The 72,089-nt window shown below is 37.9% G+C and overlaps 2 protein-coding genes across 9 annotated transcripts; one reads left to right on the top strand and one right to left on the bottom strand.

Annotated features, from left to right (window-relative positions):
- Positions 1–32,843: 32,843 nt before the first annotated feature.
- LOC124915235 (DNA ligase 1-like) lies at positions 32,844–42,502 on the top strand. Of its 4 annotated transcripts, none has more exons than XM_047455915.1 (10): positions 32,844–33,011; positions 33,130–33,312; positions 35,297–35,402; positions 38,167–38,441; positions 38,703–38,808; positions 38,898–39,266; positions 39,343–39,416; positions 39,499–39,623; positions 40,285–40,536; positions 42,268–42,502. In XM_047455915.1, exons 2-10 carry the CDS (start codon positions 33,176–33,178, stop codon positions 42,309–42,311), a joined length of 1,488 nt encoding a protein of 495 aa, XP_047311871.1. In that variant the 5' UTR covers positions 32,844–33,011; positions 33,130–33,175; the 3' UTR covers positions 42,312–42,502. The 4 variants fall into 4 exon arrangements, with proteins under 4 accessions (XP_047311871.1, XP_047311870.1, XP_047311868.1 ...); XM_047455914.1 differs by having other exon boundaries at positions 32,846–33,014; positions 33,132–33,312; positions 39,340–39,416; XM_047455912.1 differs by having other exon boundaries at positions 32,846–33,011; positions 39,340–39,416.
- An 893-nt stretch (positions 42,503–43,395) lies between these two features.
- LOC124915535 (probable E3 ubiquitin-protein ligase RHC1A) lies at positions 43,396–45,069 on the bottom strand. 5 transcript variants are annotated; one of them, XM_047456273.1, is made up of 2 exons: positions 44,278–45,069; positions 43,396–43,691 (listed from the first exon to the last, which is right to left on the bottom strand). In XM_047456273.1, exons 1-2 carry the CDS (start codon positions 45,044–45,046, stop codon positions 43,648–43,650), a joined length of 813 nt encoding a protein of 270 aa, XP_047312229.1. In that variant the 5' UTR covers positions 45,047–45,069; the 3' UTR covers positions 43,396–43,647. The 5 variants fall into 5 exon arrangements, with proteins under 5 accessions (XP_047312229.1, XP_047312228.1, XP_047312225.1 ...); XM_047456272.1 differs by having other exon boundaries at positions 43,396–43,688; positions 44,181–45,069; XM_047456269.1 differs by having other exon boundaries at positions 43,396–43,688; positions 44,143–45,069.
- Between the last annotated feature and the right edge of the window lie 27,020 nt (positions 45,070–72,089).

Consider the following 72,089-nt stretch of genomic DNA (forward strand, 5'->3'; position numbering starts at 1 on the left):
CATGAAGCAGTTTCAGTCCACAACCGCACTCCATTGTGTGTATCCTTAGTAGAGAAGTCACTACCAACTCAAGAAAGTGTAGCTGTTCCAGAAATTGATGACCCCGACGTCTTCCCGATGCAGCGTGAGGTTTAAAGATTGGGGACAAAAGTTTGGATCACCTCATAAGTCCACACTTGTAAGGCTAGTGCGAACCCATATACGGTATAAGAAACATCGACATCTTTTTCTTTGTCTTTGTTCTTCTTCCCCGAGGCGGCATCCTTCTTCTGCAGATACAGCTGCCTGTAGCGATCAAGGTCTCTGCTCAAACCCTTCATGGTTGCTCTAAAGGCCACCTTTCCCCATGGAAAATTGAGGAAGGTGTCGATGTCATCGACCATGCTGAAGAGTTTCATATTTATTATCCTCCTCGGGTCAAGGGCAAAGAGATAATGGGAAACAAGGTATACCAGCCCCAATTTCCATGCATCTTCCCTATCAGAGCAGGACAGGAATTTTGAATGAAGGTCTGCTATTCTAATAAGTGGAATACGTTTAAAATATTTAAGAACCAAAGTTGGAGATTCTTCAACCTGGTTGAAAATTGTTTGCTCAGTAGGGAATCTCCCAAAATTGAGACCTGTAACCAATGCAAACTCCCTCATCCCGAAGCACAGCTCTTCTCCATTCACAAGGAACTTCATCTCCATAGAATTTGAGCTGGACTTCCTGAGGAGCATGTGGTGTATAATCATTCCTGAGAAACGCAGTAACGGGTGCCCTTTGAATAAGAATCTGAATTGGGTTTGCTCTACCCTTTCAGTTAGATTCATCTTGGCAAACTTGGCAGCAATATTTCCCATATTGGTTTTCCAGGATACCCTCCCAGCAAACTCGGGTATTGTAGTGGACTCCATCTACAAAACAAGGAAGAAGATGGGATCACCATGATAATTAGCAAAACAAAATAAGTATTTAATTAAATAGTAAGACCAACAACAAAAATGGAACAGAATAAATCATGACAGAAAATAGTTTGGTCCAGTTCAATCATAGCATCTAGTGTATAGATGCACATATATATTCCCGAGTCATCCACTCATCAAAAAGGATTTTACAATCAATGTATTCAATATAAGAACACTCATCTAGATGCAGCCTCCAATTAAACATATTAACACTTGATCAACTTTTAGAAATGCATTCAATCAAGGTAAAAGTGAAAGATATATTTGCTTCCTATAGCAAGTGCAATATGGTCCAAGAAAGTGAACATACAGTGTGGATCATTTATGGCTTTTGATTCAGCACGGCAAATTAGGAGCACGTGTTGACTAAATTTCTTAATATAACATCGAAACCTGTCTCATTGGCATTCTATTAAGGTGCAGTAAAGCAGCAAAAGTTAAACCCTAACCCTAAATACCATTTCTTCACAAGCACATAACAAACACGAAACCTGTCTCATTGGCATTCTATTAAGGTGCAGTAAAGCAGCAAAAGTTAAACCCTAACCCTAAATACCATTTCTTCACAAGCACATAACAAAAACGGAAATGTCATTTCTTAAACGAGAAATGAATGAATAACCGTGAAATGCATGCATGCAGAATAAGAACACTGATACAATACTCGTCATATACCCTAAAAGCATTTACACACATAAACGAAACCAGAACCAAACCCTAAACCCTAAATACATCAATATAAATCAATATAAACGGAATAATACACTTCTAAACCCTAAACCCTAACACTGAAAGCCCTAAACTCACCGGAATATGTCAAAAAGACGGTGGAAAGACGATGATGTCGAATAGACGGTGGAAAGTCGAAGATGTTGGACGAGGAACGATGTTGAGGAACGATGATCTTGATCGATGTTGAAGGAAGTCGGCAGTTGAGAAGACGTGGTTTTGGAAGTCGGAGTGGGAGGGAGAATCGGGGTGGTTTTGTTTTAAATTAGGGCCGAAAAATTATATATACGACTAAAGACGCGATTTACCATGGACGCGATTTAATCTGAATCGCGTGAGTTCATCACCGCGATTTAGATTAAATCGCGTGCATGGTAAATCGCGTATATTTAAAAACGCGAATTACCAATCACGCGTTTCATCTAAATCGCGGTGATGAACTCACGCGATTTAGATGAAACGCGTGATTGGTAATTCGCGTCTTTGAGCGTAAGAAATGGCGCCGAAGGGGTATTTCCGACATTTCGCGGGGCAAAAGGGCCCTTTTTGCCAACTTTAGTAGGCGGGGGCCCTTTTTGGAATTTCCCCTGTTATGGGGGCCATTTCATCAAATTTCCCGACACAACTCCCCTTCTTGTTCTCGACGCATAGAAAATGAACGAAATATCAAATTGGTCTCAATTTTTACTTAATAGTTAAATTAACCTTTAAACTTTTATTTTTATTCGAAATTGGCATGAAGATTTCCATTTATCCAAATCAAGCCAGATTTTACATAAATATTTGCGGGTTAAACAGTTTACCATAATAAGGATTGGAAAACTGTTTTAACTTCTAACAACCTAAATTTATATGACATGTTAAATTGATTCTTCTATTCAAAATTTTATAAGTTACACATTCTTTTTTTCTTTTTTTTATATTTTATATAACATAAAAATAAACTCATTCAGTCTATAGAAATAGAAAAATTAGGACGTACTTGCTTAGTTTTTATACTCAAGAATAAAAATGAATTAAGGTGTTTGTTTAAAGAGTTTGATTCCAACATATTTACTTGATTACGAATACTCAGAATGACCCATTTCTCTTTAAACTGTGAAGAATGAATCTCATGTTTCATAATTATAAGTATAATATTACACATATTTTTTCTTTTATAATACAAGTGCACATAAGATAATGTTACGCTTTAAACTATAACCGAGCCTTTCGAGTTCTTTGATTCAAGAAACGGGTTCTTGAATGTTGGGACCAATGATGGAATTCAATATTCAAACGCAGCGGACATAGAATGAGAAAAGAATCTGAGGTTAAAGAGAGAAGAAACCGGGGTGAGAAGAGAATACCACTAGATTATACCTAGTAGTCCAAGAAAGAGGTTAAGGGCCGAGAGCAACAAGTTTCACAAACTTCAATTCATAGCCCCCAAAAGTGGGGTGGGCATCAGCATTTAAAGAGGCTGAATTACCCAAGAGTATTCGGTTACAACTACTTCAAAATAACAGAATTCGGTTTAAGAGAAATAAGAAAGAAAGGAAACAAAACAGGATTATTCAATAAAAAACATAAAGTGGCCCTTATGCATACTAGGGCCGAGAGACGGGTGATGCAAATATTTTAGGACCGAGGCTTTGATGAGCAGACCGTGTAACAGATACTTACTATGAATATGTATCTATCTAAATTATATTTGTAAACATGATTTAATTCTATCAATATCTAGGTAAAATATATTATTTTAAATAAAATATTTATAACTTCCCATTTACATTTGTATATAATATGTAAATGTAATATTTTTTTTTTAAACACATCTCAACCATTAATTTACTACAACCATTCATTAATGTTGCGTCAAAATGTAAACTCATACACTAAGTTGTAGATGTGTTATATAAAAAACATCATCATCTAAACATTCATAATCACTATGTCATCGTCCCACGATATAATTGTCCGGATAACTCTAGTGATAACTCTAGTCAATGTATGATGACAACTCATCTTTAACTTCACTTCTATTACCATCTTCTTGAAAAATAAATATTATAATTTTTTTTAAGAGAAAGGATAGATGGAGCGATTGGGGTAGAACTCCATACGTGGCAGTCACGTAATATATGCCACTGTGTATTATTTAAAAAAAACAAAATAATAGCACGCTTCCCATTTTGTCCTAACTTTCTCACTATCAAAAATTGTTATGATCGATGTTACCAATAAAGACTTGGGTCTAACTATTGTGAACAATTTACGATAAACGATTCGATAATAATCTTGTAAGAGATTAATATGTGTTTCTATTCTTGTCAAATCTTCACAAACTCTTGAAACGGATTTAAGTGCGAAACTGTTTGTTGGCAAATGACAGAAAGTAAAGAACACAATGAGTTTTATGGATATTCGGAGATAAAACTCTTACGTCACCCCTTCTTCCACAACCGAAAGGATATCCACTAAAGACTTTGAATTAGATACAACTCACTGAGCTAGCTAACTATCTGTTAACAAAGCAACCTCTGTTCAACTTACAACACTGAGTTTCTCACAGAAAAGACAATATGCAATGACAGTATGATCACAACTAGACAGTAAGAGATTTTGCTTGAGAGAATGTGTGAAGCAGAAAGTCAGTAAGTGTTTTTAGACCGGTAGTTGTTCGAGCAGTTTTCAGTCAGTCGTTTAGTGTGTATTTCGATTAGTCGTTCGACCGTTGTCCTTGGGCTTCTATTTATAGTTGAAGTACACCAACGATTGAATATTCTTTGAGGACACGTGGCATGTGTTCGTTGGACGGTCTCCTATAGTACGAGAATACAACAGACTCTGAGTATTTGGATCGTGGCCGTACCGAACAGGTAGTGCGCCGAATATCCTCTAATCTTGTCTTGTACCGGTAATATATTTGAGAGATATCCGCATACATGGCATTCATTCATTTAATAAAATTAGTTGGCTTGTCAGACTGCTGAAGACATGAGCAACAAACAATAGAGAGAACGTGGTTAGACAAATGTTATCTTCAGGCGGCTGCTAAAACAAGGCATCAAATGTTTTCCTTTAGACCGCATCTAAAGGAGTCAGACGACCTCGTCTAATTACGCTTCCCTTTAGACCGCATCTAAAAGAGTTAGACGTCCTCGTCTAACTGCGCATCCCTTTAGACAACGTCTAAAGGAATTAGACGTCCTCGTCTAACTACGTTTCCCTAAAGGAGTTAGATGTCCTCGTCTAACTACGTTTCCATTTAGACAACGTCTAAAGGAGCTAGACGTCCTCGTCTAACTACGCTTCCCTTTAGACCGCATCTAAAGGATTTAGACATCCTCGTCTAACTACACATCCTTTAGACAACGCATAAAGGATTTAAACGTTATTGTCTAACTACGCATCCTTTTAGACAGTGTCTAAAGGAGTTAGACGTCCTCGTCTAAAGGAGTTAGACGTCCTCGTCTAATACGCTTCCCTTTAGACCGCGTCTAAAGGAGTTAGACGTCCTCGTCTAACTACGTTTCCCTTTAGACAGCGTCTAAAGGAGTTAGACATCATCGTTTAACTACGCTTCCCTTTAGACAATGTCTAAAGGAGTTAGACGTCCTCGTCTAACTACACTTTCCTTTAGACCGCATCTAAAGGAGTTAGACGTCCTCGTCTAACTACGTAAGACATTTTAGGACAGCCTACTTCAGACCATGTTTGAAGTATTAGTCTTTTAGATTTGTGCCTGCATAAAACAAATAGACAGCTCAGTGTTATTATAACTACATCATCAAAATTATGTTCCAAACCATAAAAGTCGTTTGTATTCTTTTCAAGTTAATTAAACTATTTCTTTCTTGATTAACTTTCTCTTTTCTTTGTTTTAATTTTTCCCAACAAAAATTGCGTGTTTGAAGACGATTTTCGAAGAATACAAACAAAAGACAATCTTTGCAACTTGTTGAAACTAGGAAAATGTTGAATCGAAGAAAGAAAAAAGAGTAATAATCTCAAAAAGAGAACAATCTCGACCCATCAAAAGTAGCAACAGTGGCTAAAACTAGGAAAATGCCTAATCGAAAAAGACTCTTCCTTTAATCTTCAACGACACTGAGTTTTCTACATTTAAAAGTAAAAGCATGGTTTTTAGGATCGCCCGAAAAATACGTTAAAAGGTATATCATTGTTGAGTCAATTAAAATGAACTTAGAAAATAAGTTTATTTAAATCAACATTGTTCTAATTATGAGATAATATTATTTTGATGATCAATTAAAATAAAACTTAGTTATGCACAAGTAAATCTGAAGAGCATAACTTTGTGTTGTAAACGAATAAGACTAAACTGTGAAACTATCTTTGTGCAGGTACATCTCAAGGAAACGTAAGAAGATGTCTTGGTCGGTAGACAACATCTAACTCATTTAGACGTGGTCTAAAGGAAAACACAGTTAGTTGTCGTCTAACTCCTTTAGACGTGGTCTAAAGGGAAGCGTAGTTAGACACCGTCTAACTCCTTTAGAGGCGGTCTAAAGGAAAGCGCAGTTAGACGTCGTCTAACTCCTTTAGACACAGTGTAAAGGAAAGTGCAATTAGATGCAGTCTAAAGGGAAGCGCAGTTAGACGTGGTTTAAAGGGAAGCGTAGTTAGACACCGTCTAACTCTTTTAGACATGGTCTAAAGGAAAGCGTAGTTAGACGTAGTCTAACTCCTTTAGATGCGGTCTAAAGGGAAGCGTTGTTAGATGATGTCTAACTCCTTTAGACATGGTCTAAAGGAAAGCACAGTTAGACATGGTCTAACTCCTTTAGACGTAGTCTAAAGGGAAGCGCCGTTAGACGCGGTCTAACTCGTTTAGACGTGGTCTGAAGGGAAGCGTAGTTAGACGTCGTCTAACTCCTTTAGACGTGGTCTAAAGGAAAGCGCAATTAGATGCGGTCTAACTCCTTTAGACGTGGTCTAAAGAGAAGCATAAATAGATGTCGTCTAACTCCTTTAGACGTGGTCTAAAGGAAAGCGCTGTTAGACGTGGTCTAACTCCCTTAGACGTCTGAAGGAGCATCTAACTGCGTACTCTCTCAGCCCATCTGCAGTTACTGTTTTCAATAGTCTAACAACTCAGCTCCAATAACAAATGAACAACTTTCACGTACTCCAATGTTCAAATTGCCCACGATACAATACAATAGAATATCAAAGGATATTCGGTGCACTACATGTCTGGTACGACCACGATCTCAATTCTTAGAGTCTGTTGTACTCTCGTACTATTGGAGGTCGTCCAAGAAAAGGAGGACACGTGTCCATAAAGAAGTTTCGACCGTTGGTGCACTTTAACTATAAATAGATGTTCAAGGACAACGGGCAAACTACTAGACAAATTTAAAACTTTGAGAGAGCTCAACTACTTACATTAACCCTCTAACAAAGAGTATTTTGTAATTCATTCACTATTATTTCTGTTTGAAATCTTAGTGTTGTAAGTTGAACATAGGGTATTCTGTTCAATAGAGAGTTAGTTAGAAGTTCAGAAGCAGGCAGTTGTTAAGCCTTGTGGTTTCTGACTGGGTTTGTGTAGTGTGTTCTATACCTACCAAAGTCTTCTTGTGGATATCCTTCTGATTGTGGAAGATGGGGTGACGTAAGAGTTTTATCTCCGAACATCCATAAAACTCCCCGTGTCTTTACTTTATGCCATTTACATTCGTTCATTTGAAGCTTCAAATCTAACAAATGTTTCTACACTTTAACTTGTTCAAGAGTTTGTGAAGATTTACGTAGAATAGAAACATGTTTTAACTTCTAACATAGTTAAAACCGAATTGAAGTTATTAGGTATTTACAATAGTTAGACCCCCATCTCTATTGTCAACACTGATCCTAACAAGTGGTATTAGAGCCCTATTTTCTATTCTCAAGAATCATCAGATCCAAAATCATGTTTATGGCTTCCACTAACAAGGTTCCTATGTTCTCTAAGGAAAACTACAACGGTTGGAAAGTGAGAGTGCAAACTCATATATCTTCCATAGATGATGACATGTGATTTGTCATCATAGATGGTTTGATAAAGATTGAGAAGCCGAGATCTGAATGGACCACTGAAGATAAGAGGAAGAATAATCTCGACAACAGGGTTAAAGACATCCTCTACAAGACAATGGATGATAAAATGTTCAACAAGATTATCACATGCCCCATTGCCAAAGAAATTCGAGAGAAGCTGACACAACTGTGTGAGGGAAATGAGCAAACAAAAGAAAATAAACTCTTGGTTTCCACACAATAGTTTGATAACTTCAAGATGCGTCCTGGATAGACGATGAATGAGTTTGATGAGAAATTTAGTAAAATCATCACTACTCTAAAGATATTAAAGTCAGAGAGGTTGCGATCAACAAAGAGGTTGCGATCAAAGTCATGCGTGCTCTGCCCAGAAAGTGGGATATTAAGACGATGACGATGAGGGATCTAAAGATCTCAACAAGATAGAGCTCTATGATCTGTTAGCCGATCTGAAGGCCTAGAAGTTTGAGAAAAACTCTAGGAACGAAGAGGAGCATTTCACATCTGTCATTTCCACCAAGACTCTAGTGACTACTAAGGAGCCACCTGTTGCCACTATTGTGAAGACTATTGCAGAGCAGATCAGCAGCGACGCCATAGCTCTCTTCGTGAAGAAATTTTGCAAATTCATGAAGAAGAGCATTTCTAACTTAAGCTCTTCAAATAATAAGAATTATAATAAGAGTTACTATAAGGCTAGCTTAAAATATTTTAACTATGATAAACTAGGACACTTCAAGGTGGAATGCAGGAATACAAAGCGAGATGAGAAGAAGAACAAAGAGCTGAAAGCTCTCATGGCTGCTGATAGCAAGGCCAAGTGGGCTCAAAGCGACTCAGATGACTCATCATCCAGCGACAGCGATGATGAGAACGTTACATGCTTCATGGAAGTGGAAGAATCTGAGGTATTTGACTTCTCCTCTAAAGAGTTTACAAGAGATAACTTAACTGCTGCACTTGATGACATGGTCATCGAGTACAAGAAGTTGTTAGACTCTTATAATGAAATGAGAATGAAATATGAAAACTAATAACTCTTCGTCATTTCAAACTTTTGAATCAAAAGATTTTGAAAAACAAAATGGCTGAGATCTCATCTTAGAATGAGAATATCAAGGAAAATGTTCAAACACTTTTTCTGAAAACCAACGTTTGACCTATGTGGTCAGTTCTTGGACTAAGTCAGATAGAAAATAAGTATGCTGAGGCCTGCCGAATGTAAATCCGGTTTAGGATTTTACAATGCCAGCCCAGACAAGTCTTGTGAGAAGTTAAACACGGAGAAAGACAAGCTTAAGCCAATAAACTTCGACATGGGTAGTTTAACTGATAAAGGAACTGATCCAAGCTGTAAAGATCTAACCTTAAAGGATGAGATAGTTTATGTTAAGCCAACTGAAAGCTGGCTGAAGCCTAGAAAGGGAGCAGCCAGCAAGTCTGGAAAATCAAAACCTGACAGGAAGTCAATGAGTTTTATACAAAAACCATCCTATAAGGTTAATGGAATAGCTGCTAACAGGAAGACGTTTGTTAAGCTAAAATCTTACGCACTAATGACAACACAACTTGGGAAATCCATCAAAATAATTCAAATATGGATTCCCAAGGGACTGATTGACCGAGGACCCAAGTGAACGTGGGTACTAAAAAGCTGTAAATATGTATTGTTATAGGTACAACAAGTCAACTACTTGGAAGAATCCGTATGGTGTATGGACAGTGGTTGCTCTATACACATGACCGATGATAGACGACTTCTGACCAAAGTGATGAAATGCTCAGGGCCTAAGATCACTTTTGGTGACAACATCAAGGGTAAGACTATGAGTAAGGGTAAGATTATCCATGGTAACTTCACCATCAACGACGTGCTACTTGTTGAAAACTTGTGTTATAACCTGATTAATATTAGTCAATTTTGTTACATGGATTTACCGTTGATTTTTAAACGCGTGCATGTCTAGTTAAGGATCAGTAGGGCAACACCATGTTGAAAGGAAGTAGAGTAGGAAATTCTTACAAAATGAACTAGAAAAATAAGATATCTAATTATGTATGTTTAATAGACAAAAATGATCAAAACTAGTTATGACATAAGAGATTAAATCATCTTAATTTTAAAACTATTAACAACATATTTTTACATGATTTCGTTTCTGGTTTACCAAAATTGATGTTTTCAAAGGACAAGGTCTGTCCTGCTTGCTAGTTGGGCAAACAGGTCAGATCAACTTTTAAGAGTAAAGGGAAATCTCAATCCAACTGATGTTTGGAACTGCTGCACATTGACCTGTTTGGTCTAATTCTAGTAAAATTCTTGGGAGGAATGAGATTCACTCTAATCATAATTGATGATTTTTCAAGATTTACTTGGGTTTTTCTACAATCTAAGGATTAAACTGTGAAAATTTGATAAAGATACTTAGAAGAATTCAAAACGAAAAATCTTTAAGAATCATCAAGATTAGAAGTGACCGGAGAACCGAGTTCACCAACAAACACCTATCTTTTTACCTTGTGGAGTATGGTATTAGACACGAGTTATCCAGTGCTAGAACTCCACAACAAAATGATGTTATTGAGAAGAGAGTCAAAACACTAAAGAAAGTAGGGAGATCTGTGCTAGCCGACTCAAGTGTTTCTTAGAAGCTATGGGAAGAAGCCATAAACACAACTTTCTATACTCAAAATAGATCAATGATTAACAAACGCTTTCGCAAAACACCCTATGAACTGTTTTATGGAAGAATTCTTAAAGTTTCATACTTTTGAATTTTCGGGTGTTAGTGTTTTATTCACAACAATGGGAAAATCATTTGACTGCATTTGATGTTAAAGCAGATGCTGGAATCTTGCTAGGATATTCGTTCGTTAGTAAAGCTTATGGAGTGCTTAATAATCGAACACTAACTGTTGAAGAATCTTATCATGTTGTTTGTGATGAATCTGTTGAAAATAATTTTAACGAATCCATTGAAATTGCTAACAAATTAGAAGCGACAAACTTGAATCTGATAATGATGATGAAACTCTAGTCAATAGGACATACTCGTCTGATCAGATGGCTGATTCGGGTGAGAGTCAACTAGACGTCCAGACAAGTCAGCAAACGACTGACAGCTTGGACGTCGTGGGGCCGTCTGGCCAAACTCCTGACCCTCTAGGACCAAGCTTCAAATGAAACAGAAATCATCCACCTAAATTTATAATTGGTAATCCTGATGCTCCTCTTAGGCATGACACTAATTACTGGATGAAATAGAAAACTCTGCCTTTATTTCTCAAATTGAGCCAAAGAAGATTATTGAAGTACTACTCGATCCAGATTGGATCAATGCAATGCAAGAGGAGTTGATTCAATTTGAAATAAATAAAGTGTGGCATCTGACTCCAAGGCCGACTAATCAATCGGTTATTGGAACTAGATGGGTTTTTCGAAATAAGCTTAGTGAAGATGGTTTAGTTGTGAGAAACAAAGCCTGATTAGTTGCTCAAGGCTATTGACACGAGGAGGGAATTGACTTTAAGGAGTCATTTTCCTATATTGCTAGACTTGAAGCAATTAGAATCTTCATAGCTTATGCATTTTTTAAAATTTTAAAGTTTTTCAAATGGATGTGAAAAGTGTATTTTTAAATTGAATTTTAAATGAGGATGTGTATGTTGAACTGTCACCTGGATTTCAAGATCACTCCTTAACAAATCATGTTTTTAAACTTGATAAAGCTTTATATGGTCTTAAACAAGCTCCTAGAGCTTGGTATGATACTTTAACTAAGATCATGAATTTGTTATTGGCGTAGTAGACAAAACTCTATTTAGATTTGTTAAAGATTCTCATATTTTGCTTGTTCAAGTGTATGTTGATGATATCATATTTGGGTCAACTAACCTAAATTATGTGAGAAATTTTCTAAGTTGATACATGAAAAATTCGAGATGAGTATGATAGGAGAATTGAATTTCTTCCCCGGTCTTCAAGTTCGTCAGCTTGAAGATGGCACTTTCATCAGAAAATTGGTGATCGTCTAATTTCATGGTTTAGCAAGAATCAGACGTCCCACATCTACAGCAGAGTCTGAGTACCTTTCTGCAAGCAGCTGTTGCTCTCAACTCTTGTGGGTTCAACATTAGCTGAGGGACTACGGCATTAAGGCGGACGAGTTTCTAATGTTCTATGACAACACTACTGCCATAGAAATTATATACAACCCGGTGTTGCACTCTCGGATGAAGCATATCGATATTTGACACCATTTCATCCGAGAGCGTGTCAGTTAGAAAAATATTCGTCTAGAATATATCCCAACAGATCAGCAAGTGGCAGGCGTGTTCAAAAAGCCACTCCACGAGACTAAGTTTTCTTACTTTAGAAATGTTTTGGGTCTTGTAGACCTAAATTAATTTATTTTCTAATCATGCACAAATTAAGTGGGAAAGTTGTTGATTAAAGTGGTTGGACAGACGTGAGTAGATGAAGGTCTCAATCAGACTAATTAGATCACTCGTCTAAAGAAACCATGTACTTAGACGAGTTATGTTTAAGCAACTTGCAAATTAAGCTTGGTTAGATGTCTATATGTGAAGACATACGTCTGAAGCGTTTGTAGACGTGCATAGTTAAACGTCGTCCGAACAAACGCATGTTAGACGTCTGTAGACGAACATGTTTAAACGCCGTCCGAACAGGACGTCTACCCACCTTAGATGCAAGGAAAGCATGTTGGGTCATATTATTTTGACTAAGTGTTGAAATAATTTAACCACTGAGATTTTGATGATGAAATGACTTATGAGTTTTAATGCAGTTGTATTGAAGTCATATTTCATAAGACTTGACTCTAATAAGGGTCATTAGACCGATTTTGGCATTAGATGCATAGAATTAGACGTATAGTCTAACTCATCGGAGTTAGACGTGTAGTCTAATGAATGCATAGAATTAGACGTATAGTCTAACTCATCGGAGTTAGACGTGTAGCCTAATGAATGCATAGTATTAGACGTACAGTCTAACTTATCGGAGTTAGACGTGTAGTCTAATGAATGCATAGAATTAGACGTACAGTCTAATATACACGGAATTAGACGTAAGTCTAATGTGTTCGAAATTAGACATACAGTCTAACTCATCGGAGTTAGACGTGTAGTCTAATAGACTGTGAAAGTTAAACGTTCGTCTAACTCCTTCAGACAAGTTTGAGGTAGAACCGGAATTAGACGTGTAGTCTAACTCAGTGGAGTTAGACGTACCGTCTAATGGTTAGTGAATGAGTAGACGGGTAGTCTAATGCATTGTGAAAGTTAGACGTAAGTCTAACTCCTTCAGACAAGTCTGAGGTAGAACTGGAATTAGACGTGCAGTCTAACTTAGTGGAGTTAGACGTGCAGTCTAATGGTTATTGGATAATTAGACGTGTAGTCTAATTAGCGAAAGTTAGACGTAAGTCTAATTTCTTCAGACAAGTCTGAGGTAGAACCGAAATTAGACGTGCGGTCTAACTCAGTGGAGTTAGACGTGCAGTCTAATGGTTATTGTAATTAGACATGAGTCTAATTCTATTAGACTAGGCAGTCTAATAGACGTTACTATTAGAAGGAGATGTTTGATTTCATTAGACTGATTTTACAATCCGTCTAACTAAAATACGTCTAATACTCAGCTTAAGCAGTATGCTTGAAGTTAGCATTTCACCTACCCACGTGCTATAGCTGTACCCTACTCCTGCTCCACTTTCTAGTGAAGATTAGTACAACAGCTATATGCAACCAACCAAAGAATGCCACGTAAGAGAATTTTCCTCACATTACTTGTTTTGCAGGTACATCCCTGATGGAATATTCGGCGCACTATCAGTAATGCACGGCCACGATCCTTGTGCTCAGAACCTGCTGTGTACAATGGAGGCTTTTCAATGGAAGAGTGCCACGTATCATTCTAAAAGATTCGACCGTTAGCTCCTTCTCAGTATTTAACAAATCTAAAGGACAACGGACAATCTACCTTAACAAGAACAACTTCTAACCTTACGAACTTGCCAATCTTGAGAGAATTCAAGCCTTTGAATATTCATACTTTGAAGCTGCTTTCTGATTATACTGTGTGTGAATCAAGAGAGAGCTAGAATTAAAACACCTCTAGCTGAGTGATATTCTTCATCTTGTAATTGAACAGAAAGTGTTCTGTTCAATAGTGAGCTAAGTGTGTGTAAACTATATTTGATTTGAATCATATTATAGTGAATCCTTCCGGTGGTTGAAAGAAAGGGTGACGTAGGAGAGTTTCTCCGAACATTCATAAACAAACTGATGTGTTCTTTTTTTTCTGTCATCTTCTCATATTTCATCTTGTACTTTAAACCCAAGTAAACAATTCCGCCTTGAATCCGTTTCAAGTGTTTACAAGTGTTTGCGTAGAATAGAAAGAGAATTAAATCCCTTACATGATTTCTTTCAAACCGTTTTTCATAAGCCTTCATCCTTAGCCAGACCCCCATCTCTATTGATAAAGCAGATCATATCAAAGCAGATAGCATAAACGTCTAACTATGTACATCGATTAGACATCTCATCTACAGACGAGTGGGACAGCTGTTCAATGTCTCATAAGTTGTCCATGTACTTTTTCCTCTTAGAAATTGAACATCCATATTTTGAATAACTTGAAGACACGTGTCTCTCAATGTTAAAAATATGACTAATATATATGACGGTCTATTTCTTTCCATCTTTCAAATTAATGATGGACTTTATAATGGTTTTTAAATAACGTATTGTCTTTTAAATGATAATTTTATTGGGAACACGTTTTTAAACTTAATGACGATTCATTTTTAATAATGACTTTTATAGCAATGTGTCAGTCATACTCTATAAAGAGTAACTAACATATCTGAAGAGATTCACTATCTTCTTTGTGAGTCTGAATACTTCTTCTCTCTCTAGAAATCTCTTAAGATTTTGAGATACATGCAAATCATAAGTTCTCTTCTTCTTTCAAGATTTGAAGCTAAGAAATTGCATCTTTTGCTTTAAACACTCTGCTAGTAAACTTCGAGTCTGTCTCTTCTTCGACGATTCCATAAATGGTTACAATGTTTGAAACTCTGGAGGCGTCTAGCCTTAAAAAGTTCCTCGGGGGACCCGTCATCATTCACGAACAAGAGGTTCTTGAGTTCTTTGAGTCTGCAAGGATAATAGGCGACAAGATCATCCTAACTACAATAAAAGGAGATGATTTCTTCTTTTCTGAAGAAACTTTCCTCTATTCTTCGAGCTTCCTTCGAAGGGGATGACTAAGTTCCCCACCTCTCAAGATGATATCATATCTGACACGAAGAATGTCTTCTTAGATACCTCCTTTCCTGTTGAAACTCACGGGAAGAAGTCTTCCCTAAAACCTGAGTTTTCTATTCTCAACGATATCATTTCTAAATCCCTCTTGGCTAAGGTAGCCACTAATGTCTATTTCAAAAAGATCTTTGAGATGATGGTGGCTATAACTAGGGGAATAGTCATCAACTTATCAAATATCTTCTCCGAGATACTTAATAGTCACGAAAAATGCGATGTGTAGTCTACTAGCCCAAGAAAACAAGGAGAAGATGGAAGTCACAGTCTAGTACGTACTAGTACGTAAGCAAGCGCATGACAGGCTACAAACTTAATTACTCTCTAGTAGAAAAGGTGTGTTGGGCCTTAGCTTGAGTCACCAAGAGGCTAAGGCATTACATGCAAGCACACACAATCAAGTTGGTATCAAGACTCAATCCAATTCGTCATTTATTCTAGAAAACGCTTTTATCGCCGAGATTAGCTAAGTGGATGATGATGATATCAAAGTACGACATCGAGTAAATAGTTTAGAAATCTATCAAAGGAAACGTTGTAACATATTTTTTCGCAGACCATCCCATTGAAGTTGAAGACGACAAGGAGTTAGAATTCCTAGACGACGAGGTGATGATTATCAACCTTATAACTGTGAAGCTACTATTTGATGGAGCTTTAGACAAATAAGGCTATGCCATCAGAATACTACTCATCGATCCCATGGGGACATACAACCTAATCTTAGTCAAGCTCGAATATCTCGTGATGAACAATGAAGCAGAGTATGAAGCATGCATCTCTAACTTGAAGATTGCTCACGAAAATGGAGCAAGACGCCTAGAACTTAGTCATTTCACAAGCTATTGGTGAATGTCAAGTCAAGGGAGAGAATCTTAAACCCTACCATTAACACTTATCGACTCTAATGGCTAAATTTGAACATGAGACATTCACACACACTCCAAGAAGTCAGAATCGACTCACAGACGCTTTGACCACATTAATAGTCATGACACAAATCCCAAAAGGAAAAAAGATCAAACTTGTGAAGATTCATCAACAATAGAAACGAGATTTCGAGAGAAGGATGATAGCCAACACTGAAGTGGAGTCCAAATCGTGGTTCGAATCTCTACAGAAGTATGTCGAGCATGGAGAGTATCCTTCACACTTCCAGAAGAAAGAGAGGAGAGTTCTACGCCAATGTGCAACCAACTACGCGCTACTCACAGGAAAGTTATATCGACGCTTCTTTGATGGTCATAACATGCTATGTATCGACCAACCTTAAGCATCCCAAATCATGGAGGAAGTACATGTAGGAACTTGTGACCCACACATGAACAGATCAATACTCGCTAAGAAGATCTTTCGCTTTGGCTAATATTGGCAGAACATGGAGCAGGAATGTGTAGAGTATGTTAATAAGTGTCATTAATGTCAAGTTTACGCGAACTTGAAGCACACTCCAACATCTTTACTATACAACTTGACCTCACCATGGTCATTCTTGACATGGGCAATAGATATCATCGAAAAAATCTATCCTCATGCTTCGAACGAACACGAGTTCATCCTTGTAACTATAGACTATTTCACAAAATGGGTCAAAGATCAATCATACAAGGTGCTCAAGTCATCATATGTTGCCAAGTTCATACACAACATCATCATTGCATGATGTGGAGTTCCTTAAGCCTTGATCTCAGACAATGGTGGACACTTCCGAGGAGAAGTACTCAAAGTACTAGATGATTACCGAATTGAAAACCACAAGTCCTCACCTTATCATTCTCAGACGAACGACGCAATAAAAGCAGCCAACAAGAACATCATCACTATTAGGATCTAGGTCGCCGCTGGTGGACCGGGGGTTGAACCGGTTAGCGGTTCTCACTCGTAGGGTGGTGGTTAATCCGGTTAGAGATTAACACCGGGGTTTCAATACTACACAACCTGTCACAAACCCTTGAACTAGGTTCAAGCGCGGAAGAGGTTTGCTTTCAGGTTGAAGCGGCACGCTTGTATGATAGGCACGGTTGGTTTCGGATGATGGAGATTTGGAAATGGTGGGTCAGTTTCGGTAGTCTGGATATTCGGTATGGTTAGTATAAAGTCGGTTTGGAGCGGTATGGTTAAGTTAGTCGGTTATATAATGAATCCGGCAGAAAGTAAATAACACAACAGATTTTATGGATGTTCGGAGATAAAACTCCTACGTCACCCCTTCCTCTCGAAACCGCGAGAAGGATATTCACTAAGGAATACAAGTACAAGCCGATCGAGACTTATTTCCTGCTCGATAACACTCTTACAACTTACACCGAAATTGTAAAACACACTTTAACTTTCAACACTTAGGCTTTCTAAAACAGCACACTCTTATCACTTGTAGTAAATGCTCTTAGCGTTCGTTATCCCAATGTATGTCCCGCATTTACTCTTCTGCAACTGCCTCCTTTTATAGGTAAAATATGCCAACGGTCATATTTCACTGCCTTGAATTTGATTGGCTGATCAGAAGTGCAGTGATTCAGTGTTTCAGAGATTCAGACCTGCGGTCGTCTCAGACCTGCCGGTCTGTTCTTCCGGTTTGTAAGACAGACCTGCTGGGTTTGTCTTTTACTCAATGTAGGCACTGTCTGTTTGGACAGTTGTCTATACTTTGAAGATTTCCTTTCTGGCTTATCCCGAAGTAGAAGGATCCGGTAGTACTGTTTTCTGCAGCCTACAGTCTTTCCTCAGACTTGCATGGATATGGAAGTATTCAGTCTGTTCCTTTGGTATCATTCTCAACAGATACCCGAAATGTCTTCTTGTACTGGTCGGTCATTTGACTTGGCCGAATGTCTTTGGTAGTGATGTAACCGGACTTCTTCCGGTTATTCTTGTCTTGTGGATGATCGGCTGTTTGATGGTTCCGGTTTTGAGCTTTGGCCGATCCTTCCTTTGTGCGGTCACGTTCCGAATACTCTTGATCGGCTTGGTAGCTTGACCGGTTAGGTTTCTTCAGTCGGTTCTCTTGTTCATCCGGTCCGGTTCCTTGTTTCTGCATGGAAAGTTTATTTAAGTTAGGTTTATTTGAACCGGTCAAAATTTATCTAACAATTTCTCCCTTTTTGATTATTTTATTTAAAATTATCAAAATCATGTAAGTTTGCAACCGTAGGCCGGTTGTTTTGTTTGGCCGGATTTTTGACTTGGGAGAATTTTTCGAAAAGTTTTGGAAGAAAAGTTTTGGAAGAGTCTTTATCTTTTATCTAACAATTTCTCCCTTTTTGATTATTTTATTTAAAATTATCAAATCTAAGTAGAGATTGCAAAATAAGGCCGGATTCAAAAATAACTATATATATTTATATGTAGATGACCGGAAGAGACAAGATATATAGAAATACTAAGGCCAATAAGAAGAAGAAGGATAGTCCCTATTCAGAGTCCGTGAAGTCATAGGCGCTCTTCTTTTTCTTCGGTTGCTGTTGCCCGGTCTGTTCGAAGGATCGTCGCCTGTTAGAACGGGACCGCAGTTGTTCTTCGACTTCATCCTCGACTTGGTCGGCCTGCTGCGATGTACCCGTAATGACCGGTTCAGAGACCTTTTGGAGCATCTCGGCTATCCGGACTTTCTTAGGGGCCTCCCTCTTTCTCTTTTTCGGTGCTGAAACAGAGGCGGCCGCCTTCTTCTTCTTCTCGTTTTCCTTTGCAAAAGCTTTCAGCCTCCGTTCCTCCCTTTCAAACCGTTCAGCATCCTCTGCAGCTCGAGCGGCTACTTTATCAGCAAACCCTGGGAACAGGGCCTCTCCTCTTTGAATTCGTGCGGCCTCCACTTCCGCTTCGGTCAGTTGAGACGATCGCGGCGCCTCTTTATCTTTGCTAGCTTTGGCGTCCAGCGCATCCTGGACCCTTTTAGCCACTTGAGCATCAGCCTCTATAGCCGCGGCGTCCGCGTTCTCCTTAGCCTTTAGAATTTCGGCCATCTGTTCGGTAAGTGCCTTTACTTCGGCCACGAGACTCTCGTTTGTCTTTTCGAGTACTGAGACCATGTTAATTGTCGTGTCCACCCGTTCGAAATCCTTCTTTAAGTTGGAGGTCACATCCTCCAGAGTTGCGGTTCGCTGAACACATTTTTCGCGCTCACCGGCCTCTTCCCACAGTCCGGCGCCGAGTTCTGAGAGACGTGCTTGATGTTGATCCAGCAGCTGCTTTGTCACGTCGGTGAACTTCATGGCCGAATCAATTATGTTGTTGCATCTATCCTTGAATGGTTGAAGCTTGGACACGTCGTGTTCTTGTACGCGGTCATCGATTCGTTCCGATATGGATGCTTCAAGCTTCTGAAGTCGGTCCTCAACCCATTCTTTAGCAGCCCATTCTTTAGGAGGGTCCGAAACGGTGACTTCCGGTGGTGGGGGAGGCGAGTGCTCGGTGGGATGAGGATCGGCTCTGTCACTGGAATCTATCGGTGCAGCATTTTCATTTGGAAGTTCTAATTGTGCCGCATCCTCCAAGATCGGTACCTCAACTTCCAATATCGGTACCTCAACTTCCAATATCGGTACCTCAACTTCCAATATCGGTACCTCAACTTCCCTTGGAGGTGTTGGACAGTTAACTGGAAATTTTTTGATTACCGGAGCAGTATAGACCGGTACTTGCTTTCGGTTGCATATCGCTTCCAGCCGCTCGATTTCTTGAAGTGTTTCCATTTTGCCTTTTGCAAGCCTTGTTAACACCCGCGGCGCTACGGTGTCCACCGATCCCGTCTCGATGTACTCTTCCTTAATTTTCCTGATGCGCTTTCTTAGTCTCCGAAGTTGGATCCTCGGTATCAGGAGACAGGTTCGGCTATGTACCTCTTGAATTGTGTTGGATTTTGTGAGGCGCAACATCAGGTCCTCTACTTCCTCCAATCTATCGATGCATTCCTTTTGCGTGAAGCTCGGTATGATTTCTTTATATGTTGTACTGAACCGGTGCTCATGCCACTCCAAGTATAGTTCTACAACGTCCTCGCCTCGCTTTTCAATGCCCTGAAAGATTTTCTGGGCTAATCTATCGGCCTCGGCTTCTTCGGCCTCCTCCCTCTCCGTGTTGTAGCCATCATTGGCTTCTTTATCAACCTCTTCTTCACCACTCTCTTCTCTATCCTCGGTGGTTTCAGGATTGCTGTTTGGTTCGGCATTATTTGGACTCCGAGCCGACTGATCGTCGTCATTGACCGTTCTATCATCGGTCCTTTCCGTGTCGGCTTGCTTAGAGGCCCATTCCTCTTCTTCAGTCTGTTGCGGTGGCTCTAAGAATGTTATCTTTTCTTTGCCTCTTCCTCCGGTCTTTGCTTTGGCCGGAGCATCTTTCTTTGCGGCTTTCTTCTTTCGGCCACCTGTGGAACTGGAGGCCGGCTGCGTTCTTTTAAGGAATTGCCTCGATCTAATGAGGAAGCGTTTTGCTACTGCAACACCGGGACCGATGTTGAGATTTAAGTGGAGGAAGATCTTACCGAGGGGCACGGCGTATCCCCACGACCGGGTGGAGTCCGGTTTCACCATATCCATGAGGTTGCTGAACACCGATCTTGCCCAGTTGACCTCTTTACCTTCCATCAGACCGATCAACATCTTGATTTTGTCTTTGGTAAGGTTGCTGAAATTTCCTCCCCTCACCTGAATTGCCCTGGCGAAGATGTCACATACCGGGATATATTCTGGCATCAGCATTTGTTTACTCCCGGATGTTGTGATCGGCTCAGTGGTTGCCGATAAAATGTGGCAAGCCGCCTCAAAGGTGCCCTGTTCTATTTCTGTCGTTGCATCCTGACCGGTTGTTGGGAGATGCAAGCTCTCGGCCACCAATGCTTCGGTGATCTCGATTTGGGAACCGCAAACCGTCGCGATGATCTTGTCGTAGGCAATGGTTGCGGTGTTGAAGAACTCTTCGACCGCATCTTTATAAATGACGTGAGGACCGCCTAGGAAATATCCCAGACCGGTTTTAATCAGCCGATCAATAACTTCCTTTGCCTCGGTCGTACCATTCAGCCGGATTTCCTCGAAATCCACCTGAGAGTAGAGTCTGAACAATGCCGAGTCACGACCCATGTTGAAGAGTTTGAGAATGAGAGAAAACCGCTTCAAAGAGTTTAGAAAGCTTAGAGAGAGAAAGTGGATTCGCGTGAGAATGAAAGAAAATGACCGAAGGCCCCTTTTATAGACGCGGTTTGGAAGCCCAACCGTCCCATCATTAATGGGCGGGAATTTTCCCTCCAAAATGAAAAGTCGCCAAACTATGGGCGGTAAACAAGAAAAGGCGGGCGGCAAGTTTGAGCGGGAGATTTCCCTCCAAAATCCCTTGCATATGTCATTGATGACGCACTCTTCCTCTAGAAGCCGATTGATTGAGCGGTTTCTAAGTTCAATTTAGAGTGTTTAGCAAATTAGTCAGATTTCATGTGACCGGAAAAGAACGCGGTTATAGGTTGAAAACGTGAGCCGGTTACTTAGATAAATGTTCAAAGAATTAAGAAGACACGGTCATTTAAAAGGAAATGATATTAAAATTCAAAAGATAGCAGAGAAAGGAAACCGATGATAGGATTCGGTACAGAGATAGGCATACAGAAACAATTTAAAATATAGCCTATTCAAAAGACATTCGCCAGAGTCGGTCTCTTGCCGAATCACTGTCGAGGATGTTTGAAGAGGAAGCCGGTGTGCCCGGTCCGAACTCTGGTCGGTACCCAAGAATCAACTTGCTGATATGCGGTGCATACCCGAGACCTTTCTTGGTCAGCACCATATTCTTTAAATTTTCCCATATGACCGATGACCAGTTGATGGCCGATTTGCAAAGAATGTTGGTCATGATGTTATAGGTATTCCTGGAATACCGTTGATTAGGTGATTGACATAGAATTGACTGGGTCACGATTTCGAGTAGTAGCTGATCGTGACTAGAAAGTTGGGTTTTAGGCCCAAAGTGTTCTACCGGAGAGGGTGTGGCCGACAGATATTGCGCGGTTTCAAATCCCGCACGGTCCTGAATAGTCGGAAAGTCAAAGAAACCTTCAGCGGGTAGACCGAAGAGTGAGGCAAATTCATCCTCGTCGATCCAGAACGTGTGGTCTCTGACAGTAGAGACGATATACTTCTCCCTGATGCAGGCGCTTCGAAAGAAGGCCTTGACATCGTCTAGAAGAATAGGACCGGCTTCTTCAAGAAACGGTTGAAGACCGGTTTCAGCAAGAGAGTCATACATGAATTTCTCCTTAGTAGTGCAATCCCTTATGTCCGTGCAAGATTCGAAATCGATGCATAGAAAGTTTCCCAGAGTTCTGCTCGGCATGGTTTCGGTATAGAGAGAGAGAAACGGGATTCAAGAAGAAGAAAAGTGATTTTTGTACTTTCGGATGTGATGAAAAGAGTAGAGGATGGCTCCTTTATATAGGATCGGTTTTGGAGGGAAAATCTGAGTATTGATGGTCAGTTTTGTTTTATTAAGGAAAAGAATCTTTACCTTTTCAAGGCGCATGGGGAAGCGGCAAATTGCAAGGCCCAAGGTAAGTGTTAGTTGGGAAGTAACCAGTTCATTTGACAATTAAATGTGCGGGTGGTTGGGAGTTATCTCATTAATTGGGATTATCTCATTAAATGCACTCAACACATAATCGATATTAATTAGATAGAAACCGAAAATGACAGAGACAAAACCGAAAATGGCATACAGGAACGATGAGGAAAACATGAAATCAAGAAACACAAATAAAGCCGAAATAGACATGGATGAAGCCGATATGATCAAAGTTGAGTTGGTTAAGAATACATCCGGTACATGCTGCAAAACGACCGGATGCAGGAAGGAGTAACTTAGCGGGCGCGGGGATTGAATTCTTGAGGGAGGTTGAAGTTCCTCCTCCTCCATTCTCTCTCAAACTGTTCATAGAATGAATCAGTTCCTTCCCTTGTGAGCACCTGAGCATGGTTTAGACCTTCGCCGGGACAGGTCGGAACACCAAGCTCCTCAAGAAGTCGGCTTACTTGGGGGATGAGGGCCACTGACCGGGTGCCGATTATCCAAATAAGGACGTCAAACAGCACCCTAGACCAGTTCACCAGCGCACCGGTGACAATGGCCGCCATCATGTTGAAAGCCGCCACGCAGTAAGTGTTAGTGACATCTTTTCCTATGATGCCCCTTCCTAACACGTCGTTGAATAGCTGATATTAAGCTCTCAAGTTGGCCTTGCTGCCGTGGTCATCCACCGGCTCATCCGATCGGGCTAGGTTGTGTGAGACCTCGGCCTTTAAGTTGGCCGGGGGGTTGAGGTCTGTTAGCCCTTGTTTGGGCAAGCTGAAGCACCGGGCGAAGTCTTGCTCGGTGAAGTCAAAGAGAATACCCGCCACTTTAGATTGAATGTGGGTGTCAAAGTGTGGTGTACCTCTGAATACTCTGGCATTTCGGAAAAACTCCAGAACGGACCCAGGATAAATGGTGAGTTTATCATCAAGGAAGTATTGGAGGCCGGTATCCTCCAAGGATTTTATCATTCTATAGATGTCGTAATGATCGGTGTTGGAACACGATTCAAAATCAACCTGAAGAATTTTTGTGAACTGAGACATTTTTTTTGCCTTAGTGATGGAGAGGGTGTTTTGTTTTGTGAGTGTTTTAGTGAGTGAGTGCTTCCTTTAAATACTGGTTTTGGGGCTAACCTATTATCCGGGCATTAAATGAGATGATATGTATTAACCGCAGGATAAGAAATTTTGCATGAAATAGGCAGGTTTACAGTTCTAGGTGTCGGTCATAGGCCTGAACTGTGAAAGATATCAAAAGATCTTCACGTCTTTTTAGGCGCGACCTGTTTTACTTGGAAAGGGTAATGTTGCAGAGCAGATGTCCTTAACCTCTGATAACTATTCCTCTTCTGTTTAAAATTCAAATAATCTAGGGTAGCCTACTTCCGAACCGGTCAGGTATCAGTTGTTCATCCCGATGCGGTTATTTGGTGCATGCACCAAGTAGCCGGTCGGTTTACTCTATCTGATGAGCTGGGCGGTTCTTCCACAGACACCCTGAAGATTCGAAGTTCGACAGCTTAGGAAGAGTTACCATGTTTGTCTGTCTGAACCGGTTTCCCTTTAAGCATCCTTTGGAAGGATTTGGCTAATGTCGGTTAAGCCGAGAGTAAGCCTAAATTGAGAAAACTTAGCTTCCTGTAGCGGCTTTGTGAAGATATCGGCTACTTTTTGATCGGTCGATACGTATTCCAGCCGTATATGCTTCAGCGTGACATGCTCCCGGATGAAATGATGCCTTATGTCGATGTGCTTGGTTCTGGAGTGGAGAACCGGATTGTAGGTGATCGCTATGGCACTCGTGTTGTCACAGAAAATTGGGGACTCTTCGGCTATGATACCGAAGTCCTTCAGCTGCTGTTGGATCCAGAGGAGTTGAGAGCAGCAACTTCCGGCCGCCAAGTATTCAGCCTCCGCAGTTGATGTAGCCACCGATGTCTGTTTCTTGCTGTGCCATGACACCAGTCGGTCACCTAGGAACTGACATGTTCCACTGGTGCTTTTCCTGTCGATCTTGCACCCTGCATAATCTGTGTCTGAGTAGCTTGTTAGATTAAAGGATGAGTCTTTTGGGTACCACAGACCGACATCAGGAGTGCCTTTCAGATACTTCAGTATCCTCTTTGCGGCTGTGTAATGGGATTGCTTTGGATTTGCTTGAAATCTCCCACAAACACCAACAGCAAACAGGATATCCGGTCTACTCGCTGTCAGGTACAGTAGGGAGCCGATCATGCCCCGGTATGCAATCTGGTCTACTGATTGGCCCTCATCATCTCTGTCCAGTTTGATGGATGAGCTCATTGGAGTAGCCGCCGAGGAGCAAGTGTCCATACCGAATTTCTTTAGCAGCTCCTTGGTATATTTAGGTTGACTGATGAATGTTCCTTCTTTAAGTTGTTTAACCTGAAGACCTAGGAAGAAACTTAATTCTCCCATCATACTCATTTCAAACTTGTCAGTCATCATTTTTGAGAATTTGTCACAAAGCTTGGGGTCAGTGGAACCGAAAATAATATCATCTACATAAATCTGAACAAGTAGGATATGTTCCTTCTTTTCAAACTTAAACAAAGTTTTATCCACCGAACCGATGGTGAAATCATGTTCTAATAGAAATACGGTTAATGTATCATACCAGGCTCTAGGTGCTTGCTTTAGACCGTATAAAGCTTTGTTCAGCCGGTATACATGGTTTGGAAATGCAGCATTTTTGAAACCGGGTGGTTGTTCAACGTACACTTCTTCACGTAGATCACCGTTCAGAAATGCACTTTTAACATCCATTTGAAAAACCTTAAAGTTTTTGAAAGCCGCAAAAGCTAGAAAAATCCTAATGGCTTCAATTCTGGCTACAGGAGCAAATGACTCTTCAAAATCAATGCCTTCTTCCTGTTTGTAGCCTTGAGCCACTAATCTGGCTTTGTTCCTCGTGACCAAACCGTCCTCATTGAGTTTGTTTCTGAATACCCATCTTGTTCCTATGACCGATTGATCTTTCGGTCTGGGAACTAAGTACCAGACTTTACTACTCTCGAACTGGTTTAGCTCTTCTTGCATTCCCAAGATCCAATCCGGATCTGACAATGCTTCATCTATTCTTTTCGGTTCAATCTGGGATATGAAAGCAGAGTTAAAATATCCTTCCAGAAGTTGACTCCTAGTTCGAACAGGTTCTGAAGGGTCACCTATAATTTGCTCAGGAGGATGTTTACTATTTCTTCTGAGATTCAGTTCAGGAATGTCTACCAAATTACCGGTAACTTGACCAAGGCTAGACATGTCGGTAGGCTGAACGAGATTGTCAGACCGACCGACTCCCTCGGATTGGACCGAAGTTTCAGCTTCCTGTTGGGGAACTGCTTGATCCGGCTGGGTATCAATACTACCCATTTGGTCATGGACAAACCGCCTGAAGACCGGAGTCTCATCTTCACTATCAGAATGAATATCGTTATTTTCCAATCTGTTGTGTAGATCAAAGCATGAAGCAGTATTGCTTTCAACCGATTCATCGAAAACAACGTGAATTGTTTCCTCCATGGTTGCAGTTCTATTATTATATACTCTATATGCTTTACTTACTGCCGAGTACCCTAACATGATGCCGGTATCGGTTTTTGCATCAAAAGCGGTGAGTTGGGTTTTACCATTTATATGAATATAACATTTACAACCGAAAATCCTGAGGTACTTGAGTTTAGGAACTCTGTTAAAATAAACCTCATATGGTGTTTTGTTGTGAAATCTGTTTATCAAAGACCGGTTTTGTGTATAGCATGCAGTGTTGATAGCCTCAGCCCAAAATTTCTAAGCAATGCCGGAGTCGGCTATCATGGACCGTGCGGCTTCCTTGAGAGTCCGGTTTCTTCTCTCGGCCAGGCCATTTTGTTGAGGAGTCCTAGCACTAGACAACTCGTGTCTAATACCGGATTCATCAAGATATGCAGTTAATGTACTATTGGTAAATTCGGTACCTCGATCACTTCGAATGTTATTAATACGAGTTGATTTTTCATTTTGCAAACGCTTAAGAAGTGTGATCAGGTTTGATACAGTTTCACGTTTAGATGGTAGAAATATTACCCATGTATATCTAGAATAATCATCAATAACTACCATGGTATAGAGCATACCTCCTAGGCTAATGACCTGAATCGGTCCAAATAAATCCATGTGAAGAAGATCTAGGCATCGGCTAGATTGAATATTTCCTTAACTCTTAAAAGATGACCTAGTTTGTTTACCCATTTGGCATGCTGAACAGACCTTATCCTGGTTAAATACTATATCAGGAATACCTTCAACTAGCTTTTTACCGCGAATGTAGTTTAAGGTCTTCATGTTTAGATGGTTGAGTCTCTTATGCCACAGCCAGGTTTGATCAGTCTTAGCTATCATGCATATAGGATATTCAACTCTGGTTTTCCAGTCTACCTTGTAAATGTTACCTATCCTATTTCCGGTTAGTAGTACGATGCCTTGAGAGTTCTTAACTAAACATGCATGTTTAAGGAATTCTACCGTGTATCCAGCATCACACATCTGACTAATACTAAGTAGGTTAAAACTTAGGTTTTCAACTAGAAGTACATTATCAATAGTTAGATTACCATGGACAATCTTACCCTTGCCCACAGTTTTACCTTTTGAGTTGTCACCGAAGGTAATTAGAGCACCGGTTACTGATCTGATGTCGGTTAGCAAATTGCTATTTCCGGTCATGTTCCTAGAGCAACCGCTGTCCAAGAACCATTCGGAGTTTCCTAGCCGTTTCTTTGGATCCTGCAAAATGTACATATTTACAACTGTTTGGTACCCACATTTACTTGGGTCCACATGCGATTAGTCCCTTAGGTACCCAAACTTTGATAAACCGGACGGTCTTCTTTGTTAGGGTTTTAACTGTCCTTTTGACACTTGGTCTGGTGTATTTCGGTTTTCCTTCAAAAGTCCTAAATGGTGATGGTCTTTGGTTCGGTGATCTATGGTTTGTCCTACGCGGTTCAGGGAAGTTTTTCTTATATCTGAGGATTTCGGCTTTTCTTTTCTCAAGGTCAAGCCATGAATCGGTTGGGCCAACATAATCGTATTTTAGCTTCTCTTCCCTATAATATGCGGTTTCCTCTTCTTCAGCTGTCCAGGTGCTCTTAAGAAATTTTATAAAAGGAAGGTTTCCTTTTGTAAGCCTTGCTTTCTCTATGGGTTTTCGGTCTTTAGAGCTATTCTCTGTGTATCCTAGGCCACGCTTACAACGAGGATGCCTGTAGTGTTTATTCATATTCTTTACTATATCGCTAGATCTCTTATAGGCGGCCATCGTATATTGAAATCGGGCATTCTCTTCCTCGGTTAGTTCTCTAGTTGGTTCACTAGGTTGTTCGGTCTTAAGATCTAACTCGGTTTCTATGGTATGGGTGTCGTCAGATTGTATGACCTCCGGTTCGGTTATGATGGGTACCTCTGGTTCTATTGGAATAGGTACTATGGGATCGGTTCTGATGTTGAGGTGCTTAGGTAGCATGGTCAGTAGGTTCTTATATTCTTCTACCATGTCATTCAATGCTTCATATAGCTCGTCTTTAGTAAATTCATCATAGGGAGAGTCAAATACCTGTTCCTCATTGGCCATGAGACATGTGAGTTCATCGTCACTATCACTGCGAGCCCATAGACTTCCTCCATCGTCGGCTATCAGTGCTTTCGGTACCTCACTTCCTTCACCGGTTTGTTGATAACTGTTTCTGTCATTTTGATAGTCCGGTTTCTGGGTATCCCTCCTTGGTTTCCTGCATTCCCACTTAAAGTGTCCCAAACAGTTACAGTTATAGCATCTTACATTGGATTTGTCACCATAGTAGTTGTTTGTCGGTTGGCTCCTTTTCATGAACCTTCCAAACTTCTGTGCAAGCATTGCCATGGAATCCTCTGTGAACTGTTCGGCGGTTCTGATCGGTGCGGGTGCAGGAACCGGTATCGGTGCAGGTGCAGGAGCAGGTGCAGCCGGTTCTGTAGATGTGATTAGTGCTCTAGTTGATGTTGAGGCCGAAACTTCCTCTTCAGTTCTGGATCTCATCTCGAACTCGTATGCCTTTAGATCTTCGAATACGTCGTATAGTTTCATCTTACGTAGGCTTTTTGATTCCCTCATTACCATCGTCTTTATATCCCAGGCACTTGGAAGAGATCTCAAAGCCTTCATAACTACCTCTTTGTTGTCATACTTCTTGCCCAGAGTAGCTAAGTCATCTAACACACCAGTGAACCGGTCACTGTATTCCTTCATAGTTTCTCCTGGTTTCATTTTGATGCTTTCAAACTTCTGTGTGGCCATCATTATTTTGTTCTCCCTTGTTCTTTCATTTCCTTCAAAGATCTGGATGACCGTGTTCCATGTCTCCTTCGCGGTCTTGCAATCTCTGATCTTGCAATATGTGTTTCTGTCTACGCTGTTGGAGATCCGGTTTCTTGCATGGTTGTCTAGATTGTTCCTTCTCCTATCTTCAGCCGTCCATTCTTTTCTATCTTTATCAATGAATATCGGTCCTTCGGTCAGAATGGATTCCATTTCATCATCCAAGGTGACTAGGTGCAGGTGCATGCGTGCCTTCCAGTTGGCAAAGACATCACCTTCTAGCATTGGAGGCCTATCCTGATACATGTTTGCTTGAGTATTGAAACTAACTGCTCTGATACCAATTGTTAGGATCTAGGTCGCCGCTGGTGGACCGGGGGTTGAACCTGTTAGCGGTTCTCACTCGTAGGGTGGTGGTTAATCCGGTTAGAGATTAACACCGGGGTTTCAATACTACACAACCTGTCACAAACCCTTGAACTAGGTTCAAGCGCGGAAGAGGTTTGCTTTCAGGTTGAAGCGGCACGCTTGTATGATAGGCACGGTCGGTTTCAGATGATGGAGATTTGAAATGGTGGGTCAGTTTCGGTAGTCTGGATATTCGGTATGGTTAGTATAAAGTCGGTTTGGAGCGGTATGGTTAAGTTAGTCGGTTATATAATGAAGCCGGCAGAAAGTAAATAACACAACAGATTTTATGGATGTTCGGAGATAAAACTCCTACGTCACCCCTTCCTCTCGAAACCGCGAGAAGGATATTCACTAAGGAATAGAAGTACAAGCCGATCGAGACTTATTTCCTGCTCGATAACACTCTTACAATTTACACCGAAATTGTAAAACACACTTTAACTTTCAACACTTAGGCTTTCTAAAACAGCACACTCTTATCACTTGTAGTAAATGCTCTTAGCGCTCGTTATCCCAATGTATGTCCCGCATTTACTCTTCTGCAACTGCCTCCTTTTATAGGTGAAATATGCCAACGGTCATATTTCACTGCCTTGAATTTGATTGGCTGATCAGAAGTGCAGTGATTCAGTGTTTCAGAGGTTCAGACCTGCGGTCGTCTCAGACCTGCAGGTCTGTTCTTCCGGTTTGTAAGACAGACCTGCTGGGTTTGTCTTTTACTCAATGTAGGCACTGTCTGTTTGGACAGTTGTCTGTACTTTGAAGATTTCCTTTCTGGCTTATCCCGAAGTAGAAGGATCCGGTAGTACTGTTTTCTGCAGCCTATAGTCTTTCCTCAGACTTGCATGGATATGGAAGTATTCAGTCTGTTCCTTTGGTATCATTCTCAACAGATACCCGAAATGTCTTCTTGTACTGGTCGGTCATTTGACTTGGCCGAATGTCTTTGGTAGTGATGTAACCGGACTTCTTCCGGTTATTCTTGTCTTGTGGATGATCGGCTGTTTGATGGTTCCGGTTTTGAGCTTTGGCCGATCCTTCCTTTGTGCGGTCACGTTCCGAATACTCTTGATCGGTTTGGTAGCTTGACCGGTTAGGTTTCTTCAGTCGGTTCTCTTGTTCATCCGGTCCGGTTCCTTGTTTCTGCATGGAAAGTTTATTTAAGTTAGGTTTATTTGAACCGGTCTGAATTTATCTAACAATCACCATCATCAAGAAGATGACTCAAACTTATAAGAATTGACACGAGAAGTTGTCATACGCCCTTTGGGGCTATAGAATGACCATTCGAACGTCAACAAGAGAAACGTCGTTCACATTGGTCTACGGAATGGATGTAGTTTAGCCTATCAAAATCGTAGTCCCTACTCTAAGAGTTTTACTCGAGACACAAGTAGTGGAGGAAGATTGGTGTAAGTCATGGTATAATTAGCTAACCTTTATGGAAGATAAGAGTTTAGATGCGTTTTGTCACACGTAAGCATACCAAAGAAGAATGATCAAAGCTTTCAACAAGAAAGTGAAACCTAGGAACATTCAAGAAGGAGATCTAGTTCTAAAGAAAAATTTACAGATATCAGACCCTAGAGGGAAATTCCAAACACCATGGGAAATACCCTACCTCGTCAAGAATGTATTTTCAGGTGGCGCCACGAGATTGACCACCTTAGATGGAGAAGAACTCTCAGCACCCTTCAACGTCGACATGCTCAAAAGATATTTCGTCTAAAGCATGCATGTTGAAATTCATACAACCAAAGTTCATAACTCACAAGTTGTGAACTACGTGAGACTTGATCTCTCTCGAGAGTATGTAGGCAGGCCATCTAGGTGAGGTCACCACTATAAATTATCGAAAGAAGTTGATAGACATTTTACATCACATACATTCATTGCTTATACATCGAAATTGGAGTTAATCACACTCTAAGTTGACTCATAAACAAAAAACTCCTAGTCAATACTAGTGACATTTTTATGGCCACAAAATCCCCACAAAGTCCCACTTGAGAAAATATAACGCCCAAAGCTAAAGTACTTTGCTCTTCGACTTAGGATCTTAAAAGATTTTCAGAAGATTCACACACATACACATATTTTTCACAAACAAAGTGCATGGAACTACGTTGAACCTGAATTCCCCTAACTATGAGAGACGTAGGCAACTTGTATGAGTTCGATCCTAAACTTTTTTTAAAACCAAATTAACCCTGTATTGTTAATAGGGGCATTTTATGAAATGAAAAGATTAAAGATCCCCATAGAGTTAGATTAAATGAGTAAATATGTCGCCTAACACATGGCTAAAGCACTTTATTCTCCAGTAGTTTAGGATCTCACAAGATTTTCATCTTAAGTAAATTGTCACTTCAGTAGATACGTAATAAATTTCCCCATCTTAAGTCAATTGTTACTCCAGTAGATACTCAAGGAAACTCCCCATCTTAAGTCAATTGTCACTTCAACAGGTACTTAAGAAATTTCCCCAGCTTAAGTAAATTGTCACTACAGTAGACACTTAAGAAATTTCCCCAACTTAACGTCGAGTTCTCAAGACATATGAGTTCGTCTAGAGTACTAATCATTTACTATGAAATTTAGAAGTATAGCCTTTGAGTTAGAGTATGAGGTGATTTTATTTCAAAACATACTTATAAATGTTTCTAAAAATAAAATTGTGTAAAAGTGGTAATGTTTAAAACTAATAATTTCGGAGTATAGACCGTCCATTCGGGCGAGCGTACATGTCAGTGTCGAGACTCTTTCCTACATGAAGCTAAGCACCGAACCAAAGACAAATCTCTAAAAAAATTAAAGAAAAAAAGTTAAAAAGTCAAAAGACAATAAAAACAAGAAAAACTAAAGAAGTAAAATGTGGAGTCAAATTATGTGACGATATATAAACATAAACGAAACTCGAGAAAAAATGTCGAAGTATGTAAGAACCTATTTTTTAGGTTGTACAAAGTTGTATGCCAATTCCAATTATAATGCACACGTAAATAAAATAAGCCGTTCTTTTTTAAACTTAACTGAAAACTTTATCGAGACCTATTATTTTTATTAGTTTAAGGTTAAAAATTAAAATAAGTATCGACTGTATATAAACTATAAAAAAATATTTTATTTATTTTAGTATCTTAAATAATGATTTTTCTAAATCTAGTTCATTTTTTCTTTTACTCAAAGAGAATAAATATGATAAAAAAATATAAATAAGAAGGGAACACAATTTTTTTTTTTATCTCATTAAGATATAAAAAAAAATAATCCAATTTTGACTTAAAAATAATAGTTTTAAATTATAAATTAAAAAAATGTTTAATGAATACAAATAAAATTTGTATAGAAAAATATCACATTTCAAAAAAAGGAATGGTTGTGAGATCTAAATCATAAATAACATGATATGTACACAAAAAAATAACAAAAACCGGGAAAACAAACTCAAATAATTCGGTTCGGCTCTACCACTCTCTTAAACGAGGCGTATTTAGTCTGGAGCTTGAATGCAGAAAGATAGGTTGGAGGGAGCTAGGGTTTCGTCACTAAGAAATTCAAAAGCTGATTCTTACCTTTGACCTCCTAGTCGCGCCCATAACCAGCGAGTGAAAGGTAATTCTGTCACTGAATTCGTTACCAGTACAGTCGATCACACTAAGAGAAGAGAATTCTCCATAACAGTTTCAGGTAATTGTCTCAGTTTTCTTCTTTTGTCTTTGTTCGTCACAGATATCTTACAGTTAGGACGATAGAGGTGAGAAAATTTGACAACAATGGCGGAAGTGGACGAGAATGTACTAGATACCGACACTGCCGATGAAGAAGTGAAAGCTAAGAGTACGCAGGATATCGAATCGGAGTTACAGCTTGCTATGCGCTCTCGCAGCAGCCATTTCAAGGATCAAGCAGAGTAAGCCCCCTTTCTTTTACTGGAATTTGTTGTGTTTAAAATACTTTTACTGGAGCGCTGGTTTCATATGGCTTTGTGAATTTTATGCCGTCTTTCTTTGTCTTGATCTATCGGGCTTTCAGATAGGTGCACGACACTTGTGCAACATCTTGTCAGCTCTTTTTTCTCATATGTAAGGAATAGGAAAATTAAAAGATGAATTTCCTTGTCTCTTTACATATTACTAACAGATGTGGGGGATACATTTTGCTCCAGTATCAATTAGTGACTATTCACTTCTTCTTTTTGTACATTTCAGAAGTTATGTGTGCAGAGGGAAGATCAAAGTGATTATACATATAGCCAATGTGCAGGTCATGCCTGTGGGTTAAGGAATGGGAAAGTAGAAAGGAAAAATGTGAATTTGGGAAGAAGTAGAGTATCTAGATTACATTTTCAGTCAAAGTTAGGCATGATGTTTTTTTGGATTAGTATGAGCGGATTTAATATTCTTTTCGCAGTACACCATGCTAATTTATTGTTAAATCAAAAGGATTTGTGTATGGTTCTCTTCCATACTTGCCACCTTCAATTTAAGTCTTGCACATCAAGACTTATAACATGTAGGTGATTTAAGCTCGGTTGTATACATGGGTAGTGGTTGCCAAACAAAACCTATCAAGAATGTGATACGTGTTAGGATTAAAAATATAGGGTAGCTGGAATATTAGTGGGCCTTGTTAGCGAGTCTTTGTCAATGTTTTAGCGGGTTTAATAGAATCCATATGGAAGAAAAGGGCGGTTGATATCCGACGGTCATGAAGAATGGAAAATGGAAGTCTAGGATTGAATATGCCTTATAGTTATTTTCAGTACTTAACTGTCACTAGGTGATGTAATAGGGTATACTTGAGTATTTGATGTAATATCTCTCTCTCTCTCTCCTAGCCCTAGGGCATTCACCTTCTTATCTTAATGCAGATTATTTTCTCATCTTTTTCTCAATTCCTGCCCTAATATCTTATTCTTACCTATTATATTTTTTCCTAGTATTTCATTATGTATCAGAAAAACTTTGTTGATTGCTGTAAATGTTAAAATACTATTTAACTGGTTTGTGATGCTAAACGTTATTTTAAGACCAAGTGATAGACTCAGGCTAATCTCCTTTAGAAAATTGGACAAGGCTACTTAAAATCCAAGCTCCTTTGGGATGTCAAGCGATATAGTGAATTTTCATCTCCCGAATGTTATTGGACTTATTTATATGACATTTATACTCCAAGTTATAAAATTCGGAGGTGTTTGGTGTTAGCTTCTGCTTAATTGTTCCACGCTTAGTTAGTAAACCAACTTCACATTGTTGTCTAATTTGCAAGGATGTCATCCCTTCTTTATTTTTCATTTCTAATTGCAACCATGATTTATAGACTATTTGGTTTTATTCTTTAGCACTTCAATCAGGCCTTTTGCCTTGTTTTATTTGGTATGATATTTGTGTCATGTTAACCATTTGGTGAGCTTGTTTTTCAATATGTTACTTTCACCTCCTATATATATATAGATTTATTAATATGGTATTTCTGTTTACCTCCTTTCCTATTTCCTTTCCTCAGTATGTTTCCAAATATAGACACTCTTAATATATTGCTTTCCATGTTATTTTCCCTATCCTTGAAGTCTTTGCCAAAAATGTCATTATGGTTGCATGTGCATGTCATCTATGCTGAATGAAAAAAAACACGGGAACAAATCATGAAAGAAGCCCAAAACTTCCGAATGAAGAAAAAAAGAAACCTGGAAGCATTGTAGGAAAATACCTGCTCGAAATCTTATATTTTCTCTTGACATTCAAACCATTCTATTTTTTCATGCACATTGTATGCTAGGAGTCATTTCATGTTAACTTCTTTATTTGATCAACTCTAGCAGATGCTTTGATATTCAATATGTGAGCAGTTACTTCATATTCATTTTTGCTTTTCTTGTTTGTTTCTCCATGCAGTTCATTGACTTTTGAGGGTGTTCGACGGTTAATGGAGAAGGATCTTGGCTTAGAGCCATATGCATTGGACGTGCATAAAAGGTTTATCAAGGCATGTTTGTCAGAGGTACTTGGAAATTTAAAACTCTTTAAGTTTTTGGATAATTTTGCCTAAATTTGTGTGCTGATAGTTTTGTGAATGCTTTCACTGAACTTTGTATTGTGTCAGCTCATTAGTGAAACCATCAAATAGTTATGCGACACGTTGGTTCAACTGTTCTTGTAAATTTTTCATGCATAGTATATGGGATAACATTGTGGAGGTCTGAAATTAGTTCACTTTATTTAGTATCAGGCTAGGTGTCATCTAGACCACCTCTTCATTACCACGCTAATGGTTTTGTTTCATGATCAATGTACTTGCTTCATCTATAAAATTTGTACTTATGCTGGCCGCTGGCTGGGTGTTCATTGTTCTTATGGAGCACTCACTAAGAAACTTACAGAATCTGATTTGGTAGCTCTTCTGACCTATACAAATAAGTTCCTGGTGCATCTTCCATTCATATCAACTTGTCTTTTTACGCACCATATTTTGGAACTCTTCTTTGATTCAGAATTCCAAGCAAATTACTCCTCAAGTACAACAGGATTTCACACCTAGCAAATCTTGTACAATACCTCTTATAGATGTTTGTAGTATATAGTAGAATGTTCATTTTATGCAAGAATAGTAATGGAAAGTATATCATTGTAAAATTATATGAAGAAGTTGATTTGGTTGGGGGAAAGTGAAAAAAAATAAAGTTGCTTAGAGAAAAGCAACTTATAGTTGTTGAGGATAAAATAGCTTTCTATAATGTATATTTTCTTTTGTAGAAACAATTGAAACCATTTATTCTATGTTAGGTAGTCTATAGAGTTCTTCAAATTCGAATTTATAATATCAGACAACAACTAGTTTTGGGACTGGTTTTATTGTGAGAGTGAGTACCTAAAGGGCCTTATATAAGATAGAAGAGATTACTGAAATGACCAAGTGCTCTTTTAAACCAACCATACGAGCTCTTTTTACCTTACAACTACTATCCTCCGTACATGTTCTGCTAGATGGTAAACATGTCAAACACCTTTAGTTTGCAACTTTGTATCAACAACTGATGTCATAAACAACTTTTAAATTTTAGATACAATGAACAAGGATAATCAGGATGATCTTAAAAATTACAAGGTTCTAGCTCAGGCATCACTATAAGACAAAATGATACATGTACTCTCAAAAGGTTCTGGCTTGAAACTACTCACAAGAAAATGATACGTCAACTTTGTAACAAGTTACTGGTTGTAACCTGATATCAAATGGAAAATTTATCTATAAGCTTAGAGAACAGGACAAACCATGGATACTAAGATGGGAGGAATATAAAAATTAGCTTAAAACAGACACTAAGATCTTTTTATTTTAAATTATTTACTAAAGAGTTATGTTGTATTACAAATTGGTTTGCAAACCAATTTACAATAGATGGTTACTTTCATTCTCAATCTAGTTAGCAATATGAACCTCATTTGTAAATACAACTTGTTGACAAAAACTATGCAATTTAAACAAAGAAAGAAGACACCGTATAATATGTGAAGAATGAAGATTTACTCTTCTAATAAAAACATAGGTATGAGGTTTCTTGTCATTCTAATGCTTTTTTCTTTTTACTTGTTGTAACTTGTAACCGTATGTAGTGATATTTTGAATTTATTGTGTCATCCTTTATGTACTGTAATAGGTTTCATATGCTTATACAATTTTTTTGTCGCATCTGTTACCTATCTTTTCTTTTTGTTCGTCTTAAGTTGATATTAGAATAAAGACAAAAGTTAGAAAGAATGTAAGTTGTTACAAACTGGATCTTAAGAGGATAAGACATTTTATAGGGACCAATTAATGCATTTGTTAGCGTGCACATATTACTACACAAATTTCCTGGTGTAGAGTTATATTTTAACTAATTTTGATAAGCATCAGTATCTTTTTGTTTTTTTAAATACATTTATTTTTGTAGGTATATTCACAAAATTATCATTAGATTGTTATGAAATAACCTATTTACTATTTTTATTAGAAAAGCATTGGATGATTTATAGAAATTATTATATGAAAGGATGTCAAATGCATGGTATGTGTTATTTACTAATATTATAAAAAGCCCAAATGAGAAAAAGGTGTTGGGCAAGTCCCACGACCAACATTACAGATAAATTGCCTGCAATGGAAGTAAAATATTAACCCTGGGTTCGTAAAGTAAGAGTTATGATATCATGCTAAAATATGATTGATTTGATTTATTACAATTATTGAGTATAATAGAGACTTTTGGATCATTTGAGTGATTATGATACTGTTGAAGAGAAAACACAAGTATAAGATATTCACTATTTGTGGACCACTAATTAGTTAATTGAGAGTATTTATTTTTTTACCACATTTCTTCTAGGTATCCTATCTTTACTAGGAACTTGTTTTGATTTTAGTTATTTGAGGTTATTTGTTGATTATAACTATAATCTTGTTTGGATGATTTGGGATTATATGACCATTTTACATTCTTTATATAATTTAATCAAGAAAAAAGAAAGGTTTTTTATGTACTTTTAAACGGTGATGGGAATGATGTAATGATGTAATGATTTTGTTATTGGGGTTTGGCCAAATAATCTATGTGAAACAAGGCCTAGTTGTTGACTTGTTTCCTCCTGTAACATTACATTTTGTTTCAAAATAAGATTGTTCACTCTTATTTCATGTTTTAACTTCAGTAAACGACTAAAAAAATCATATCAGATCTGCATGGTTTTCACCTTTCAATTACATGTTCTTTTGTTGGAAATGGTAGTGCTTGGATAATGGTGATAAGGACGATGTCCCCCAAAGTGCAGCAGAAACAGTGGAGGAAAACATGGCTACAACTGAAGAAAATGGGGCAAACTTACCCATTAAGGATGAAAACTCAGATGATGATGATAAAATGGAAGATTCTCCTGTTAAGTGCCTTTTAACGGGAGATGATAAAACCAAAACTAAGGACAGTGGAAAGAAAGTAATTCCAAGTGAGAAGATGATCGGATTAGCTATCAAAAAAAGAGCTTCTTATTTCAGTGCCAATTCAGAGTATGTTCTTATCATTTTCTTTTGTGTATGGTTACTTTTGGAGTTAGTTAGGTTCCTATGCAAAGAAAGCAAGGGTTTTAATTATAATATTTTGTTTCTTTTGCATTGTTTTATTATCCCTGCAAATTCCAAACTTTACTAAAGTAGCATTACTTGCCAATATTTCCTTGTATATTTAATCTGATGGCTTTGACAGATAATTCTGCGATTTTCATAAATGGTCTCACTTTCTCTTTCTCCCTTCACCTGTCAACCCAACAGTGACATTACAATGGGTGGAGTTAGAAAACTTCTGGAAGAAGACCTTGAGCTCGAAAAGAACTCTCTTTTACCCTTCAAGAAGTTCATTGCTGAGAAAATAGATCATGTAAGCCATCTTGTTCTGATGCATGGGAACTGTTATCTAAAATTTTCATAAAGTTTGAGCTTGTGCTCATTAATTATCTTGTAAAGCAGGTGCTGAGTGCCTCTGCAGCTGCTCCTTCCACAGTTAAACCCAAGATCAAGACCACAGAGAAAATTTCCAACAGGAAAGTGTCCAAAAATGTTCGTGAAGAAAATTCTGATTATTCAGATGGAGAAATTGAAAAGAACAAGAAGAAAACTGTTGAGTCAAAAAAACGCAAAAGAGGTTCAAAAGAGATCGAGGCACCTAGTGAGAAGAAGAAAAAGGAGGCACCTAGTGAGAAGAAGAAAAAGGAGGCATCTAGTGAGAAGAAGAAAAAGGAGGCACAGTCATCTGAGGGAAATAGTGGTACAAGTAATGATGGTAGTGCATCCGAAGATAATGATTCAGCGTCACCTGCTGCAAAACCTACAAAAATGGTAATCTTGAACTTTGTTGATTTTTTAATTTCCTGATAAGACATTTTACTGATGTGACTTACATGTGATATAGAAGAAAGAAACAGAAGTTCCTGCTTATGGGAAACATGTGGAGAAGCTAAAATCAATTATCAAATCTTGTGGGATGGGGTATCTTCTTGCATAACTTTTCAGGTTAATAAGGCCTAATGCTTTTATATAGTAAGATTTCATATTTTTTTTGTATTTGCAGTGTCCCTCCAGTTGTTTACAAACGAGTGAAGCAGTTGCCAGAAAATAAGCGCGAGGCTGCATTGATCAATGAATTAAAGGATATACTATCAAAAGAGGGCTTATCATCAAATCCATCTGAGAAAGGTTGGGATTGTATCTCATTCATATTCCATATTGCACGTATCGTTTCGTTGTCTGGGGAGAAGATGTGTTCTTTCTATAGCCTTTGATTGTTATTTCACCACTCACTTATTTGACTTCCTCCTTGGTTCTGAAAAAAGGCGTGTTTTATAGTTCAAATAAACCAACAGTAGGTCTCAGTTGGCCACACGTCGGAAAATTATAGAAACAAACAGATATTTTGGGGAAAATTCTTGTTTAATGAAAAAGTGGATTTGATTTAAATGACTAAAATATCATTTCTATTTAATATTAAAATGAATATTGAATATTGAACCAATTTTGTGTATTCATTCCTTTCAACTTTCAAGGCATTAGAGTTGTATGACTAATTTAGTGTGCACTTGATATTCAATATTATTCTAAATGTGAAGGAAAAATAAGTCAGTATTTGTTTTCTCATATTCTACATTATGCAAAAGCTTTTAAAGGAGATTTATTTTTCCTCTTTCAATTTAACTCAAACAAGAAGATACATCTGATTCTAATATATGCAAACTTTAACTCATTCTGTTGCATCTTATGTATAATTGACTAAAATGATACTCATCCACTTTTGCAGCACTTATATAATTCAGATGATAATGATAATTTACATGACTGGGAACATTTACTTTCTTCTCAGAAATAAAAGATGTCAGAAAGAAGAAGGAAAGACTAAAAGAACTTGAAGGCATTGACATGAGCAATATCGTCTCAAGTACCCGAAGAAGGTCATCCACCAGTTTCCCACCTCCTCCTCCAAAACCTAAATTACCTGTTGAAAGTGATAGTGATGAAGGAGAAGATGGTGAAGATGATGATGAAGATAGCGAGAACGATAATGAGGATGGTGAAGAAGACCATGAAAACGATAATGATGAAGCATCAGAAGAAGGTATGTATGCTTAATTAATTACCTCTTTCTTAAGTTCTTATTCTTTTTTCTTTTCACTCCTGGCTTCCTAACAAGCAAGAGGTACTAGATTTTTAAGGAAATTAGAAAAGTCCATTTCATCCTCATTCAAATCATCAACCAAAATATATAATTACTCTTACTTTATTTTTATAACATTTTAAATATTAATAAAACAAGGATATTTTAGTCATTTAATCCAAGTTGGCTCCAAGTAAACTTCTTGGATTTCATTTAACTTGATTCACATGCTCAAGAATTTTAACTACAGCCTTCTTGCAATTATCTCAAGTAATCACCAATAGAGCTTCAATTCTTAGGTTGGTATTGATGCTTTTACTTTAAGCCTTAACAAAAGACAATCAAGCCTATCATATCCTTAAAATAAGTTTGATTACAATGAGACCTTAGTGAATACAACCTGCACATAAGAAAGCCCATAAGAGGGGGTAGTAACTGGATAAACCAATTATAGAAAATTTACTAAACCTATATTAACTGGAGTAAGCAGTAGTAGAAACAAAGGAGCACGTGAATTATTAAAAAAAGGAACGGATGAAGAAACGGGTTTTGGAGTTCTCATTATAACCTAGAGTTCCTGTACCTTTCAAGTAGAGACAAACTATAAAATGATGATCAGAGTTAATTATATTGAGAATTTCACACATATACTCTTTAGCTACTTAAAGGAAGGAAGAAAGAAATCATAACATACCAAATCAAATTCTTATTAACTTCATAATTTTGAAAGAGGAGTGATAGGTGGAGGGAATTTGAGGGAGGGAATGGGAGAGAGAATGACCTGGCATCACCTCATTGGTTGGAAAAAGGGTAAAGTAGGAGGAAAGAGAGAAGAGAGAAAAATTATTTAATTTTTTCAGCCAATCATATTGCCGCCACGTCATTCCCTCTCTTATTCCCTCACCAAATTCCCTCCCCCAATCATTTCTCATTTTGGAATTCATTCCAAATCTCATTCTAAAAAAGGATGTCTTTTATCTTATTTTGCATATGTTATGCCCTGTTTCTGCCTTAAAACAACTTGACTTCCTTGCCTAGACACAATAATTTGTCCATTTTCACTTGTCAAGATTTGAACTCTATGTATGACGAAGAGTTTCTATCTAGGGTAAGTTAATCATGTTTCGTTACAGCACTAATTGCACCAATTTACCCATATGTAGCCTATTTGGAAATTGGTATTGTCACAATCACAATCTTATTGAAAATTTTCACCATTAAAATTGAAAGTGATTTCTTTTGACCGTTTGGTATACAAGATTGTTTTCTGGATTTTAATCCAAATTAGATTTTCTATTTCACTTGGTATAAAATTTATATTTCTCATTGTGATTTTTGGCAAAAGCATAACAAATGTAAATTTCTTTTAACATAAGGGTTCCATAAGTTCCCTGAATAATGAAAAACATTTTTTCTTTTATTGTGTACTGTTAGAGAAACCTCATATAGAGCTGTTTCTCAATCTACATGTCCTTTCATTTTGTGTCATTAGCTGGAGAACTTGAAACTGAATTCTTTAAGATAATGTGACCTTTAGGGGTAAAATGACCAAAATACCCCTTTTTTAAAAATGATAATGACTAAAAGTAAATGTATTTTGGTATTTTAATGGATGATCTGATGAGCTTCATTAATGTTGTTGAATTTTAAGAAGTGGGTTTGCTTTATTTGATGTTCACTTGTAATTTCCAGAAGAAGAAGAAGAGGAAGAAGAAGATGATGATGGCAGTGATTAGTGTATGTCAGTTCCAGATAATGTAAGAAGAAGGGGTTTGGTCTGTTCTAGAATAATTTATTTGATGGATGATGAATAGTAATTATACAGAGATGGTTTCAATTTCTTATTTAGTTGAGAGATATAGAGAAGATTATTCCTATCTTATTATAGACTTTTATTATGTTAAAAATTATGAAAACAATTTAGATATTTGTTTTTGTTTTTGTTTAGATGCTAAACATGAAAATGAAAGAAAAAAAATTAAGTCTTTTTGAAAATTTTAGGATTTATTTTGCCAGTTTTTATCTCCCTCATCAGCTTGTTCTTGGTTGTTTTGCTACAAATAAGATGAGTAGGTTGAACCAAATTTGTTTATCCTTTGAATCAAATTTTCTAAGTTCTTGAAAATGTGGTTTCATGAAAATCATGACAAATATTTTTAAATTGTCCTTTTATCTCTTTTCTGAGATATTTTTTTATATTAATTAAAAAATATATTGTGAACAAATAAATAGAAATTATTATTTTGAAAATAAATTTAGAGTGGTGGGAAAGAATACAAGAGAGAATATTATTATTTTTCCAGTTAATCAAATTATGTTACGATATTTCATCTTCTAAATTTTAACTATTAATCATTTCTTATAAATTTATACAACAAAATAGTCCAATAATAATTTTGTTATTCAAATAGTTTCAATTAATAGTATTAACATAATCTTACTATAAGAAATTCAATATTTTAGAATTTTAAATTAATTCAATATAATTATTTTAAGACAGTGATTGAATAAAAAGATTTTTGTTAATTTAAAATAATATAATTTTAAAATCAAAACATATTAGAATCCAAATGAAGTCCAACAATGGATCTGCACTCCCAGATTTGGATGTGTTTTTCAGTAAATAATTATGTTTGAGAAAAAAAATCTTTCTGAATTAAAAATGACATGAATATTATGAATATTGGCTTATGCTAACCACTGAAAATAAATTTAGATAAAAAAGAAAATAAAAAAAAGTTTTCCTAAAGGATTGGTGAATAAAACTATATAACATACACAACTCTTTCTTTATCCAATATAACATGTATATCAAATTTATAAATCCAAATTATAATTTCAAGTTTAATTTACACCATAATCAATAATATATTTTCAAACCGAATATAAGTCTTTACGAATTAAGTTGATAACATTAAATAAGACGAAACGATATGGAAATTTACACGACATGGCTCTTTGTAGGCTCAATATAGACAGTTTATTATCCCTTTCGCCAACTTTGCAAACCGCGATTCGATGTTCTGATGAGACCGAGTTTTTCGGGTTTTTTTTGCTCCCACATATATTTGATTAGAGAATGAGACAAGAGTTTTGCTGCATCTGTGTATTAGCTGCTGCATAAATATACCAAACAAAGATGCCATATCATCAATTAAAAAAGACACATTATGTCTATCATGATTCAAATAATCACTAAACCCTATAAACAATCATTCACCTTAAAATCAACTATAACTATATGCATAGACAGAAGTTAGTTGAGTTGAGGTAGGCAAACACACAGAAAAAAATCATAATTTTTTTATTAAATTCACTATTTATTTTTCTAATTCTAAAAAATAGGTAAAAAATTATTCTATCCTACCCATTTCAATTAGAAATTTCCAAAAAACATTTCAAACTCATCCTAACCTTTTTCAAATCAGGCCAACTTCAAATCTTGGATGGGTCCTACTATATGAATTCATGTATAATTTTAAGTATTGGAGAAAAATTATTTGAAAGAAATAAATTGAACCCAGAAATAGAATAGTAATGATGAATGGATGATAGCTAAACTCTCACCACCAAGAACAGAATTAGTATGTTGGGTTTGCCGATACCTTGATCTAAACGGGAAAATAGAAGTCAATTGCCTAAACCTCAAGCACCTTCTATTGCCGTTACTGTTTGAATTATTACTACCATCAAATTCCTCACCGGCATTACTCCCGCCGGAGCTCTCATCCCGAACCGGCGCCGGCAGCTCCTGGCGGCAGACAGGGCAAGAATTATGAAGCCTAAGCCAAGGAATAATGCAATCAGAATGATAGATGTGTTTACACGGCAACTCCTTTGCCTCTCCGCCGGAGTTAAACTCTTCTTTACAAACAGGGCAATGAGAATCATCGATTAAATGAGACGGAGTAATTCTAACTGTAGGTAATCCATCTATGGCTGCATTTTCTGCCGGCGGTGGACCTTGTCGGTCGTTTTGAGTCAACTGATCGATCAGTTGAGTTAAGCCATTTCCAACGAAGTAATCTTGTGGATTTACTCCTGTTGGTATTAAACTTTCCGGCTGGGCATTTGGTGGAACAGGTGGTGGTCTCATAATAGCAAGAATACCCGTCTCCGGCCGCCAATCATCGTCGGAAACTCGGTTGTTATTACTCCATTGCCAACGACGACCGCGCGTTCTTATCAACTCCTCCCCTCTCCGGTGGTCTCCGTTTCTCCTTCTCTGAATGGTTGGGGAATCTAACATCAGAGATAGCGCTTCCAGAATACGAGCTTGAGGTGACGGATCGAATTGGGTGAAATGAATAACTGGTGATGGTCTGGTCATGTCAATGAGATGTAGAAAACTTCCGAAACAATTAGGGCAGACGATATCAGATGGGTTTTCTGAGCTAACACGAACTGTTCTATGACATTGATAGCACCAGTAGAGATTGTATCTTCTTCTATATGGAGGGTTTGAAGACATATTGAATGTTTTAACAACTTTTTGTGGAGGGAATGGAAGAGAATGATAAAGAGGAGGTGGAGAAATTGTTTATATATATGAAGAGAAAATCGAAGTGGGAGAAAAGAATAGCTTTGTTGAGTTGAAGAAGGCGATTCTCTTTCATGCATGCATAAACATGTTACCTTTCAATTTCTTGCTTTTCAGGGAAAGGATGAGTGTGTAGCTCTCTCTTTCTACATAGAAGTTGCAGAAATAGGACATGTCTTAAATATATATACTTTCTCCTTTCTTGGAATGATTTTGATTTGTTTTTATTTATTTGAAATAGAAGACATAATAGACATGTTAATTAATTTAAATTAAAGTATAATAAAGAAAACCTCTATGCAATAAAAAGGAGTTTATTTAAATATTTAGAGAGAAATTTTTATAGAGATTTTTTTTTAAATAAATAAGAGCTAGTATAACACTTTAACCGTCGTGACCCGGTTTAAATCTAAGCACTTTCAGATTGAAAATTTTGATAGGAATTTTAATAGGTAATGATAGTGTGAAAATTTGAAATATATCATTCAAGAATAAAAATTTAAAAATTCTCTTATATTAAATTTTTATTCCTTATTAAAATTCCCTATAAAATTTGTTTATGTCTATCATTTTAGGTATTAAGTATAATTTTTTTATACATTTATTTAAGTTTAAAATATATCTCTATATATAATTTTATTTTAACTATTCTTTATATATTTTTTTTAAATTACTTATTTTAAATAAAATTTTATTTTAAATAATTCCTTAAATATCTAAATTTATTTTAAATGCTATAAACTTAATTTTTATATTTTTTTATGTCCTAATAGTAACAAAACTTTCACATTTGTCTTGAGATTACTTATTCATTTCCATTTTCAAATGATGTCGCTCTTTTCCATTTTCAAACAATGATGTTGTAGACAAAGGCGACGATGAAATGATACTCATTTCGTCTCCTCCATATTTATAAATTGTGTGTTTGTGCTGTGCCCCAGAATTATTTATAAAAGCATTTCAAAAAAAAATATATAAAATTAAAGAATATTAATATTAAAGGAAAGTATGAGGTCTAATAGTCATATAGTTAAAATGTAAATAATATGATAGAAATTATAAAGTATAAAATATGATACTGTAATACAAAACTTGTAATATACTTGAAAGAATACTAACCCCATAATAATGGTTATTCCCTTAATGAGAATGAATATAATTTGAATAAAACTTGAAATAAGTTTATTTGTCAATATAAGTTGTAATTTAAATCCAACTTAGTTGAAATCTTAGACAATTGATTATTTTAAATTAATTATCAAGAGAGTTTAAATTTCGACCATATAATAAGAATTGTTCATACATGGAGTTAATGTTATTTAATTTTTAGATTAACTATTTAAAAAAAATGTACAATGAACACTTCAAATAAAAATAAATATATAAAGAATAATTTCAAACAAAATTAGAAGATATTTAAAACTTAGTTAAATATATGTAGAATATTTTTATATTTTTTATTTACTGTGATTTGAATTTTGATCTTAAAAAATAATATTTTAACCAATAAAATAATTAATTTTTTTGATTTATATTTATAATTTTATATATGTATACCTAAATTGACATAATTCACGGGTTGAACTTTAACCCACATGTCATATATACCGATTTGCTTTCGTAAAAACATTTAAATATGTTATAGAACTTTAACTCACATTTAATTATTTTATACAATTTTTGTTGAATTTAAAATATAAATGCATTTTAACTTGGTTGGTTAGAGGATTATAATTGTAATAAATATGTATTAAGTTCAATATATATATATATATATATATATATATATATATATATATATATATATATATATATAATTTTTAAATTTAAATGTTTTAAGTTTTGTAGACAAATTTATTTATTAATAAAGGATTCTCACCAAATTAATTAGGGGAAGATTGTAAATTTTATTTATTAAGTTAAATGAATATGTCAAATTTGTTAGGTAAGCTGTAAAATTCTATTTTATATACTAACTTGACAAAATTTGTTAAATTTGTTAAGTTAACGGAACAAAATTAGACGGAGCTTAACTTTTTGCTACGGAAGATTGATGACTAGATTTTATATTATTATTTTTTATATAAATTAAAGAAAATTTATGACTGGTCTGTCTTCTCTCTCATGAGAGCTCTTTTTCATTTCACACCGACAACAAGAAGAACATGATTTATAGATTCATGCTTTTATAATCCAATCAATCAATTATGATAGTTATGCTTTCATCTATGATTCCAATAAACCCAAGTTCATCCCCTTCAAAAATAAGATTATTCAATTTCAAAACCGCGAGCAAGATCAAACAAAAACCCTAAACCCGATAATTCTTACGATTTCCATGGATCTAAGACCACAACAGGGTTTTCATGGAAGCTTTTGCAGCGAAACTCTTTGCTACCATTTCGTCGGTTAAATTCGCTTCCGCTGAACTTAATGGGAGATGTATGAACTCAATGTGAAGAAATAAATTACTGAAACTGTCTCCTCTATTCTTGATGGGATAAAATTACCCAATTCAAATCCAAGTTTTGCATAATTTCCTTATAGTTTTGCATATGCAGTGATATCTGTTAGGAGTTTTGTCAAACAGATGGTGCGCGAAATGGAGTCTACAGATTCAACGATGATGATTGGCCTGCTGCTATAGATCGTCGGCGCTGACAATGATTCTCCTTGTTGGAATCATGGAAGGAGATGAACTCGTTTCATACTCGTTTAGGCTTGTAATTGCTGCTACTCGGAGGGCCTGCTAATCGGAGGGTTGGTTAAGATCTTTCTTGGCTGTAGAGATTTACGGACTATCCGTTCACCGCGATTTTTGTAGTTATTTTTTAGATCTGAGTTAGAGTTCTAAATTTTTAAAGAGAATAGACTAATTTAAATATTAACTCATAATTTTTTATTTAATTTATATACACATGTGTAGGCTGATTTGGATTTAAAAATAATATAAAATCTAGTCATCAATCTTATTCTGTGGCAAAAAGTTAGCTCCGTCTAATTTTGTTTCGTTAACTTAACAAATTTGACAAATTTTGTCAGTTGGTATATACAAATAGAATTTTACAACTTGGATAACAAATTTGACATCTCCATCATTTGATAAATAAAATTAACATTTTTCTCACCTTTTATATATATATATATATATATATAATACTGTGTAGGTATGAATAATATTAATGAAATATTTGATGTAATATGTTATTTTGATTAAATAAAATATATTCATGTGGTTTTTAATATAGATGATAAAAACTTAATTATTAATTGTTTATGATTATTAAATTATGTTTTTAATTTTTGTGATAAATATTAATTATTTAAAAATATATGTTATTGAAAAGGTGAATTTTAAACTATCATTTTACTTTAGTTAGAACTGTATTTATATATTATTATATTAATATTTTTTATATTAAATAATTATGAGTAATAATTTTTTTAAGGAGAAAAAAAATGATTTAATGATATTAAATAAATTAATAAATTAAGGATTTACAAGAAGAGTTAGAGAATTGAAGAATAAAACAAATTGACCTAATTATTTTTCTAACAATAGCTTATGCAAAAATTATTTAAGAAAAAATGAAAAATGAAAACAAAAATTATATATATGAATTTATGTTTGATCTTCTATAACATGTTGAGGTTCAATTATAATATATAATATATATAATTTTCAAAGTATTCGGATTGTTGAGTTGAGAGGTGTGGTTAATTTGATATATATGAGAGTAAATAGATATTTGAGTCGGATTGCGGATTGATATACTCATAAACTTAAAACGGTTAAAAATAAAAATAAAAATGTTATATATATTGTGATCGATTTAAAAAAAAATCTGGGACGCTCTAAATATTTATTTTGAAAATGTGAAGGAAATTAATTTTAAGGTTTAAAAATTTCAAGTTTAAAAACGAGGCTTTGTAAACAACTCCATAACTTACCATCTCGTCTAATCTAGAAGAGATTGTGAGTTTTTTAATGGGAAATATGTCATACGCCTACTTTAACTTTTTCAATATTAATTAACTTCATGACTAGAGAGTCGCTACCTAATTTTAAATTAAGAGAGTGGGTTCAACGTTTAGTTACGTGTGGGAAAGAGTTTTTTATATGTTATGTCCCACAACACCTGTTAGGATCTAGATAGCCGCTGGAGGACCGGGGTTGGACCGGTTAACGGGTTTCACTCAAAGGGTGATGGTTAATCCGGTTAGAGATTAACACCGGGGTTTCAATACTACACAAACTGTCACAAACCCTTGAACTAGGTTCAAGCGCGGAAGAAGTTTGTTTCAAGTTGAAGCAGCACACTTGTATGATAGGCAGAACCGTTTCGGATAATGAAGGTTAAAGAAAATGATGGGTCGATTTCGGTAACCTGGTGATTCGGCTTGGATAGAGTTAAGTAGGTTAGAGCGGTACGGATCGGTTAGATAATGGAACCGACAGAAAGTAAATGACAAGACAGATTTTATGGATGTTCGGAGATAAAGCTCCTACGTCACCCCTTCCTCTCGAAACTGCGAGAAGGATATTCACTAAGGAATACAAGTACAATCCGATCAAGACTTATTTCCTGCTTGATCACACTCTTACAATTTACACCAAAATTGTTAAACACACACTTCAACTTTAGCACTTAGGCTTTCTCTAGAGATAGAACACACTGTTTTTTCCCTTGTAAATTAAATGCTCTTAGAATCTCTTGTTGTCCCACTTGTCCCGCATTTACTCTTCTTCAACTGCCCCTTTTATAGATGAAATATGCCAACGATCATATTTCACTTCCTTGAATCTGATTGGCTGAGCAAAGGTGCAGAGGTTCAGTGATTCAGTGATTCAGATCCTACGTTCATCTTTTCAGACCTGACGGTCAACCTCAGACCTGGCGGTCAATCTCACAAACTTAGCAGTCTATTCTTCCGGTGTGTAAGGTAAACATGCTAGGTTTGTCTTTTACTCAATGTGGACACTGTCTGTTAGACAGTTGTCTGTACTTGGAAGATCTCCTTTCTGACTTATCCCAAAGTGGAAAGATCCTGTAGGACTGTCTTCTGCAACCTGCAGGCTTTCCTCAGACTTGTATGGATATGGAAGTGTTCAGTCTGTTCCTTTGGTATCATCTTCAACAGATACCCGAATTGTCTTCTTGTACTGGTCGGTCATTCGACTTAACCGGATGACTTCCGGTGTGAGTGGTATCGGCTGTCTAATATTTCCGGTTTTAAGCTTTGCCCGATCCTTTCTTTGTGCGGTCATGTTCCAAGTGTTCCTGGTCGGTTTAGTGACTTGACCGGCTAGTTTTCTTAACCGGTTTATTTGTTTGTCCGGTCCGGTTCCTTGTTCCTGCATGGAAGGTTTATTTAAGTTAGGTTATGTGAATCGGTCTAATTTTATCTAACAATTTCTCCCTTTTTGATTATTTTATTTAAAATTATCAAAACCATGTAAGTTTGCAAACGTAGGCCGGTTCTTTCTTTGACCGGATTTTTGAAACTGACTTGGGAGAATTTTTCGAAAAATTTGGAAAAATTTTGAGAAAAATTTTCGAAAAGTCTTATCTTTTATCTTATCAATTTCTCCCTTTTTGATTATTTTATTTAAAATTATCAAAACCATGTAGAAGTGCAAATGTAGGCCGGTTTCAAAAATAACTTTTTATATATAGAAAGATAACCGAAAATAGAAAATGTTATATAGAAATACTAAGATAAACATAGTTAAAAGAAAGGGAGCCCCTATTCTGAGTCTGAGAAGTTGTAGCCGGCCATTAAGTTCTTGTTCCGTTTTCTCTTAACCGGTTGCGGTCGACTGACCGATTCGGAGACTCGTTGTCTTGTAGGCCGCCGCTGTAGGTGCTCTTCAACCTCTTCTTCGACGTGAGTAGCCTGATCCGGTAGACTCTCAATAACCGTGTCAGTGACCTCATTCAGCAGCTCGGCCACTTGAGCCTTCTTTGAGGATTCCCTTTTCCGTTTTGCCGTAACCGAAACTGAAGAGGCCGCCTTTTTCTTCTCGTTAGCTTTTGCAAAGTTAGCGAGTCTTTGTCTTTCATTGTTTAACCGCTCTGCATCCTCTTGTTGCTGAGCGGCTACCGTTTCTGCAAGTCCCGGAAACTTAGCCATTGCCCTTCGTTCGCGCTCGGCTACTTCCTCTTCGGTGAGTTGCGGTGGCTCCTTTTCTCTTCTTGCTTCGTCGTCCAGCGCATCCTGGACCTTCTTAGCCGCTTGGGCATTGGCTTCCACAACCGCAGCATCCGCATTCATCTTAGCCTTGAGCAATTCATCAACTTGTGCGCTCAGTGCCTTGAGGTCGGCCTCGAGTTTGTCGTTGCGGTCTTCAAGACCCGCATTCTTCTTTTCCAGTTCCGAGGCCTTGCCGACTAGATCCTCGGTGACCTCTCTTAATCTTTGTTCGGTCTCTCTTTTAAACCGATCGAAGTCATTCTTTATTCCAGAGTTGTCTTCTTCCAAGGCCGCCGTTCGCTTAAGATGGTTGTCGCGCAAAATCGCCTCTTCCCGGTAGTCACCGTCTATTTGTGAGAACCGGTCATCTGTCTTTACGAGCTTATTTCTCGTATTGTTGGCGAACCGGAGTGCCATCTTCACGGTTTTCTCCATCCTTTCCTCTAACGGGTGAACCGTTGAATCAGCAAACTCTTCAAGAAGGCTCTTGACCCATTCCTTTGTAATGCCCGGTTCGGAGACTCCCGGTTGTTCTTGTGGAGGTTGCTCGGTGAGAGGAGGCTCCGCCCTTTCATCGGTTTCGTTTATTGCCGGATCCGCCTGAATCGGTGTTGCACCATGAGTTTGACCCTTGTCGATCTGAGGAACAGAGGAGTGCGGTATTTGGCGTTGTCTGCACATCACCTCTAGCCGGTCAATTTCTTCAACGAGTTCCCCTCTCGCTTTCTCAAGTCTCTCTAACACCAAGGGCGTTAAGGTATCCTCCGTTGTTACCTCTTCGTACCTTTCCTTAATTTTCCGGATCCGTATGGTTAGTTTATGTAGTTGAGCTCGCGGTCTTAGGAGGTTAGTTCGGCCCAAAACATCATGAATGGTTTCCGTGTTTGTGAGGTTCATAACTATGTCCTCGATCTCCTTCATCCTTTTGAAACATTCTTCGTCGGTGAAGCCCGGTAAGACATGTTTAAAGTGTTTGGTGAACCGGTACTCGTGCCAGTCCCGAAATATATCACCAACCTTGTCGGCTCGCCGTGTAATGGTCTCCAAGATTTGGCGCGCTATAGTATCGGCCTTTGTCTGTTCGTCCCCCTCCTCTTCTTCACTGTCTTCTTCACCGCCCTCAAGATTTGCACCCGTACCGGTATTATCGGGACTTGGGCCCGAATCCTCTTCATCATTCGGTCTTTCTTCATCGGATTTCTCAGATTCGGTCCGTTCAGATGTGGAAGCCGACTCTTCCTCCTCTGTTTGTTGTGGCGGTTCCGAGAAGACTATTTTCTCCTTGCCTTTGCTTTCGGCCTTTTCTTTCGCCGGGGCCGATTTCTTGCCGGTTGTCTTCTTTCGGCCACCTGTGGAACCAGGGGCCGGCTGCTTCCTTTCCAGGAATTGTTTGGATCTGATTAACCTTCCGGATGAGATAATGACACTTGGACTGGTGTTGATGTTGTGGTGAAGAAAGATTTTACCAAGAGGGATGGCGTATCCCCATGACCGGGTTGAGTCCGGTTTCACCATTTCCTTCAAGTTGTTGAACACTTCCTTCGCCCAGTTCACTTTTGTGCCTTCTATCAGGCCGACTAGCATCCTGATTTTGTCCTTGGTGAGGGAGCTGTAGTTTCCTCCTCTTGCCTGAACCGCCTTTGTGAAGATATCACAAATCGGTATGTACTCCGGTCGCAATGTCGCTTTGTTACCGGATACTTTTATTGGCTCCTTAGTCGCTGAGAGTATCTGGGAAGCTGCTTCGAACGTTTTTAGCTCTATATCCGCCGTTGCATCTTGGCCGGCTGTTGGAAGGCGCAGGCTCTCCGCAACCGATTCCTCGGTTAGCTCGAATTCAGTACCGCCTACAGTCGCGGTGATCTTGTCGTTAAAAAGAGTTGCGGTGTTGAAAAATTCTTCAACCGCATCTCTATATAAAATATGGGGACCGCCGAGAAAGTACTCTAGTCCGGCCTCGGCTACCCGGTTAATAACTTCTATTGCTGCAGGCGTTCCCCTTCTGTCGGATTTCCTCGAAATCCACCTGAGTCATATGTTTGAACAGAACCGAGTTGCGCCCCATCTTAGAGAATTTAGAGAATTTGAAGAATACAAGAGCAGATAACCGCTTGAGAGAGTTTGAGAGCTTAGAGAGAGAAAGCTGTTTCGCGTGAGAATGAAATGAAGTGGCCGAGAGCCCCTTTTATAGGTGCGGTTTGGAAACCCAACCGTCCCATCAACATTTGGCGGAAGTTTTCCCTCCAAGCCGAATGGGCGGCAAACCATGGGCGGGAAACCAAAGGCGGTAATCAAAGAGGCGCCAATCTGTTGGCGGTAAACCGGGGGTTTGGAATTTTGAGCGGGAGATTTGGGCGGGAAATTTCCCTCCGATCTTTTTGCTTTCGTCTTTGATGACGCAATTTCCTTTTCGAAACCGATTGATGCTGCGTTTTTCTAAAGTTAACCGGTTAAGCAGAATTTTGCAATCTTTTGAGTTTAAGCGGTTTTTCTTTGAGACCGGATAGGAACGCGGTTATTTTGACAGTGTTAATCGGTTACTTGGATAGATATTCAAAATATTCAGATGACGCGGTTAAATTGAAGAAACATTGCAAAATAAAAACGAAAGATAAATCGGTGGGAAAACAGACATACATAAGATGGAAGAGTACAACTTATGTAATAATCATTCTAGAAATCTTTTCTTCCACCGCATTCTTGTCAAGTATGTTCGAAGAAGATGCCGGTGTGCCCGGTCCAAATTCTGGCCGGTATTTGAGAATCAGCTTACTGATGTGAGGTGCATAACCGAGACCTTTCTTGGTTATCACCATGGATTTCAGGTGTTGAAAGAGGACCGTTGACCAGTTGATGGCCGTTTTGCTAATGATATGGGTCATCATGTTGTAGGTGTTCTTTGAGTACCGCTGATTTGGAGACTGACAAAGAATAGACCGAGTCATAATCTCAAGAAGGAGTTGAGCGTGACTACCGAGGCGGGTTTTTAACCCATAGTTTTCCACCGGATCAATGGTTCCAAAGAAGAGTAGTGCGTGATAAAATGCCTCACTTCCCTCCAGAGTTGGAAAGTCAGAAAACCCTTCTGTGGGCAGGTTGAGTAGGGAGGCAAATTCGGCTTCATCAAGCCAGAAAGTGTGGTCTCTTACCGTAGAGACGATGTAATTGCCCCTGATGCAGGCGCTTCTGAAGAACGCCTTGACATCCTCAATCAGTATGGGACCGGATTCTTCGAGGAAGGTTCGAAGGCCGGTATCTATAAGGGATTCAAACATGATATTCTTTGCATGGTTTCCGTCCCATTCTTCCATACACGATTTGAAATCAACGCTCAAGAAGTTTCCCAAGGTTCGGCTTGGCATGATTACGATTTTGCTGAGAGATAGAGTTCAAAAGACCTTAAGCGAGTTTTGTGGTTTTAGGATGTGTGGAGTTGATTAGAGGAAGGCCCTTTATATAGGGTCGGTTTTGGAGGGAAAATATTAGCATTGAATGTCAGTTTTGTTTTATTAGGAAGGAGAATCTTTATGTTTCCAAGGTTCATTGGGAAGAGGCTGATTGCAAAGCCCGAGGTAGGTGTTAGTTGAGAAGTAACCAAGTTAGTTGGATATTGATTGCTTATGTTAGGTGGGAGTTACCTCATTAATTAAAGATTCCTTTTTCATTAATGCACCAACACAATGGAAAGTAATCAAGGGAAACCGAAAGAGACATGGATAAATCCGAAGAGAACGTAAATAAAGCCGAAGAGAACATTGATAAAACCGAAGCGATCATAGGTAGGTTGAGTGAAGATACACCCGGTACGTGCAGCAAAATGACCGGATGCAGGAAGGAGTAACCTAGTGTTCGTGGGAGTTGACGACACCGTTGGGGTTGTTGCGGCGGTTCCTCCTCCTCCAAGCCCTTTCGAACCGCTCATAGAAGGAGTCGGTTATCTCTTTGGTCAGCACTTGAGACTGGTTTAGACCTTCGCCCGGACAGGTCGGTACCCCAAGTTCAACTAGTAGACAACTTAGCTGAGGAACGAGGCCGATTGTTCGCACCCCAATCATCCAGATCAGGACATCGAACTGGACTCTTGACCAGTTTACCGGTGTACCGGTGGTGATGGCTGCCATCATGTTGAAGGTCGTTGTGTAGTAAGTGTTTGTTACATCTCTTCCCAAGATACTTCTACCTATCACATCATTGAGGAGCTGATATTCAGCTTTCAATAGCGATTTAGTACCATGATCATCGACAGGTTCGTTAGAACGTGCAAAGGCGAGGGAAATCTCGGCCTTCAGATCAGCCGAAACATTTAGATCTGTTAACCCTTGCTTTGGCAGGCTAAAACACTTGACAAAGTCATGTTCTGTGAAGTCAAAGACTATACCACCCACTTTCGATTGGATGTGGGTATCGAAATGAGGAGTTCCTCTGAACACCCTGGCATTGTACAAAAATTCCAGGACTGATTTAGAGTATATAGTCTGCTTGTCATCCAGGAAGTACCGAAGCCTAGTATCTTCCAGGGATTTGATCACTTTGTACACCTCATAGTGTTCGGTGCTCAAGGCAGATTGGAAATCAACTTGAAAGATGTTGGGAAACTGAGACATTTTTGCCTTAGTGAGAGAGTGATCTTTTGTCTTGTGAGTGTTTTGGTTAATGTTTGCTTTCCTTAAATACTAGTTGGGGGAGTATCCTAATGTCCAGGTATTACATGTGATGATGTCTATTAACTGCAGGATAAAAGGTATTGCATGAAATAGGTATGTTTGCAGTCTAGGGTGTTGGTCATAGACCTGGACCATGAAAGATATTATCAGATCTTCACGTCTTTTTAGGTGCGACCATTTTACTTTGAAAAGGCAATGTTTCAGAACAGATATCTTTAAACACTGATAGTTATTCCACTTTTGTTTGTAATTCAAATAATCTAAGATAACCTATTTCCGAATCGGTCAGCTATCAGTTGTTCATCCCGATGCGGTTATTTGGTGCATGCACCAAGTAGCCGGTCGGTTTACTCTATCTGATAAGTTGGGCGGTTCTTCCATAGATACCAAGAGAATTTGAAGTCCAACAGGTTAGGAAGAACTACCGGTTTTGTCTGTCCGAACCGGTTTCCTTTTTAGGCATCCTTAGGAAGGATCTGACTAATGTCGGTTAAGCCGAGAATAAGTCTGAATTGAGAGAACTTAGCTTCCTGTAGAGGCTTGGTGAAGATATCGGCTACTTGTTGATCTGTCGGCACGTATTCTAGCCGGATATTCTTCAGCATGACATGTTCCCTGATGAAGTGATGCCTTATGTCGATATGCTTGGTTCTGGAGTGGAGAACCGGATTGTAGGTGATTGCGATGGCACTCGTGTTGTCACAGAAGATCGGAGACTCTTCGGCTATGACACCGAAATCCGTCAGTTGTTGTTGGATCCAAAGGAGTTGTGAACAACAACTTCCGGCCGCCAGGTATTCAGCTTCTGCGGTTGATGTGGCCACCGATGTCTGTTTCTTGCTATGCCATGAGACAAGCCGGTCACCTAGGAACTGACATGTTCCGCTGGTGCTTTTTCTATCAATTTTACAACCTGCATAGTCTGCATCTGAATAACTCGTTAGGTTAAAGGACGAGTCCTTTGGATACCACAGGCCGACATCAGGTGTTCCTTTTAGGTACTTCAATATCCTCTTTGCGGCTGTGTAGTGGGACTGTTTTAGATTTGCTTGGAATCTCCCACACACACCGACTGCAAATAGAATGTCCGGTCTACTCGCTGTTAGGTATAGAAGAGAACCGATGATGCCCCGGTAAGCGATCTGGTCTACCGATTGGCCCTCATCATCTTTATCCAATTTAACCGATGAGCTCATTGGAGTAGCCGCTGAGGAGAATGTGTCAATTCCAAACTTCTTTAGAAGCTCTTTGGTGTACTTAGGTTGGCTTATGAACGTTCCTTCTTCGAGTTGTTTAACCTGAAGACCTAGGAAGAAGCTTAATTCTCCCATCATACTCATTTCAAACTTGTTAGTCATCAGTTTTGAAAATTTATCACACAATTTAGGATCGGTTGAATCGAAAATAATATCATCTACATAGATTTGAACAAGGAGGATATGTTCCTTCTTTTCAAATTTAAACAACGTTTTATCCACCGAACCGATGGTGAAGTCATGTTGTAACAAAAATGCGGTTAGTGTATCACACCAGGCTCTAGGTGCTTGCTTTAGACCGTATAAAGCTTTGTTTAACCGGTATACATGGTTTGGAAATTCAGCACTTTTGAAACCGGGTGGTTGTTCAACATACACCTCTTCACGTAGGTCACCGTTCAAAAATGCACTTTTAACATCCATTTGAAAAACCTTAAAGTTTTTGAAAGCAGCAAAGGCTAGAAAAATCCTAATGGCTTCAATCCTAGCTACAGGGGCAAATGATTCTTCAAAATCAATGCCTTCTTCCTGTTTGTAACCTTGTGCCACTAATCTGACTTTGTTCTTCGTGACCAAACCGTCCTCATTGAGTTTGTTTCTAAATACCCATCTTGTTCCTATGACCGGTTGATCTTTCGGTCTAGGGACTAGGTACCAGACTTTATTACTCTCGAACTGGTTTAGCTCTTCTTGCATTCCCAAGATCCAATCCGGATCTGACAGTGCTTCATCTATTCTTTCCGGCTCAATCTGGGATATAAAGGCGGAATTAAGGTATTCCTCCATTAGTTGACCCCTAGTTCGAACGGGTTCTGAAGGGTCACCTATAATTTGCTCAGGAGGGTGTTTAGTGTTTCTTTTGAAATTCGGTTCAGGGATGTCTACCAGATTATCGTTTGTTTGATCAAGGCTAGACATATCGGTAGGCTGAACAGGATTGTCAGACCGACCGACTTCCTCGGATTGAACCGAAGTGTCAGCTTCCTGTCGTGGGACAGCTTGATCCGGCTGGGTTTCAATATTACCCATCTGGTCATGGACAAACCGCCTGAAGACCGGAGTTTCATCTTCACTATCAGAATGGATATTGTTGTTTTCCAATCTGTTGTGAAGATCAAAGCATGATGCAGTGTTACTTTCAACCGATTCATCGAAACAACGTGAAGTGTTTCCTCCATGGTTAAAGTTCTATTGTTGTACACTCTATATGCCTTACTCACTGCTGAGTATCCTAGCATGATTCCAGTATCGATTTTTGCATCAAAGGCAGAAAGATATGTTTTACCATTTATATGAATATAGCACTTACAACCAAAAATTTTGAGGTACTTAAGATTGGGAACCCTGTTAAAATAAACCTCATACGGTGCTTTGTTATGAAATTTGTTAATCAGAGACCGGTTTTGTGTATGACATGCAATGTTGATAGCCTCAGCCCAAAATTTCTGAGCAACACCCGAATCGGCTATCATGGACCGTGCGACTTCCTTGAGAGTCCGGTTTCTTCTCTTGGCCAGGCCATTTTGTTGAGGAGTCCTAGCACTAGACAACTCGTGTCTAATGCCGGATTCATCAAGAAATGAGGTTAAAGTACTATTGGTAAATTCGGTACCTCGATCACTTCTAATGCTATTAATGCGAGTTGATTTTTCATTTTGCAAACGTTTAAGCAGATTAATCAAGTTTGATGCAGTTTCACGTTTGGATGGTAAAAATATTACCCATGTAAACCTAGAGTAATCATCAATAACTACCATGGTGTACAGCATACCTCCTAGGCTGATTACCTGAATCGGTCCAAATAAATCCATGTGTAAGAGATCTAAGCATCGGCTAGATTGGATATTTCCTTTACTCTTAAAAGTTGACTTAGTCAGTTTACCCATTTGACATGCTGAACAAACCTTGTCCTTGTAAAATACTATGTCAAGAATACCTTCAACTAGCTTTTTACCGCGAATGTAGTTCAATGTCTTCATGTTTAGGTGGTTTAGTCTCTTATGCCATAACCAGGTTTGATCAGTCTTAGCTATCATGCATATAGGGTGTTCCACCTTAGTTTTCCAGTCTACCTTGTAAATATTACCTAACCTATTTCCGGTTAGTAGTATAATGCCTTGAGAATTCTTAACTTAGCATGCATGTTTAAGAAATTCTATTGTGTATCCAGCATCACACATCTGACTAATGCTTAGCAAGTTAAAACGTAGGTTTTCAACTAAAAGTACGTTATCAATAGTTAAGTTACCATGGACAATCTTACCCTTGCCCACAGTTCTACCTTTTAAGTTGTCACCGAAGGTGATTAGTGCACCGGTTTCTATTCTGATGTCGGTTAGCAAATTGTTGTTCCCGGTCATATGCCTGGAGCAACCGCTATCTAAGTACCATTCAGAATTTCCTAGCCGTTTCATTATATCCTACAAAATGTACATATTTACAACTATTTGGTACCCACATTCACTTGGGTCCACATGCGATTAGTCTCTTGGGTATCCAAACCTTGACAAACCGAACAGCCTTCTTTGCTAAGGTTTTAACCGTCCTTTTGGCACTCGGTTTTGGGTGTATCGGTTTTTCTACGAAGGTCTTAAATGAGGGTGATCTTTGGTTTGACCTATGCGGTTGACGAATGGCTTTCCTATTTTTGAGAATGTCGGCTTTTCTTTTCTCAGGGTCAAGCCATTTCTCAGAGTCGGTTGGACCAACATAGTTGTATTTTAGTTTTTCTTCCTTATAGTATGCAGTCAATTCCTCTTCAGCGGTCAGGGAGCTTTTAATGAATCTTATGAGAGGAAGGTTACTCCTTGTAAATCTTACTTTTTCTACGGGTTTTTGGTCTTTGGAGCTATCCTTTGTGTATCCTAAACCGAACATGCATAAAGGGTGTCTGTAATGGCTACACATTTTCTTTACCATATCACTAGATCTCTTATATGCGGCCATCTTATACTGAAGTCGGGCATTTTCTTCCTTGGTTAGTTCTCTAGCTGGTTCACTAGACTGTTCGGTACTAATTGGTGGTTCAGGTTCTAACTCGGTTTCTATGCTAGGAATTTCATCAGGTTCTATGACCTCTGGTTCGGTTATAATGGGTACTTCTGGTTCTGTTGGAATGGGTACTATAGGATCGGTTCTAATGTTGAGTTGCTTAGGTAGTATGGCTAGTAGGTTCTTATATTCTTCTACCATGTCATTCAATGCATTATATAATTCATCTTTAGTAAATTCTTCACAAGGAGAGTCAAATACCTGTTCCTCGTTTGCCATGAGACATGTGAGTTCATCATCACTGTCACTGTGAGCCCATTGACTTCCTCCATCATCGGCTATCAGTGCTTTCTGAACCTCACTTCCTTCACCGGTTTGTTGATAATTGTTTCGGTTATTTTGGTAATCCGGTTTCCGGTCATCCCTCCTCAGTTTTCTGCATTCCCACTTGAAGTGTCCCAAACAGTTGCAGTTATAACACCTTACATTGGATTTATCACCATAGTTGTAGTTTGTCGGTTGGTTTCTTTTCATGAACCTCCCAAACTTCTGTGCAAGCATAGCCATGGCATCCTCGGTGAACTGTTCGGCGGTTCTGATAGGTGCAGGTGCAGGTGCAGTCGGTTCTGTAGAGGTGATTAGTGCTCTGGTTGATGTTGAGGCCGAGACTTCTTCTTCAGTCCTAGATCTCATTTCGAACTCATATGCCTTAAGATCTTCGAATACATCGTGTAGTTTCATCTTACGTAGGCTTTTTGATTCCCTCATTACCATTGTCTTTATGTCCCATGCACTTGGAAGAGATCTCAAAGATTTCATGATGACCTCTTTGTTGTCATACCTTTTTCCAAGAGTTGCTAGCTCATCTAACACACCAGTGAACCGGTCACTGTACTCCTTCATTATTTCTCCCGGTTTCATTTTGATGCTTTCAAACTTCTGAGTAGCTACCATTACCTTGTTTTCCTTTGTTCTTTCATTTCCCTCAAAGATCTGAATAACCATGTTCCATGTCTCCTTCGCGGTTTTGCAGTCTCTGATCTTGCAGTATGTGTTTCTGTCCACACTGTTGGAGATCCGGTTTCTGGCATGGTTATCCAGGTTATTTCTTCTCCTATCTTTAGCTGTCCATTCCTTTCTTTCCTTATCAATGAATATCGGTCCTTCGGTCAGAATGGACTCCATCTCATCATCCAAGGTGATTAAGTGTAGGTGCATGCGTGCCTTCCAGTTGGAAAAGTCATCACCTTCTAGCATTGGAGGCCTATCGAAAGACATGCTTGCTTGAGTATTGAAACTAACTGCTCTGATACCAATTGGTAGGATCTAGATAGCCGCTGGAGGACCGGGGTTGGACCGGTTAGCGGGTTTCACTCAAAGGGAGGTGGTTAATCCGGTTAGAGATTAACACCGGGGTTTCAATACTACACAAAATGTCACAAACCCTTGAACTAGGTTCAAGCGCGGAAGAGGTTTGTTTTAGGTTGAAGCAGCACACTTGTATGATAGGCAGAACCGGTTTCAGATAATGAAGGTTAAAGAAAATGATGGGTCGGTTTCGGTAACCTGGTGATTCGGCTTGGATAGAGTTAAGTAGGTTAGAGCGGTACGGATCGGTTAGATAATGGAACCGACAGAAAGTAAATGACAAGATAGATTTTATGGATGTTCGGAGATAAAGCTCCTACGTCACCCCTTCCTCTCGAAACCGCGAGAAGGATATTCACTAAGGAATACAAGTACAATCCGATCAAGACTTATTTCCTACTTGATAACACTCTTACAATTTACACCGAAATTGTAAAACACACACTTCAACTTTAGCACTTAGGCTTTCTCTAGAGATAGAACACACTATTTTTCCCTTGTAAATTAAATGCTCTTAGAATCTCTTGTTGTCCCACTTGTCCCGCATTTACTCTTCTTCAACTGCCCCTTTTATAGATGAAATATGCCAACGGTCATATTTCACTTCCTTGAATCTGATTGGCTGAGCAGAGGTGCAGAGGTTCAGTGATTCAGTGATTCAGACCCTGCGGTCATCTTTTCAGACCTGACGGTCAACCTCAGACCTGGCGGTCAATCTCACAGACTTAGCAGTCTGTTCTTCCGGTGTGTAAGGCAAACCTGCTAGGTTTGTCTTTTACTCAATGTGGACACTGTCTGTTAGACAGTTGTCTGTACTTGGAAGATCTCCTTTCTGACTTATCCCAAAGTGGAAAGATCCTGTAGGACTGTCTTCTGCAAGTTGCAGGCTTTCCTCAGACTTGTATGGATATGGAAGTGTTCAGTCTGTTTCTTTGGTATCATCTTCAACAGATACCCGAATTGTCTTCTTGTACTGGTCGGTCATTCGACTTAACCGGATGACTTCCGGTGTGAGTGGTATCGGCTGTCTAATGTTTCCAGTTTTAAGCTTTGGCCGATCCTTTCTTTGTGCGGTCATGTTCCAAGTGTTCCTGGTCGGTTTAGTGACTTGACCGGCTAGTTTTCTTAACCGGTTTATTTGTTTGTCCGGTCCGGTTCCTTGTTCCTGCATGGAAGGTTTATTTAAGTTAGGTTATGTGAATCGGTCTAATTTTATCTAACAACACCCCTAAGGTCTCTACTAATTAATTTTGACATTTCTTTTTAAATTCTTTACGCTTTATGATTTAGAATTTTCTATTTTAACTTCTAAGGGTCTACATTAAATAAAAGAAAGTAATAAACAAAGACAAAACTTAAAGAAAACAAGAAAACCTAAGCAAATAATCCACACATAAAGTTATTCTAAAAATCAAAACCAAGCAAATTATTGATCAAAATTTAATTAGCCTAAGTCTAGATTTTTTTTAAGAACTTTAGTGAATTATATAAAGGCTCTAATTTTTTTTAGGTTTTTATAAAAATTGTAGTTCAAGAGAAAAAAGTTCTAAGTCTAAGAAAAATTCTAAGTCTATGTTAGGGTTAGGTTCAATTTTAGTTAAGAGTTAAATTTTAAAATTTTCATATCCTAGAATCAAGGAAGCCACAAACTCTTAACTAAGCAAATAGGAAAAAATTCAAACAAACAATTCTAAGTTTACAAAAAACAGAATATAAAAAAAGGATGTGGCTAAGCCTCTATGGTCGAGGACTTAGCCCTCGGTTAAAAATTGGATCCGGCTCAGTCGGATGCAACCAACGTCGATCGGTATGTAGTAAGCATCGGTCATCAGGTAGGGGCATCAAACAACAACAGTCCTTGGTCTCCAAGTGCATCAAACGTTGATGTTCGGTTAGTAGCAACAATCCTCGGTCACCAAGTGTAGTAGGCGTCGGTCTTCGGTCAACAATAGTAAGCAACAACATTCCTTGGTTTTCATGTGCAACAAACATAAGTCTATGGTCAACAGCAGCAAGCAACAACAATAGTCCTTAGTCGCCAAGTGCAGCAAGCATCGGTCTTCGGTCGTCATGTGTAGTCAACATCGGTCCTTGGCCATCAACAACTCCCTTTCGATCCTAAACAAACGGTAAGTCCTTCTTGGGTGCAAATTATAACCCAAAGAGGCTTATAAAAAAAATAATCATAAGGATGTCTAAAGGAACCAGGTGTGACAAAAGGTTAACCCATGGATAAGTTTTCTCGGTTAGAAAAGGGCTTGGGTCTAGTTTGAAGGTCTTGAGCGTTTGGAAAACCAGCACAGGAGCAGAGCCAAACTAATTTTTTCGGTCTTGTGTGCACAACATCATCCAAAAGTGCTGTGTTAGATAAAAATAGTTAATTAGTTATTAATATTAATTAACTATTTAAATAAAGAACTTAATCAAAGTGAATTTTGTGCAAATAAAAGAAAACTGGAAGGAAGCAGCTGATCGGTTATATCTCAAGTCAACGGCTTTATCTCTTCGGTTTTATAAAAGATGGCGCAATCGGTAGTATGACCGGTTGTCTGTTCGGCTATCCATATGAAACACAACCGGTAGCATCTTCAGTTTTATTAAAGAGGCACAACTGGTATTATTTTCGGTCATATAAAGACGGCACAACCGGTAGTATGACCGGTTGTCTACTCGATTTATTAAAGAAGCGCAACCGGTAGACCAACTGGTAGCATCTTTGGTTTTATGAAGAAGGCGCAATCGATAGACCAACCAGTAGCATCTTCAGTTTTATGAAGAAGGTGCAACCGATAGACTGATCGGTAGTTTGCCCGGTTATTTATAAGAGGCGCAACCGGTAGACTGATCGGTAGTTTGCCCGTTTAGTTACAAGAAGCGTAATCGGTTATATGCTAAAACAATTTTATCCAAGGCACAACCGACAATTTTCATATCAATGCTATACAAAATATATCTGGTAATTGTAGAGAGAAGTCTTCAAGCATCCAGACCGTTCTATTTCCATTTAGGTGAAAGATATCTTGGGAGCAGAAGTCTGCCAAATCAACTTAGATTACCATATCGGTATAAGTCCGATATAGTCTATTTGGAGCAGTTGTCTGTCACATTATTCCAGACAGCCAAATCATTATAAGAAAAAACTGTATTGCTGATTACTCCTTGGAAATCATTAATCCAATTAATGCTATGTTGACCTAGTATCAAAGTACAAACAAAATCAAATGATATCCCAAAGCTCCACTACACTGATCTTCAACCAATCAAATTTAAGAAACGACGTACTATCAAGGAAATATATCCGTTGAAGAAGAAGAATATGATTGTTGTCATATTTCTATTTAAGAGAACAAAGCTCAACCGGATTAAATATACCTTTTGACAACTTGACAAGCTTGCTCACGTTCATCATCTGACATACAACTTTCATCTATTTCTATCAAAGGCTTTCAAAACTGTGTGTGTTAGAAACTCAAGTGTATTACAATATTATATATTTTGTGTGAGTGGTGAGTATTGTAAGTTGACAGAATCTGTCTATGTTCAACAGAGTGAGCTTATTAAAGGGTAAAAAATGAGCAGTCATTAAGCCTCGATTGTTTGACTAAACATGTGTAAGTTGTAAACCGATTGAATATTCTAGTGAATATCCTTCTCAAAGGTTTGAGAAGAAGGGGTGACGTAGAAGTTTTATCTCCGAACATCCATAAATCCTGTGTTGTGTTCCTTTATTACTTTGTGTCCTCTTACTGCTTTCTAGACCGTGCATTCGTTGCTTCAAGTTGAAATAAACACTTCTGCACTTGAACTTGGTTCAAGAGTTTGTGACAACTTGTAAAGAATAGAGACTGATACTAACCTCTAACAGAGTTATTATCAACCGGCATGTGTGCAAGCGTTCACCTTTGTGAGACCACGGTCTCCTTTGGCGATCCCGATCCTAACACGCTAAAAACGTTGGGAAGGTGTCGGCCTCTGCGTGTAGTGAAGCTCCTCGGTCGGCTGGCACCCGTGTACGCTCTAGGGTGCAGATTTATCGGTCGGAGGCTCTTCCAATGCATCCTAGGGCTAATTTTTTTCAGTCCTAAGCGTCGCTAATCGGCATAAACGCACTAATTTTCTTGTGTTAGACCTGCTCTCAGTTATTTAATTAATTGGTAATCCAAATGGATGCCAAACTAAATAAAAATTCTTAAATATGTTATTGACACATTAATAATCAAACATATAAAGTAAATTCTAGATCTAACATCATAAAAACAAAAAAAAAAACAAATCAAAACATTTTTTTATAGCTTTTAAGTTTTATTTTTTTAAAATGGCCAATTCAAGGGCTGATATGTTTTCTCTTTTGTGTTTTACTAAAAAAAATTAATAATTACATTATGTACAAATAAGAATGAAAAGAAATTAAATCAAAACAAAAACTTATTATATGAAATCATGCAAATGTTAATTTTATGTTATAGACAAATTAAAAAACAAACAAAGAGATCAAAGGTAGCTTACAAAGGGGTTGTTCCTTAGATCTTTATAAAAGAGACGAAAACTCTAAGCAAGAGACTTGTGACACAAATCACACACTAGTTGGTGCTAAGAGGAGTATTTATAGGCAAAATCATGAAACTCTAGGGCCTAAAGGCCCATCTAACAACCTACACGTTTACACGATTTGGCCAAAAATAAAATTTTAAATTAATTAAAATGGCATAGTCTTAAGGAAATTAATAAAAACTAAGTCAATTCTCCATTCTTTGCTCACTCACGGTTGAAAGAGACTTCAAGTTCTTCAACCGTCACCTTTGGGATTTTGCACAATTGGATTCTCCCTTTTTCTTTAGCATTTGATTTCATGGGTCAAATCTTGGGCATGGGTCGGTCCATAAGTCGGGTAACCGGTCAGATTCGTCAATTAGACAATTTCCTTGACTTGACTTTGGGTTGACTTGCTTTTGATTTGGATTATTTCGGTCCCATTCACAAAATCTGATCTGAATATTGCATGTGGATCTTGGATTGACCCTTGAAAAGTCACACATCTTCCTTTATTCTACAAAAAGATTTTGTTAAAAAAAACAAATAAGCAATTTTCTTTTTAATTATTCCTATTTTTAAGGAACAATTATAATAAAATGCTAACTGTCAAATTCAAAAATTAAATTGCAAAATCTAATCTAACAACTAATCTAGTCGATAACTAAACTAACAATTTAAAACAACTATTTTAATTATCAAAATAACAAAATTAAACATAACGATTTTTTTTTTTAATTTTAAAATAAAAAACATTAATATATATTTTGTATATCTTTTTATCTATTTATAAATATCCAAGGTATTTACTTAAATGAAACCTTAAATATTGAAAGTATAATAACTTCCCTAAGTGTTGTAACTTAGACAAATTACTACCTTAACTTATTAAGAATCCAAAATTAATTATTTCCAAACACTCAATTGTTCTAAAAATAATTATCTTTAAAATAAATCGTACAACGAGCCCGTGAATGAATTTGAGAAATATGTATAGACTCAGATTTATTAAAAGTATAAAAACTTTAAAATGGGGGGGGGGGGGTTGAAAATGAGTGTCTATAGAATACCATTCTTGTACGAAATTTGTAGAAAACACTCGGTTTAGAAAAATGCATATCCAAGCTTGAACATATGCACGTTTAGAAAATACCCAATTTTATAATTTTAATTTGGATTCCTTGAATGAAAGGAGAACAAACTGACAAGTCTCTCCGGAGACCCATGTAATTACTCTTCATTCTTCAAAGTCGGTTTATCATCCACTCGTTGACGATTCACCTTTATTTAGAATATACATTGCTCCTGGTTTATCAATAATGTAGATCGAGCCTGATTGTTTCGACTATATTTCTACACACCTCGCCTAGACTTTGAATTGTCAGTGAGTACACATCTTGACTTAATTTGTTGACTGCGTTTATTTAGAATTGTTACATCGCTCCTGATCTCAGTGTGTTGATTGTATGCAGTTGGAATCGTTTTGGTATATCGATCGCATGGATTGACACATGGTTCATTCGACTATATTGCTACACATCTCGCCTAGCCTCTGGATTGTACGTGAGTACACATCTTGACTTAGTTTTCTGATTGTGTTCGTATTGGTTTGAAATATACATCGTTTTGGTCTATCGATCGCATGGATCGACACCAGGTTAGTTCGACTATATTGCTACATATCTCGCCTAGCCTTGGATTGCACATGAGTACACATCTTGACTTAGTTTTATAATTGTGTTCTTATTACTCTTCTCATTGAGAAATTTAATAATCATTTTAATCTTAACTCTACTTAGTGATTATATTTGTCTCTCTTCTCTCTTGGAGCGAATTGTTTTTAATGATTATTCTAATCACAACTCTACATAGTGATCATTATGGATTTAAGGATCGCTCATCAGTTTATCGAAATACTTGATTATAGCTTTAAGGACATCACTCTTCAGTTTAGCAAAATGTTCAATTCAAGTATCGCTCATCAGTTTAGCGAAGTACTTTAATATGAATGTTTAAGAATATCTCTCTTCTAATTAGAGAAAGATTATTTAATCACATCTCTTCTTAGTGATTATGTTCGAAGTCAGACTCCCTTAATTTTCAAGGCACTAGCGTCTTCTTCAGCGGTCATTGAAATAATTTCAAAAATTGGTTTCGTACTTCATTCCTTAGAGTGTGTCGAGAGGAAACCACATGTAACCAATGTTCTTCGAGATTCATGCTATCATTTTAGGGATTTGTCTTTCGCCGAGACGTTTCGCCCTGAGTTTCTTCGAGGGATTTGTTCGCTTGAATGCTTACTCTTTCAACCATGCATCATGAGGTTGAGTCTTACTTCTCATATTTGGAGGTCAGTGTGCTTCAGATTCTAAGGCCTTGTTCTCTTTTTATACTCATGGTATATTTAATAAAATCGGTACATTCTTGTTCTTGCATTGGAAATTTAGACAAGGTCCAAATGAACAACAAATAGTGATTTCAATATCTCAACCTCTATGAGTATTGTTCTATTTTCTTCAGCCTTTTTTCTTGGTGATCGGGGTGTATCTGATAGATTCAAATACTTTGTTCTTGATTGTCAATTAGATAAAATCTAAATAAAAACAGTATTGTATTTCATATCTCAACCAACACAGTCTTGTTTGATTGATTTATTTTACTTGAGGTATTAGATATTTGCACTTGACCTCTAGTTGAGACGAGACATCGCCTCTATTGATGACATGGTTCCTAGTTTGGGCATTCATATTTTATGAGCTCCCTCTTAAAAATCAACAGTTTAAGCTTTCGTTTGGGCTCAAAGTAGATTCATTTGTGAAGCGCTTTAATCGGATCCAACTAGTTACATTGACTCGTCATGAGACATCCGTTGTGGAGAAACGTATTTCCCGCATCCCTACTTATTTCTTGCACTCACTTTTTAGTTTCTTGGAACTAGAAAGGTTCAAGGATCTAACTTGTTTTTATCTTCTAAAAATGACCCTAGTGTTGATATAGGAGTTTGATTATTTTTGGATAGATTTGTGATCCCAAGTTCTCGTTAACTTGAACTCTATGGGGATGTATTTTGTCCCAGCTCAAGAGTTGGCTTTTAGGGATTTTATTTTGATTGGGATTGAACTTGTAAAAATATGCCTATGTATTCTCATAAAAGAAAAAATTAGGTCAGAACGTAGTTCCGAAATGGTATCACGGATAGATCGTGATTCCGCATTTTGTTGAGGATGATTTCTTAAGTTTCTACTAGAGTTGCAATTGACTTATGTTGTGGGTATTTCTTAAATGTCTGCTGGAATGGCCATTGACTTAAGTTGTGGAAATTTCCTTAAGTGTATGTTGGAGTGACAATTGACTTAAGCTTGGGAAATTTCTTAAGTGTCTTATAGAGTGGAAATTGACTTAAGTTGGAGAATTTCCTTAAGTATCTGCTGGAGTGGCAATTGACTTAAGTTGAGGAATTTTCATAAGTATCTACTGGAGTGATAATTGACTTAAGCTATAGAAATTTCTTAATTATATGTTGGAGTGACAATTGACTTAAGCTGGAGAAATTTCTTAAGTATTTGTTGAAGTGATAATTAACTTAAGATGAAAATATTTTGAGATCCTAAGATGCTGGAGAATAAAGTGGTTTATCCATGTGTTAGACATCATATTTACTCATTTAAGCTAATTGTATGAGGATCTTTTAATAATTTAATTTTCATAAAATGCCCTTAGTATCGATACATGGGTTTGGTTTGGACCAAGCTCATACAAGCAGCCTACCTATCCCATTGTTAGTGGAATTTAGGTCAACGTAGTTCCATGCACTTGTTTGTGAAAAATATATGTGTGTATGAATCTTTTAAAAATCTTTTGAGATCCCAAGTCGAAGAGAAAAATACTTTAACTTTGGGCGTTATATTTTCTCAAGTGGTACTCTATAGGGATCGTGTGGTCATAAAAACGCCCTTAGTGTTGACTAGGAATATTTGGTTTAGGAGTCAACTCAGAGTGTAATTAACTCCCCTTTTGATGTATAAGCAATCAATGTATGTGATGTGAAATGTCTATCAACTTCTTTCGATAATTGATAGTGGTGACCGCACTCTGGATGGACTGTCTACATACTCTCGAGAGAGATCAGGTCTCACGTAGTCCACAACTTATGAGTTATTAACTTTGGTTGTATAGATTTCATGAATGGACTTCATCACCCATGTTTTAGACGAAGTATCTTTTAAGCATGTCGACGTTAAAGGGTGCTGAGAGTTCTTCTCCGTCTAAGGTGGTCAATCACGCGGTGCCACCTAAAAATACCTTCTTAATGAGGTAGGGTCCTTCCCATGGTTTTAGGAATTTCCCTTTAGAGTCTAGTATCCGTAAGTTTTTCTTCAGAATTAGATTTCCTTCTTGAAATGTTCATAGGTTTCACCTTCTTGCCGAAAGCTCTAGTCATTTTTCTTTGGTATGCTTGCGTGTGACATAACACGTCTAGCCTCTTGTTTTCCTGAAGCGCTAGCTGATTATACCATAACTTACACCAATTTTCCTCCACTACTTGCGTCTTGAGTAGAACTCTTAGAGTAAGGACTTCGATTAGGTTCGTCTGAGGACGATAAGTTGAGGGCTTGTGGTGTTCAATCCTGTATTCATTTAGTACTTTGAGTACTTCTCCTCGGAAGTGTCCACCATTGTCTTAATTCAAGGCTTGAGGAACTCTGTAGCGTGCAATGATTTTGTTGTGTATAAACTTGGCAACATGTGATGACTTGAGCACCTTGTATGATTGAGCTTCGACCCACTTTTTGAAATAGTTGATAGCTACAAGGATGAACTCATGCCCGTTCGAAGCGTGAGCATAGATTTTTATGATGATATGTATTCCCCATGTCGAGAATGGCTATGGTGAGGTCATGTTGTATATTAGAGATGTTGGAGTGTGTTTCAAGTTCGCGTAAAATTAATATTGATGACACTTCTTAACATACCATACACATTCTTGTTCCATGTTCTTCCAATAGTAGCCAAAGCGAAGGATCTTCTTAGCAAGTGATGATCCGTTCATGCGTGGGTCACATGTTCCTGCGTGTACTTCCTCAATGATCTGGGATGCTTGAAGTTGGTCAATTCATAATATGTTCTGACCATCAAAGGAGTGTCAATATAGCTTTCCTACGAGTATCACGTATTTGGTCTCATATGGGCGTAGAGCTCTCATCTCTTTCTTCTGGAAGTGTGAAGGATACTCTCCATGCTCGACGTACTTTTATAGTGATTCGAACCACAGTTTGGGTGCCACTTCGTTGTTGGATATCATCCTTCTCTCGATATCTCGTTTTTGACGAATCTTCAAAGGCTTCATCTTGATTCTTTCTGGGATTTATGTCATGACTGCTAATATGGCCAAATCGTCTATGAATCGATTATGACTTCTCAGAGCATGTGTAAATGTCACATGTTCAAATTTAGCCATTAGAGTCGATAAGTGTTGATGATAGGGTTTGAGATTTCTCTCTTGACTTTCCATTCACAATTAGCTTGTGAAATGACTAAGTTCGAGTCTCCTACCACTTCTAGGAAACTTTCTCCTTTTTCGTGAGAAATCTTCAAGCCAGATATGCATGCTTCGTACTCCACTTCATTGTTCGTCACAGGATATTCGAGCTTGATTGAGACAGGGTTGCATGTCCTCACAAGATCGATGAGTAGTATTCTGATGCCATAGCCTTGTTTGCTTGAAGCTCCATCGAATAGAAGCATCCAGGTTATAGGGTTAAATAGTCATCACCTCGTCGTCTAGGAATGCTAACTCATTGTCGTCTTCAACTTCGATTGGTTGGTCTGCGAGAAAATCTACTACAACACTTCCTTTGATAGATTTTTGAATTGTGTACTCAATGACGTACTCTGATATCATCATCATCCATTTAGTTAATCTCGGCGACAAAAGTCTTTTCTAGAATAAATGACGAATTGGATTGAGTC

Source organism: Impatiens glandulifera, chromosome 9 (assembly GCF_907164915.1).
Source record: "Impatiens glandulifera chromosome 9, dImpGla2.1, whole genome shotgun sequence".
NCBI lineage: Eukaryota > Viridiplantae > Streptophyta > Magnoliopsida > Ericales > Balsaminaceae > Impatiens > Impatiens glandulifera.

Excerpts from the sequence above, each read along its gene's own strand:
- LOC124915535 (XM_047456268.1), bottom strand. The coding sequence starts at position 45,046 with ATGTCTTCAAACCCTCCATATAGAAGAAGATACAATCTCTACTGGTGC. Across the intron at positions 43,692-44,142 it reads TACTAATTCTGTTCTTGGTG|CAGCTAATACACAGATGCAG; the intron begins GTGAGAGTTTAG and ends ATATTTATGCAG.
- LOC124915235 (XM_047455914.1), top strand. The coding sequence starts at position 33,176 with ATGGCGGAAGTGGACGAGAATGTACTAGATACCGACACTGCCGATGAA. Across the intron at positions 38,442-38,702 it reads TATTTCAGTGCCAATTCAGA|TGACATTACAATGGGTGGAG; the intron begins GTATGTTCTTAT and ends TCAACCCAACAG. Across the intron at positions 39,267-39,339 it reads CTGCAAAACCTACAAAAATG|AAGAAAGAAACAGAAGTTCC; the intron begins GTAATCTTGAAC and ends CATGTGATATAG.